Source organism: Humulus lupulus, chromosome 3 (assembly GCF_963169125.1).
Source record: "Humulus lupulus chromosome 3, drHumLupu1.1, whole genome shotgun sequence".
Lineage (NCBI taxonomy): Eukaryota > Viridiplantae > Streptophyta > Magnoliopsida > Rosales > Cannabaceae > Humulus > Humulus lupulus.
In genome coordinates, this window is record NC_084795.1 from 75383688 (window position 1) to 75455776 (window position 72089).

The 72089-nt window shown below is 39.6% G+C and overlaps 1 protein-coding gene across 1 annotated transcript; it reads left to right on the plus strand.

Annotated features, from left to right (window-relative positions):
• Window positions 1-10277: 10277 nt before the first annotated feature.
• Window positions 10278-14005, plus strand: LOC133824401 (uncharacterized). Its single transcript, XM_062257277.1, has 7 exons — window positions 10278-10883; window positions 11034-11237; window positions 11871-12144; window positions 12430-13061; window positions 13110-13478; window positions 13536-13636; window positions 13876-14005. The coding sequence occupies exons 1-7, from the start codon at window positions 10278-10280 to the stop codon at window positions 14003-14005; spliced, it is 2316 nt and encodes a 771-aa protein (XP_062113261.1).
• The last annotated feature ends 58084 nt before the right edge of the window (window positions 14006-72089 follow it).

The following is a 72089-nucleotide window of genomic DNA, read 5'->3' on the forward strand; positions in this document are numbered from 1 at the left end:
ACCATCAATATCATCCATATTAATCAAACCTTAGGTTAAAATTAATATTCTTAAACTATAGGTTAAACTTAGAAAATCTACAAGTGTTACTATGAGTGTCCAATTAAATCCCGGTCTGAACCAAAGTCCGCAGTCATAAAAATACTACTACTATTACTATTATACTACTATCTAACTAGCTAAGTAAATTTCTTGGACTCTAGTTAATAATACATTACCAAATCCTAATAAGCATGTCTAGCAGTAATAACCTACTCATGCATGCATACCATTCAAATAAATTACTACAACATCATATGGGGCCAATCACCCTAAATAAATAATAAACTGAATCATATTGGGGCCCGTTGCCCAAGTGCATGATTAATAAATCACACTGGGGCTGAGTGCCCTAGGATCTAGGACTAATAAATCACCCCAAGGCCCATTGCCCTATCCTATGTATAATAAGCCTTAGAGTTGGCCCAGCGTACCTGACACTTTAGTTTTCTATGACCATTGGGTCGGACAAGCGTATAATGCGCTCTTGATTAGATTTATTCATATCGACCATCGCTCAATGCACTATTGCCGCCCTTGACACATAAGTCAATGCTTTACGACCAGCACTCAGCGTTATTGCTATCCTTGATTGATAAGTCAATGCTTTTCGACCAGCGCTATTGCCGTCCTTGACTCATAAGTCTAGCCTTTCTCAATTATATAATGTTAACAGGCATTCATCATATAACAAATATCCATATACAGAGCACTCAACATGCTTAATCAATAATCACAGGCATAATAATAATCATGTGCATTTACAAGGGTCCAAGCCCTAATCAAATCTATATTCAACATTTGGGCAAAGCCCTAATCATGTACATCACATATTGGGTGCAGTTTTCTTACCTTTGGTCTGAGCACAAGTTATATATAAACAACCCTTGAGAATGATCTTTTCCCGAGCCCTAGCGATAACCTAGTAACAACCATAAATGGTGTTTCAATGAGTTTAAGTTCTAAAACCCGATCCTGGGATCAATCCTGCACTCTCGAGAACTCTAATCTCACCAAACATGGTGGTGAAATCGTCCCCCTAGCCCTCAGGCCAAAACCCCAAAAAGTACAAAAGTTTATGCCTTGGAAAACATTACAGCGCTACGACGGTGCCTACCAGGCGCTACGGTGCCACAGTCAGAAATGCGAGCCAACCACCCGAGCAGTGCTGTAGCGCCACCCATCTGGCGCTATAGCACCAAAGTCAGAGAACCCAAAATTCTGGGTTTTCCCCAAAATTTCTCCAAACCTCAAACATCAAAATGGGTTCCCAATCCCAGAAACAGACTACAAGGCAGCAATAGTACCTCCAACATAACTCAAAAACACCATAATCCAACAAAAATCACTACTAATACTCAAAATCAATACTTGAGTTTTTGAAACTCAAGAACACTAAGAATACCACTAGAAATATCAGAAACCCAGGGAGATCAAGGTCGAAATCATTACCTTGATAGCTTAAATGGCTTCCTAGCTTTATCCTAACTAGTTCCTAGCTCAAATCCTTCAAAAACCAAAGCTTTTCAATCAAAATTTTCAAGAGATAGAGAGAGAGAGAGAGAGAGAGGGGGGGGGGGGGGGGGAGTGATTGCTACTGTTTGGGTTTCCTTTGGATGAAGAAACCTATTATCTAAGTCATTATATTGGGATAATGACCAAAATGCCCCTTGGTTCAATATAATCCCTTTAATGCCACCAAGGGAAAATTAGTCTTTTATTACTTTTCCCTCTAATTCCTCAAATATCACAAATACCTCCAAATAAAATTCCCATTACCCAAAAATTCTCAATAATGTGCTAAATTACCAAAATAACCCTAGGCTCACCTCGAGCCGGGTATCTGCCCCATTATGACTAAACCGCTACTTTGCTCGCTAGGACCGTCTCGTGCTGAATAAGCCAAATATATCCACATAATAATGTGGTCTCAATCCATATACACACAAATATACAAGTATGCTCTCAATGGGCCAAAATTACGAAAATGCCCTTCTAATAAGAAATAGGCCCACATGCATGCAAATATAGCCATATATTAATACAACTCACATAATCATGCATATTATCACATAATAATACCGTAAAACCAATTATTGCCCTCCTGGCCCCTAATCAAGGCACTAAGCCATATTAGAGAGTTTGGGACGTTATAGCTGGTTTGGATAATGGAATCAGAATATGAGTGATGAGAATATTAAGAATAGAATGAAATTTAGAGAGTTATCCAAGCCGTGATTATAGAGTCAGATAATAATAAAATAGAAGACAAAAAGATAGTAATGAGAGAATTATTCTTGTCATGGTTCTTAATAAATCACATAAAGGAATCATGGCACATAATATGAATGCTGACAAGAGAAAGACATATATTGGGGCAAGCAATGGTTGAACCCTGATAGGATAGATTTATGTTACTTTTACTTTTAGTTTTTTAAAGTTTTATTATTATTTTTTTATATTTTTAGTTCTTTTTATGTGTGGTTGTTGTATTTTTCAGGTTGCTATATGATAAATGGATATTTTTGAAATATTTCAAAATTTATTTATAATATTATCTTCAATCAAGAGAAAAACAATAAAAGATACTTATTTGAATTGATTGGAGAAAATTAAGGAGAATTTAAACTAAATTTGTTGGAAAAATCTGAGATATTTTGAATCTGAGACAGTTTCAGTATTCTGACCACATCTCCCTACTCGTATATCCGATTTATGTTTTTGTTGGTGGTGTTGGAAAGATTATGCTAATCCCTACAAAAGTTTGTTTCACAAGAAAAGTCAAATTCGAACGTTTACTTGGTGATATTTGACCTACAAGATTATGCATCCTAGAGATATGAGATTTGAAATTCAAATGAAGATATTTTGGAGCATCATCAAGTGACAAATGGAAACATTTAATAAATTATTTTTCACAACCTTAGCACTATAAAATAAAAATGATTTAGATTATTTTAGGGACTTCTTGACTTCTTTTCTATTATCTTTCTCTTTCTACGATTTTTAATATGTTGTTTATAGTTTTTTTTATGATTATGAACTAAACATATTTTCTAGAGTATTGATGGAACTAATTTAGATTATTGAATTAAATTTTTGATGCTACTCCTGTTTCTCTAATTTGTTCATGCATTATTTAGTTTAATGCTTATCTTTTTAATGCTTCATCACCATTGGATTGAATTGAGATTTAGGATTTTACGCTTGAGAGAGGTAAAGTTAAATTGAACCTAGAATTGATGATATAGGAAAAATGTGAGATTGAGAGATTCCATGATTTCTATGAATCATTAAGAGAACCATATTGCTTAATGAATTCTTGTTTAATTAATATTGAATAGTGATATCTTGTTGATTAATTAAGAATAAAATCACTTACACTTGAGAAAGGTAGATGATTAAAATTAGGGGAATAGATTGGGATAATTGATTAACTGAGATTCATAATTTGAAATAGAAAAAACAATATTCTAGGTTTCCATTCTTTAATTTTCAATTTGTTTATAGTTTTTATTTTATTATTTTATTTATTTTGTTAAACATTCTTATTTTCGATTTCTCTAATTAAAATTAAAGGCTTAAAAGTTTAGTAATTAGCATAATTAATAAATCAATCCATGTGGGTTCGACATCATTTTCAATTAAAACTATACTATAATAACACCGTAAGCTTGCGGTAATAAAATCTGTATCAAGTTTTTGGCACAGTTGCCAGGGATTAAATTTTTTTAATTTTTGCTAATATTATTTCTATAAGTCTTTGTTTTACATTAGATTTAATTTATATTAGTTCTTAACTTCATTGTTGCTCTTGAAGTGTGCACAGATTATGTGAAGAGTTAGAAGCTCTACTCCAATTGAACCTTTAGATCCTCAAATTGAAGGTACACTGAGAAAGATAAGGACATAACGAAGGTTATTTTGTATGGAGAATAACAATCAAGGAGACACCAATGTTGGTGCTAATGTTGGTGGAGCTAACGTCCAAGCAAAACCACCACCACAACCATAAAAGGGCAGTTTGTGATTTCTGTATGCCCGTTGTTAATGGGAACCTCACTAGAATTGCTAATCCCAACATTGCTACTAATAATTTTGATTTGAAGCCGACATAGGTAAATATGGTGTAACAAAATCAATGTGGGGGTATGGCTACTGAAGATCCTAATATTCACCTAGCAATTTTCTTAGAGGTTTGTGCTATTGTGAAGATGAATGGTGTTTCTGATGATGCCATTACACTGCATCTCTTTCCTTTTTCTCCAAGGAATAGAGCAAGGAGTTAGTTACAATCTCTACCACCAGGCTCCATTACTACATGGGATGAAATGGCAAGAAATTTGTTAGTAAAGTTTTTTCCTTTATCAAAATCTGCTCAATTAAGAAGTGAAATATGTCAGTTTAGACAACTTGACTCTGAACCATTCTATGAGTCTTGGGAGAAGTTCAAGGATTTACTATGTCGTTGTCCCCAACATGGTTATGAAAATTGGATGCAAGTGCAAACATTCTACAATGGGTTAAATGCTCCAACTAGAAATATAATAGATTATGCAGCTGGAGGTGCACTATTGGGAAAGACTGCTAACAAATCATTCAATTTGATGGAAGAAATGTCTATTAATAGTTGTCAATGGCCCAATGAGTGTTCAATGGCTCAAAAGGTAGCTGGGTTGTATGAATTAGATCCAATGAAATCTATAGAAGCTCAGATTGCGACCTTATCTAATCAAGTGGCTGCCTTAACAACCAAAAGTGGCCAATCTATGAATGAGAGTGTTGTTGCTGCTACATCACAATCTAGGGGTTGGTTTGAATCAATATCTAGCACAATATGTGTCTAATGGAAATTACAACTACCATGGTAACATTATGCCAAATTATGATCATTCGAGGTTGACAAACCACGAAAATCTATCTATGGAAATAACTAGAATGTTATGCAACCACCTCCTGGTTTTAACGCTAAGCCATATGCAGAGAAGAAGCAATCTTTGTAGGACATATTAGGTAATTTTATGGTGGAGACCAATAAGAGATTTAATAAGAATGAAGCGAGGTTGGATAATATTGAAACTCGCATGTCTAACATGGGGGCTACTGTAGAGTCCAAGAACTTTACTTAGCTAGTTAGATAGTAGTAGCAATAGTAATAGTTGTAGTATTTTTATGACTGTGGATTTTGGTTCAGACTGGGATTTAATTGGACACTCGTAGTAACACTTGTAGATTTTCTAAGTTTAACCTATAGTTTAAGAATATTAATTTTAACCTAAGGTTTGATTAATATGTCTGATATTGATGGTGATATTTATTATATTATAAGGTTTAGATAGACCCAATAAGATAGTAACACTTGTCTTGTGTATGTTTTAATGCTAATTAAGTATTTTTGAGGAATACGTTTATTAAGATCAATATTTGAATATCCTAGAGTCTGCCAGCAGCTTTGAAATCGTTAGAGGACTTAGTCAAGGCTGTTTACTCAATTCAAATTAGGCTGAAAATGTGCAATTTCGTGTTTAATATTTCAGCGTATGTCGATATATCGCAGCTATAGGGGGCGATATATCGCCATACGGGGATACGAAAAACACGAAACTTCGCACGACCACCTCGACGAGCCTCAGGCATATTAGCCCAGGCGATATATCGCCTACTAGGGGCGATATATCAGCTCATGTACCATATTTTTAAATGTTTTTGAAACCGAGTTGATTTTAATCTTTAAACTCTTGATAAGTCCAGCATCTTTCTGACCGAGTCTTCAGCCTCTGCTGAACGATAATTCAAATATTTTTCAATTAAAAATCCATTATTTTATTCAAGTTAAATGAAGATCTTTTCATTCTTGAACTCTATAAATAGGACCTAGTACCCAGCCATTTATTCATTCATCAAGCTAAGTTCAGAGGTTGCAAGCTGCTAGGTTATGTTTTAGTACTTAAACACTTGGGTTGGGAATATAAGCGTTAACTTTATAAGCTTAATAAACACTCGGGAAGTAAGGTTCATAGTATTTTTCGGTTCGAGGTGTAGTTCAGTCATAGAAGCATTAAAGGTATTCCAAATTCTAGTTCATTTCTGTATTGTTTCCTTAAGTTCTTATAGTTTTCTACTCAAAATCCTAACTCTATTCTTTATTCTTGGTTAGGAAATCTAAGATCTTGAACATAAGGTTCTTGGTAAGTATCTTTCGATGGTATAGTTCTTTCATTATTTTCATCCCTTTTTCTTTAGTATGCTCACCTTCCTTTGATGGTTTTTAGGAGTGTCCCAAAGTCCCAAACCTGTTCTCATATCCCGGTATATTTGGTAAGGAAAATAGGATAGGATTTTATATGTTATGTTATATGTTATCTTATGATTTATGTGTTATGTTATATGTTATATTATGTATGATTGTAGACTTGGGCATATGACTTGTATAACTAACAAGCCCCAATAAATTTATGGGCATATGACTTGCTTAGCTAGCAAGCCCCACAAATCTAATGGGGATATGACTTGTTTAGTTTACAAGCCCCAAGTAATAATGGCCATTATAGTATATGTGACATATGTTTATGATATGTTTTAGTATATGTTGCGATGTGAATTTTATGTATATGATTTATGTGTTAGATTTTCCTTGCTGGGCATTAGGCTCATTTCTTTATGTTTATATGTGCAGGAAAATAGCTATGGTGGTGGAAAGGTTCTTGGCAGCTTGGGTGTATTGAGGAAGAATGGAAATGGATGGATTAAGCGTTCGGTTCGAGGATGAAGTCGCTTCTTAGTCTTTTAAAAATTATGCTTTATATGTATTTTCCGCACTTTATTTTGTAATCCATTTATTTAAAGTTAAGTTATGTTATGTTATGTTTTCATTTTAAAAACAATGGGATCCCATATCCTACTTAAAATTTTATGTAGTTTAACATTTGTCTTACAAGTTTTACTGAAGTTATGATTATTTCACTTGTAAGTTTTATTAAAAATTAGTGTCTATGTATAGTAGTCATTAATGGTCCAAAGTCTAGAGTAGTTGGGTCATTACAGCTACAATGAAGTCCATAGTGGTCCGAGTGGGACAATTGGCAACTACTATTGGTTCTTAACAGAAAGAGAATTTTCCAAGTGACACAGAATTAACCCTAAGGAGCAATGTAAAGCCATTTATCTAAGAAGCGGTAAGGATATTGAAGGGGGTGTGAATGAGGAGAAAAATATTCTTCCAATGGTGGATAATAAGATAAAAAGTGAGCTAGTGGTACAAGAAATTGAAAAAGGGAGACAATAGTGAAGAAGAGTGTAATGCCCCACGTCACATTGGCTGCTTCCTGGAATGATGACTAGCCCTGCAAACCAACATGAGTCTTTCCAGTGTGCTTTGTCCTCACTCACACGCATCCTGGGAAAACTTCCCAAGAGGTCACCCATCGTGAGACTACTCCAAGTCAAGCACGCTTAAATTTGGAGTTCTCAAGTGACGAGCTACCGAAAAGAAGATGCATCTTATTGGCATAGGTAGCACCCATCAATCCATTTAAGTCATCTTCAACTGTGTAGTCCCATACCTACACAGTCTTAGAATCATCACACTTGACCTTCCCCAGGCGATGTGGGATTGCACAGCTTTACCCGGTCTTTCCCCTTATGGATCACGGGATACTGACTGTCACAATAATTGTAGCGTCTTGGAATTATACTTAGCTAGATAGTAGTAGCTTGTGCTGTAGTATTTTTGTTTTCGTGGTTATTGGTTCAAGCCGGGATTTAGTTGGACTCATAGAGATAGTTATGGATTTTATAAGTTTAGCCTATAGTTTAGAAATATTAGTTTTAACATAAGGCTTGATTTATATAGTTGGTCCTAGAAATGATATTTATCATAACCTAAGGTTTAGATATAATAATTAAGAACGTGACACTTTTCACATGTATGTTTATTGAGGATTTAAGGATTTTAGATGAATAAATTAATCAAGGATAAACCTAGGTAGTCTAGAACCTTCCCTCAGTTGTTGGGATCACGTTTTACTCAGTCAAAGTGGTTTAAACAAATTCAAGTGTGCTGAAAGTGTGCAAAAACATGTTTGATATATCAGTGTATGCCGATATATTGCAGCTATAGGGGACGATATATCGCCTATGATTGATACAGAAAACACATCGACTTCACGTGAACGAAACCACAGAGGCTTGGGATTATGGAGTATGCAATATATCACCTATAGGGGGAAATATACCGGCACCCTTATGCATTTTGAAAATTCATGGAATTCGATCTAGAAACAACCCTCAATAACATGGACTTGCTCTTGAATGTTTTTGACCGAGTTCTGGGCATCTGTTGAGCAAAAAATTCAATTTTTATTCATTTTAAAAGGAGTTAGTTTCACTCCTTGAACTCAATAAATAGGACCGTTCACTTAGCCATTTGCTTCATCATTCAAACACTTCTCAAAGCTTCCAAGCTGCTAAGTTTGTCCTAGAGAGGATCACTAGGGTTTTGGGGTTAAAAGCTTTCAAATCCAAGCTTTTCTAAACACTTGGGGAAGTAAGATAGAATGTTATTTCGGTATTGAGGTGTAGATCGAAGTTCTAATATATCCAAGGTATTTTTTATCCTCAGGTTTAGTTCATTATAGTTCCTCTTATTCTTTTCATTTTCTTCCAAATCCTAACTTGTTGTAATGACTTTTGGTTAGGTGTATGAGTTTCTTGAAACTTAAGGTTTTTGGTAAGTTCTTATCTTGATGGTTTAGATCTCCTTTTCATCTTCATTTTTTTAGAATACTTATGGATCTTACTGTAGCACCCAAATTATTTTGATATAATATAGCTAATAATCACATGATTGCATTGCATTACATATCATACAATATGTATAATTTGAGCATATGCATATTCTTATAAGTGTTTTCATGTATAAGTATAAAAGTTGTGTATGTGATGTCTATATGTATGTTCAATATTATTAACCTTGTGGTATTTGAGTTGTCTTTTATGGGTGTTTTATGTGCTCAAGATATAAGAAAGGATGAAAAATATGGACAAGGCATGAAATCAAGTGAGAAAAGTGAGATATAGAAGGCAAAAGATGTTAAGTGGTGAAAAATAGTACAATGTCGATTACTAGTATTTCAGGGTAAAATTGAGTATTAGTGGATTTACCAAATATAATTGAGGTATGATTAGGGTCTCATTGATGAAGTAAAAATGGTTTTAGAACCATTAGATCAATTCTTGATGGGAGGTATACATAATCAGTGGTATTGATGCAAAATCAAAACGAGCTTAGCATAAGTGCGCTACGCTCGATCGGGTAAGCATAACTATTGGGTATGAACTCATATGGATCTAAGGTTTGGTGTGAGTGTTTTACACATAAGGATAATAGGCCTATAATATGATTAACTCGAAATTATTGAAGTGATAAGGTTTTCATAAGTCAAAAGGTGAGATGATGAGGTGAAAGGTGTCAAATTTTGATACAATAAGGCCAAATCATTGAAAATAAGGAATTGTCATCAACCTTATCACTTTGCACGACCAAGACTCTGAGCTTATATATGGTGTTTTTATCTTTTTTAAGATATTTCTTGGTGGTTTCCAAGTGGTTTGAGGTTTAGAAAAGCTTGAAGAGATTGTTTTCGCCGAAAAGTTGCTCGGTAAGTAAAATTTTGTGTTTTATGAGGTTTTTGGGGTTCTTGGAGTACAAGCTGATTTTTGGTTATTTTATTGAGTTTATAAGAGGGTAGATATGTTTATAAATGTTTTAATAGACATGGAGACTCATTTAATATGGGTGATGATCTTGGAAATTAGAATTTTATCAAAATCGGTATATGATAACTTTGTGATGAATTATGTTGGTAATTGGGATATATGGATATAGCAAGTTTTATGCAACATAAAAGAAAGTTGTAATAAGAAGTTTAAGTTCAGTGCCACTATTTTGAAAAGGAAAATGAAAGTGTTAATAAGTATAAACAGAGTGAATCAGTGTGTTAATAAGGCAATGTCAGGCAAATGCCAGGACATTTGACTGGTTAGCTAAGTTTGCACTAGACTTGGTTAACACTGAAACTAGTAGAGTGAATCACTTCCTGGAGGGTATGCAACCAGAATTGGCTAGAGATGTGGATATGGGACGTACATAGCCTCTTTCTTATGCTCAGGTTGTGGAGAAAGCTTTGAGAGCTGAACACAGAGAAGAAAAGATAACAAAAGCTAAAGCTGCTACTAGCATGCCTCGTAGAGACACTCCATTCAACAAAGAACAAAGCTTCTTTCACAATGACAACAAAACAGGGGCCCAGAATTTCCAATTTAGACAAGGACATAATAAGAAATTTAAAGGAGGTCAACAAAATAGGCAATCTGGATTCCAACAACAGCCACGATGTCAAACTTGTAGAAAGAATCATTTCGGGGAGTGCAGGCTTCTAACTAAGAGCTGCTTCAAATGTGGCAAGGGGGATCATTTTATCAAAGATTGTCCATTGATGAAGAACCAACAAAAGAAGGACGAACCTCAAAAGACAAATGCTAGGGTGTTCACGATTACTCAGACTGATGCTGATACTAACAACTCTGTGGTGTCAGGTGATATTTTTGTATCTGGTATTCTCACTCGTGCATTAATAGATTCAGGTCCCACATATTCATTTGCATCTCTGACATATGTAAAAAGGTTGGGTAGATCATGTGAAAAAATCTCAGAAGTTTTTAGTACAATGTTACCATCTGGAGAGATTTTGTATTCTACTCATTGGTTGAGGGGGGTTCCTATTTGCATTGATGGTAGGGAATTATATGCTGAAATAATAATGTTAGAGATGCACGATTATGAGGTGATTTAGAGTATGGATTGGCTTTCAAAGTATAATGCCACTATTGATTGTAGAAAGAAAACAGTGATATTTAAGCCTTCGAAGGAAGATGAGTTTATGTTTATTGGAAGGACATCAAAAATTTGCATTCCTTTAATTTCTGTTATGAAGGCCAGGCGACTGTTGGAAAGTGGATGTATGGGTTATCTCGCCAGTGTGGTTGACACTTATAAGGAGCAAAAGTTAAAACCGAAAGATGTACCGGTAGTTAGAGATTTCTTAGAAGTGTTTCCAGAAGATTTACCGGGATTGCCTCCTGACAGAGAAATTGAATTTGTGATCGAGCTACTTCCTGGTACAGCCCCTGTGTCCAAGGCACCTTATAGAATGGCACCAGCAGAACTAAATGAATTAAAGATACAGTTGCAAGAACTCCTGGATAAAAAGTTTGTCAGACCTAGTTTTTCACCATGGGGAGCTCCGGTGCTATTTGTGAAGAAAAAGGATGGGACAATGCGAATGTGTATTGATTATAGAGAACTGAACGAGTTGACAATCAAGAATAAGTATCCACTTCCTAGAATTGATGATCTTTTTTATCAATTACAAGGAAGAGGCGTATTTTCAAAGATTGATTTGAGATCTGGGTATCACCAATTAAAGATTAGAGAAGAGGATGTACCAAAAACTGCATTTCGAACTCGGTATGGCCATTATGAGTTCCTTGTGATGCCATTTGGATTAACTAATGCTCCAGCTGCATTCATGGACTTAATGAACAGGGTGTTTAAGGACTACCTTGATAAGTTTCTAATAGTGCTTATTGATGATATTTTGGTGTATTCTCGATCCAAAGAAGAACATGAGGAGCATTTGAGGTTGATGTTGGAGAAATTAAAAGAAAAACAACTCTATGCCAAATTTAAGAAATGTGAATTTTGGCTAGAGAAGGTGGCATTTTTGGGCCATATAGTCTCAAAAGATGGTATTTCGGTGGATCCATCAAAGATTAAAGCTATTAGGAAATGGAATAGACCAGCAAATGTTTCAGAAGTAAGGAGTTTTCTGGGATTAGCAGGCTATTACCCAAGATTTTTTGAAGGATTTTCCAAGATAGAAATGCAATTGACACAACTGACGAGGAAGATTCATAAGTTTGAATGGTCTGAAGCTTGTGAGAAAAGTTTTCAAGAGTTAAAGCAAAGATTGGTTTCTGCTCCAATACTTACTATTCCATTTGGATCAGGAGGACTTGTGATTTATAGTGATGCTTCAAAGCAAGGTTTAGGGCGTGTGTTGATGCAAAATGGAAAATTCATAGCTTATGCTTCTAGACAATTGAAGGACTATGAACAGAAGTATCCTACACATGATCTGGAGTTGGCAGCAGTTGTTTTTGCACTAAAGATTTGGAGACATTATCTGTATGGTGAGAAGTGCGAAATATATACCGATCATAAAAGTCTCATGTATTTCTTCACTCAGAAGGAATTAAATATGAGACAAAGGAGATGGTTGGAGCTAGTGAAAGATTATGATTGTCAAATACTTTATCATCCTGGAAAAGCAAATGTAGTTGTAGACGCACTGAGTAGAAAATCTCATGGTAATGTGTCATTTTTGAGGAAATTGACAAGACCACTTCAGGAGGACATGTGTAGAGCGGAGATTGAGGTAATCATAGGAAGATTATCAGTAATGACTATTCAGTCTACCTCGTTAGAAAGAATCAAACAAGGTCAATGTGAGGATCCTTACTTGGTGGAACAAAAAGGTGAATTGGAAAGTGGGAATGTCAATGAGTTTAGTGTGTCATGTAATGGGATGCTAAAGTTCAAGGAAAGAGTTTGTGTCCCTAATGATGAGGAGTTGAAGAGAGAAATCCTTACTGATGCTCACAATACTTTGTATTCAGTACATCCGGGGATGACAAAGATGTTTAATGATTTGAAAAGACACTATTGGTGGCCCAAAATGAGAAAGGATGTGGTCGAGTTTGTAGCCAAGTGTTTAACATGTCAACAAGTGAAAGCTGAACATCAAAAACCTGCTGGTTTTCTACAACCAATACAGATACCAGAGTGGAAATGGGAAGAGATTACTATGGATTTTGTAGTTGGATTGCCAAAGACTTCTAAACAACATGATACCATCTGGGTTATAGTAGACCGATATACCAAATCAGCACACTTTCTTCCGGTACGCATGACTTATACTATGGATCAGTGGGCTGAATTATATGTTTAGGAGATTGTTAGACTTCATGGAGTGCTAGTATCTATAATTTTAGACCGGGATGCTCGATTTACTTCATTGTTTTGGGAAAGTTTGCAAAGAGCATTGGGCACAAAATTGAAGTTTACTACGGCATATCACCCCCAATCTGATGGAAAATCTGAAAGGACCATTCAAACTCTTGAAGATATGCTTCAAGCTTGTATCCTAGATTTTCAAGGATCATGGGAGAAGTATTTGTGTCTGATAGAGTTTTCTTATAACATTAGCTTTCATGCAACGATTGGTGTAGCACCGAATGAAATGTTATATGGTAGAAAATGCAGGTCACCAATTCATTGGGATGAAATGGGAGAAAGAAAGTATCTTGGTCCAGATCTTGTTAGAATGACAACTGAAGCAATAGAGAAAATAAGAAAAAGAATGTTAACTGCTTAGAGTAGACAAAAGAGTTATGCTGATCGAAAGCGAAGAGATGTGGAGTTCAACATTGGGGACAAGGTATTTCTGAAAATTGCCCCTATGAAAGGAGCAATGAGGTTTGGAAAGAAAGGGAAGTTAAGCCCAAGATTTATTGGACCTTTTGAAGTATTAGAAAAGGTGGGAAAGGTAGCCTATAGACTGGCATTACCACCATCATTGTCAAATGTCCATGATATTTTTCATGTATCATTATTGAGAAAATACGTTCCAGATCCTTCACATGTGCTAAACTACGGGCCAATAGAAGTTGAACAAGACTAACATATGAAGAAAAACCAGTGAAAATTCTTGACAGAAAAGAGAAAGAGTTGAGAAATAAGAAGATTTCACTGGTTAAGGTCTTGTGGAGAAGTTCAAATATTGAGGAAATGACATGGGAACGGGAAGATGAAATGAGATCCAAATACCCAGAGTTATTTGGGTAAGAGAATTTCGAGGATGGAATTTTTATAAGATGTGGAGGATTGTAGCACCCACATTTTTTTTATATAATATAGCCAATATCACATGATTTCATTGCATTACATATCATACAATATGTATAATTTGAGCATATGCATATTCTTATAAGTGTTTTCATGTATAAGTATAAAAGTTGTGTATGTGATGTCTATATGTATGTTCAATATTATTAACCTTGTGGCATTTGAGTTGTCTTTTATGGGTGTTTTATGTGCTCAAGATATAAGAAAGGATGAAAAATATGGACAAGGCATGAAATCAAGTGAGAAAAGTGAGATATAGAAGGCAAAAGATGTTAAGTGGTGAAAAATAGTACAATGTCGATTACTAGTATTTCAGGGTAAAATTGAGTATTAGTGGATTTACCAAATATAATTGAGGTATGATTAAGGTCTCATTGATGAAGTAAAAATGGTTTTAGAACCATTAGATCAATTCTTGATGGGAGGTATACATAATCAGTGGTATTGATGCAAAATCAAAACGAGCTTAGCATAAGTGCGCTACGCTCGATCGGGTAAGCATAACTATTGGGTATGAACTCATATGGATCTAAGGTTTGGTGTGAGTGTTTTACACATAAGGATAATAGGCCTATAATATGATTAACTCGAAATTATTGAAGTGATAAGGTTTTCATAAGTCAAAAGGTGAGATGATGAGGTGAAAGGTGTCAAATTTTGATACAATAAGGCCAAATCATTGAAAATAAGGAATTGTCATCAACCTTATCACTTTGCACGACCAAGACTCTGAAAAACAGAGAGAAAAGAAAAACAAAAACCATTTCTTGGCTGGTTTGAAGAGATTCTAAGGAGATCCAAGTGAAATCAAAGCCAAAGAAGTGGATTAAGCTTAGTTTTGGTCTTTTTATGGTAAGTTCTTGTACTTGGAAGTTAAACCATATTTTTGAATTTTTCTGAGAGCTTATCTATGGTGTTTTATCTTTTTTAATATATTTCTTGGTGGTTTCCAAGTGGTTTGAGGTTTAGAAAAGCTTGAAGAGATTGTTTTCGCCGAAAAGTTGCTCGGTAAGTGAAATTTTGTGTTTTATGAGGTTTTTGGGGTTCTTGGAGTACAAGCTGATTTTTGGTTATTTTATTGAGTTTATAAGAGGGTAGATACATTTATAAATGTTTAAATAGACGTGGAGACTCATTTAATTTGGGTGATGATCTTGGAAATTAGAATTTTATCAAAATCGGTATATGATAAATTTGTGATGAATTGTGTTGGTAATTGGGATATATGGTAATGGCAGGTTATTTGATGTTGATTATTGATTGATTTTGATATTTGGGGATAGATAAAATTAAGGGGAAGCTCTGTCAAAATTTATCTAAGTGTCTAAGATAAATCTAACGCTCGATCTAGGTACTTTAAGGCATTTTAGGCATGATTTGGATATGAAATTTGATTTGATGTTTTATGGGTATTTTTAAATGATAGTTCATTGTCTTACTGCCATCATTATGATGAGAAATCCATGCCATTGTCAAGATAAGCACATCAACACCTAAGACACCACTTGTTACACGGTGAAATATATTTTGGACTGAAGGTAAGTAAAGTACTCAACTGCAACACAAGAATTATATGTTATGTGAAAGTATGCATTATATGAATATTTTGTGAGTAAGTGGTATTAACATACATTGACACTTCATCATAAATTTGTATACATGGCATAATAGTGATATGGTGAATTATTGTATGATATAAGACCATGCATGACATTATGATGATTAATTATATGATGCCTTAGCAAGTTTTATGCAACATATAAGCAAGTTGTAATAAGAAGTTTAAGTACAGTGCCACTGTTTTGAAAAGGCAAATAAAAGTGTTAATAAGTGTAAACGGAGGCCTATAGTAGGCTTATGGTGGTAGCCCAATAATTTGGGCTAGGTTTTAGTGAACCAATTATATTGTTTGCCATGTTTCCATTTTTATTTCTCCTCCATATGAGTTATTGTTATATGTATTGACACCACAGTGTGTGGCCGCCTTAACTCTTGAGCCCGACGGGGCAATGATGGAATAAGGTTTTTAATGCGCCCTACTGTGGTGATGGCTAGCCGGAGGAGAACCCATGGGATTTTATATTATATGTGTAACAAGCCCTACAGGCATTGACCAATTCAAACAGTGTGCACAATATTAAGGGGCCCAAAATTTAAAAAGAACTTGTGTATGTCCTTTGACATTGAGTAATCATTAGCATTGCATGCATTACTTTGCTTACTGAGCTTTAGGCTCACAGTTGTCTTGTGTTGCAGGTAGAGAAAGAAATGAGTGAATGACATAAGGAGAACTGAAGCATGGTCCTGACCCTGATTTGTACATATGAACAGATCGACCTCTTGTGGGTTATTTCAGTTTATCAGTGTGTATGTTAGTAATAAATTGTTGATTTATGTTTTGAAAACAAATTGGGTTATTTAATACTTATGTATAATATGTTTGAGACACACTTTATGTTTATTGTAAATAATTTGAAATAAGTTTTTTTTTTTAAAATCCAGACTTTTGTTGAAAGTAATTATGATATAGTTTTAAAACGTAACACCTCAAATATGGTTTTAACTAAAATAAGTGAGGGTGTTACACTTACTGTTTGGTTTTAGGAGTTTCCAATCCTGCTCTTAACTCCAAATATCCCAGTTTTTGGTAAGGAAAATAGATTAGATTTTATGTGTTAAGATTATCTTTATATGCTTTGTGTATGTCTGTATGCATGTATGTATTTATTTATGTATGTATGTATGTATGTTGTAGTCGCTTGGGAAATATGGTTGCTTAGAAAGCAAATAAGCAAATCCCAAGATTTTTATCATTATCGTAGACTATAGTTATGTTTAAACCTACCTCTAAATAGAAGCAAGAGGACCAAGATGGTTTATCATATACTATATTTGTGTCTAAACCTACCTCTAAATAGTAGCAAGAGGACCTAGATGATTTATATCACATACTACGATAATGAGTTAACGGCCATTAATTTGTAGTCTTATGTTTTATGATTTATGTTCTTACGTCGTACGTTTTATGATTTATGATATGTTTTAGTAATTTTCCCTTATTGGGCATTAGGCCCATTCCTTTTTATTTTAGATGGTGCAAGAAAATGAGCATGGAAGGCGGGATGGATTCATGGCAGCTTTGGCATGTGTATTGGGCGAGAACTGAATGAATGGACTGATGGGAAAGAACGAGGATGACTTTTTTTGTTTCAAGTCTTTTAATTATGTATTATGATTTTCCGCATTTAGTATATGAACGATTAACAATAAAGGTTTAAGTTTTCTTTATGATTTTATGTAATAACAATGGGATCCCATATTTTGGATTTTTATAATAAAGTTCTATTATTTTATGCATGTATTCGAATATAGTAGTTATGTCTTAGTAGTTTTTAATGGTCCGAGGTCTTTAAGTTAGTCAGGTCATTAAAGTTGGTATCAGAGACATGGTTCATATGCATGTAGTTCTCCTTGATACACACGTAAAAGCTCCGGATCTAACCGCCAATGTAAGTGTTTATGTTATGAATATTATGTTTATGTTAATAGCTAACATTTTGGTCATTATGTTTTCAGTCAAAATGAATGGTGCTTTGACATATCATGATATCCGAGCCATTAAGGCATTGAAAAGGGTTAGAGAGCCAATGGATACAATAGGAGTGCTAGAAAGAATCACTCAAAGATTGTTCATATTTCACAAGGAGATAGTTCGCCTTAAAATCGCTAAACAAATTATGACGAGAGCCATGGAGCAATATGTCCTAGTAATTAGACTTTTTAAGGATTTTCCATCTATAGTTTCGAAATTGGAAGAATTATGGGAGACTATGGATGATGAAGATGATTTACCGGTAGCTATGAGATATTATTTTCTTATACTTAGGTTTACCCTTTAGGTTTGAGTTTCAATTCACTAATGAACAAAAGCATAATATCCTAATGAATATTCCCTGAGGTAGTTTCGAGGCTCATGATAATGATGATTATGAGGAAATAACTGATGATATGTTAGATGAAGGGTCAGATGTAGAAGATCCCGATTTTTATAAATTTTACCCTAGTTATTATTAGTATAGTTTCTTCATTTATTTTGAATTATGAATTGTAATAAGTGAAAATCTTTTTCCAAATTAATAAAGTTGTTATTTTTGAATGGCATGTATGAGTTTGATTTTTTTTACAATCAAAATAAATTTAGAATAAATTCAATAAATAATGACTAAGTTCAGTGAGGGTGGATACAAATCAATGGACCAGGTTCTGTATTGAGAGTTTGGGCCATAGTAACGGGAACGATTTTACTGATCCTAGCCCTCCCTCAATATGGTTAACTTTGGAACAGCGACGAGTTTTGAGCTTGAGAATTAAGTCATATAGGGTGGTTAGAAATAGACTTAGAAAATAATAAAGATGCCTTAATAATCTAAGTATAGAAACACACCCTAATATATAAAGATGACTTACATAATTTTTCATAAGAAATCATAATTGATAGGTCCGAGTTATGTTTTCTTAGACTAAGTTTTTGCTTAGAAGCTAGTAGGGTAAGTTCTAATGTGTTTTCTCGACTGTTAGAACTTTGCTGAAGATGTCGCCCCGAAGGTTTGCACGCATGAACGACAATGCCCCTAGCACCACCAACAAGACTCACTAAGCCCCTCCAGTCCGAGGAAGGGGAATGCGTGTTACCACCGCTACTGCTAATAGGAATGCACCACCACCATTTGACAACACCGCTGAGATTATCCGGTTACAACAACAAGTAGAAGAACTACTGCAACAACAACGATAACAGACGCAGCCTCAACCCCAACCTCAGCCGCAACCTCAACCCCAGCCCCAGCCCCAGCCAGTGGCTCAAGCACCCCAGCAAGTAGGATATCCATATGGGGGATGGTCGATGGAAAACTACATGCCTTATCTAGCTCAGTACATAGAGCCAGTCTACGAGCGTTTCTGTAAGAAACACGCTCCAAATTTTGAACGGGTAACCGACCCCTTTAAGGTTGAAGAATGGCTCAGCAATGTAAAGCCTATTCTTGCACACATGAACCTCGGCAACGCGGATCACATATCTTGCATTTCCTTGCTATTGAAAAAGGATGCTAGAATCTGGTGGAATTTGGAACAATAGACTCATGATATCACCACCATGACTTGGGCCAAATTTGTGGAGTTGTTTCATAAAAAGTACTACAACTCGGTAGTCATTGCTACGAGGGTGGCAGAGTTTTCCAGTCTGAAGTAGGACAATTTGACGGTAGTCGAGTACGCTCGAAAATTTGATTGTCTAGCGAAGTTTGCACCAAAGTTAGTCTCAACTGACTACTTGAGGGTTGCCAAGTTCACCACGGGACTCAGACCCAAGATTGAGATAGGAGTCAAGCTTGTAAACCCTGGAACCACTTCTTATGCCGATGTTCTGGAAACAACTATAAAGGTGGAAAGGCTCTAAGAAAATGTTAGTAAGGAGGAGGCTAGGAAGTCTGAACCCAAGCAGTAGAATCAGACTCAGAATGTTCGAAACCACAACAACAACAAGCATAATAATAATGGGCAGAAAAGAAAGCATCCTGATAATAAGCAAGCCGATGCTGACAAAAAAGCACGGACCAATAACGGTAATAATAGGTCGGGTTATGTAGAATACCCTCAATGCTCCAAGTGCCAAAAAAGACATCCTGTGGAGTGTCGTGAAAACACCAAGGGTTGTTACAATTATGGCCAGGAAGGACATCGAAAAAAAGATTGTCCGCAGCTCAAAACAGAAGAAAAGAAGGACAACAAGATGGTTCCAGCCAGAGTCTTCGCCTTGACCCTGGGAGAAGCCGAAGCTAGTAACAAGGTGGTTGTAGCGTCCCAAAATTGAATTGAATATGTTAGTATGTGAATTTGATGACTATGTGATTAGAAATGCATGTGTTAGGTGAATTAAATATGCATGCGGGCCCCATTTGACTATTAGGGGCATAATTGTAATTTTTAGCTCTTTGAGGGCATAAATGCAATATTTTTGTATATTGTGATCGATACCACGAGGGAGTGGTGATATATTTGTGATGCACGATCCGAGACGATCATAGGGAGCAGTTTAGCTAGAAAGTCACAACGGGGTCAAATACCCGGCTCGGGAGGAGCCTAGGGGTATTTTGGGAATGTAATACGTGTTCGGAATTTATCGAGTAACGGGTAGTAGTTTAGTAATTATTTGGACATATCAAGATTAAATTAAGATTTATGGGAACACTCGAGGAATTAGCGAGATATGGCTAATGACGAAATTGCCCTTGGTGACACTTGAGGGTTAAGGATAGGCTTAGGGGTATTTTAGACTTTTTGGCTAAGGGATAGGCTTATGTCTAGGCAGCTGGGATTCTAGGGGGGTTAGAACAAACAGAAGGTAGACTCTCTCTCTCTCTCTCTCATTCAGTTATCTCTCTCTCTCTCTCTCTCTCTCTCTCTCTCATGGTGTTTAAGAATTTTGGAGGAAATCTTGTGGATTTGAAGCTAAAGCTTTAGGAAATATGAAGTTAGTGGCAGTTGAAGTTTCCTCAGGTTGAAGCTAACACTAAGGTAAGGATTTAAGCATGTTTTCAAGCTAAATTTCTCTGTTTTTTAGAGTTTTGGGAGTTTGAACTTAGATGATTGAATTTAGGTGTTTATAAGACTTTCTGTTGGATTTCTGGATTGTTAAAACTAGTTGTGTTGTTTGGATATGATTCCTAGGGAGAATTCTAGGATTAGGGCTCGGATTTGGTGAGTTTCAGGGAAGTTAGCTCGTAAAATTGCATGGGATTTCTGGGTTTTCGGGCTCGCGCTGTGGCCCTGTTCATCAGGCGCTGCGGCTTGCTTGATTTTATAGGTCAGGGGACTTCGGAAAAAATTGCCCAGGCGCTGTAGCGCAAGGTGAGGGCACTGCGGCCCGTGTCTCTCAGCAGTGAGGCATTTTGCCTCTGACTTGGGTTGCACTGCGACCCTTAAGGGGGGCTGCGCCGCGCCCCAAATGCAGAATTTTGGCTGTTTGAAGGTTTTTAGCTCGGGAACTCAAACGTTAAGGCTCGAGAAGGTTTCTACTACCCAATTTGGTAGAATCCAAGGTCCCAGAGGCTAGATTTATGTCTTGAAGATATTTATTGGATTAGAACTTGATGGATGGCTATTATAAATATGTTGTGATTAGGTTTTCAACGAGGCTCGTGTTAGAGGACTGTGCTCGAGATTGCGGTGGTCAGATATCTTGGGATACAGGTAAGAAAACTATTGTACCCGTAGAGCAGGGCGTGGTCCTATTGCTTGTATTTTAGGGCATGGCCATATTGATTGAATTGTAGGGCGTAGCCCTATTTTTTATGTTTAGTATATGTTTAAATATTTGTTGATATTATGCTATGTGGTTCATATTTGTGAATGAACGGCGAAGGTCAGGAAACGGCGAAGGCCAAAAATGGCGAAGGCCGAAAATGGCAGGAAGCTGAGTATGGCAAGGGGCTGGGAATGGCATTGAGCACGCGGAGTGCAAAGTCGAGTACGGCAAGGGTCAGAATGGTGTTGAGCACGTGGAGTGCAGGTCATTAGGGCGAGACCCTCCTAGGATGCTGGAGTCATCCTCTCGGTGAAGACCGCGAACCCAGGGCCTGGTAAAGCGCCTGGGACGGCATGTCTGCTATGTGTTTAGCCTGTTGGCTGCTTTGTTATATGTTGTTAGTAGATATGGATATGTTAATTGCTTTGTGTTGAGTTTTCTTGCTGGGTTTCGGCTCACGGATGCTCTATGGTGCAGGTAAGGGCAAAGGAAAGGTCGACCAACCATGAATATGGAGAGCATGGAGCCATAGGTACATGTTCGGCCTACCTGGCTGCCACGGCCAGGGTTATCCTAGGAAAATGTAATGTATTGGTATAGATTTGTCACCTAAGTCGACCGTAAATGTATTTTGAGATGTAAAGCATTTTCTAAACAGTATTTTGGGATCCCAAATGTATAACTCTTTATGTTTTTAATGAATAACCAATATTTTATATTCAATGTCTTTAAACAAATTTTTACTCTATTTTAGCTACATTTTTAACCTAAAACCTCGATTAGCAAGTTAATGGCATGTTTTTAACTCACTTAGTAACAACTCTAAGGTAATAGGGTATTACAGTGGTTACAGATCAGCTTCCTATCCTCGATAATATATGTTCATTATTGTTTGATTCAGGAGCAACACACTCGTATATCTCGTTAGGAATGATAGAGAAATTAGACAAACCTTGTGAAAGATTTAGTCTAGGTTTGTTAAGAAAGTGCCTTTGGGCGAAATAGTTATGTCATCACGAATAGTACGAGGAGTACCGATCAAAGTCAAGGGCGCGAAGCTAGAACGAGACCTGATAGAGCTAGAGATCAAAGACTTCGACGTAATACAGGGCATGGACTGTCTAGCGAGACATGGCGCAACCATTGACTGCAGATGCAAGCAAGTGACGTTCGAAACTCATGAGGGATAGAAACTATGTTTTATGGGAAATGTTTCAGGACTACAGGCACCGCTTATCTCATCTCACAAAGCTTAGAGGATAATAAAGAAAGGATGTCATGCATTCTTAGCAAGCATCACGAATGTGGCATTGGAAACACCATTAAAGGTTGGACACGTCCACATTATAAAGGAATTTTCAGAGATATTTCCTGACGACTTACCAGGGCTATCCCCTACTCAGGAAATTGACTTCACAATCGAACTAGTACCGGGAACTGTGCCTATCTCAAAGGCACCATATCGGATGGCACCTACCGAACTCAAGGAGTTGAAAACACAGTTACAAGAGCTCTTAGATTTGGGTTTCATCAGACCGATCCATTCGCCATTGGGAGCACCCATTCTATTTGTGAAGAAGAAGGATGGAAGCATGCAAATGTGTATCGATTACCGCGAACTGAACAAGGTGACAATTAAGAACAAGTACCCACTACCCCAGATCAATGACTTATTTGATCAACTTCGAGGAGCGACTGTATTTTCAAAGATTGATTTACGATCGGGTTATCACCAGCTCAAGGTAAGGGAAGAGGATATACCAAAGACAACTTTTATGACTCGATACGAACATCACAAGTTCCTTGTTATGTCTTTTGGTCTTACCAACGCTGCAGCCGCATTTATGGACTTAATGAATCGGGTCTTCAAAGATTACTTGGATAAATTCGTCGTAGTGTTCATTGACGATATTTTGGTGTAATCCAAGGGCGAAGTCGAGCAGAGGAACATTTGAGATTGACTATGCTACGACTAAAGGAGCATCAACTTTATGCCAAGTTCAGGAAGTGCAAATTTTGGCTATCACAAGTAACGTTCCTCGGCCACATAATATCCAAAGACGGAGTTGTTGTAGACCCAACTAAAGTAGAAATTGTGAAGGATTGGCCAAGACCTAAGAATGCGTCAGAGGTTAGAATTTTTCTCGGGCTAGCAGGCTATTATCAGAGATTTGTAGAAGGCTTTTCTAAGATAGCCACTCTGCTTACCAAATTGACCCGGAAATAGCAAAAGTTCAATTGGATGGATAAATGTCAAGAGAGATTCCAGTTGCTTAGAGATAAATTATGCTCAACACCAGTACTTTGTGTACCGACACCCAATGACAAGTTTGTAGTATATTGTGATGCGTCCAAGCAAGGTTTGGGATGTGTGCTGATGTAAAATGACAAAGTAATAGCCTACGCCTCAAGGCAGCTGAAGGAATACGAGCAACACTATCCAACACACGATATGGAGCTGGTAGTGGTGGTCTTCACACTGAAAATCTTGCGCCACTATCTTTATGGAGAACGTTGTTAGATTTATACAGACCACAAGAGCTTAAAATATTTCTTCACGCAAAAGGGGCTCAACATGAGGCAACGCAGGTGGTTGGAACTAGTAAAGGATTATGGCTGCAAAATCTTATACTACCCAGGAAAGGAAAATGTAGTTGCAGATGTGTTAAGTCAGAAGAGTTATGGAAATCTGGCAACATTAACCGGAATTGAAAAGCCACTTTAATAAGAGCTGATTAATGACAAGATAGATTTAGTCATGGGTCAATTAGCTAACTTGTCCATCCAGTCGAGTTTACTAGATGATATACGGATCGGGCAAGGGCATGATGACACGTTAGTATCGCATATGGCTGCAATCAAAGAAGGCAAGACTTCATATTTCTCTATATTAGGACAGGGGTTCTTGAAATATAAAGGTCGGGTATGCGTGCCAAATGACCATGAGATTAAGATGAAAATATTAGAAGAGGCACACACTACCCCATACAAAGTTCACCCAGGGTCTACCAAGATTACCTAGAAGAGTATGTGTCCAAATGCCTTATATGCCAGCAAGTAAAGGCAGAACATCAGTGACCCGCAGGCTTATTGCAACCACTTAGTATTCTGGAATGGAAGTGGGAAGACATAGCCATGGACTTCATGACAAGATTACCATGAACAAATAAGAAACATGACTTGGCTTGGGTTTTGGTAGATAGACTCACAAAGTCAGCTCACTTCCTGCATGCCAAGACTACGTACACTGCTGACAAGGACACAAACATGTATGTTCAAGAAATTGTATGATAGCATGGAATCCCTAAGACCATAGTATCTGATAGAGGATTAGTGTTTACATTGAGATTTTGGGGAAGCTTGCAGCAAGCCATTGGTACCAAGCTAAGTCTCAATACGACATTTCATCCTCAGACCGGCAGACAGTCCGAGCATACCATACAAATTTTAGAAGATATGATGCGCGCTTGTGTACTAGACTTCGGAGGATTATGGAGTAAGTAACGGCCACTAATAGAGTTCTCCTACAATAATAGCTACCAGGCAACGATCGGTATGGCACCCTATAAGCTACTTTATTGAGGGAAATGTCGGTTGTCGTTACATTGGGACGAGGTAGGAGAAAGACAATTTCTTGGACCTGAAGTTGTTAGAAAGGCTCAAGAAGTAGTGGAGCTAATTAGAAAGTGTATGCTCGCTACTCAGAGTCGACAAAAGAGTTATGCGGATGCCAAGCAATGAGATGTTGAATTCAAAGTCGGAGATCAAGTCTTCTTAAGAATATTTCCTATGAAAGGAGTGAAGCAGTTTGGGAAGAAAGGCAAAGTTAGTAGGTGGGACCAGTAGCATATAGATTAGCCCTACCACCAGCTCTAGCAGATAGCCACAATGTGTTTCACATCTCGATGCTACATAGATATATGTCAGACTTATCCCACGTTCTCAAGTATGATACGTTAGCTCTTCAGAAAGGCTTGCGTTATGAGGAACGACCAGTTAGCATCCTAGAGAAGGGGATGAAGGAATTATGGTCTAAGAGTATTCTGATAGTCAAGGTCTTATGGAGTAATGGTACAGAATGGGAGGCAACATGGGAGTTAGAGGGGGACATTTGGGAACGATATCCATAATTTTTTGGTAAGTAAATTTTTGTGACAAAATTCTTTTAAGTAGGGGAGAATTGTAGCATCTCATAATTTTACTTAGCTAGATAGTAGTAGCTTGTGTTGTAGTATTTTAGTTTTTGTGGTTATTGGTTCAAGTCGAGATTTAGTTGGAATCTCATAGAGATAGTTATGGAGTTTATAAGTTTAGCCTATAGTTTAGAAATATTAATTTTAACATAAGGTTTGATTAATATAGTTGGTCCTAGAAATAATATTTATTATAACCTAAGGTTTAGATAGAATAATTAAGAACGTGACACTTATCACATGTATGTTTATTGAGAATTTAAGGATTTTAGATGAATAAATTAATCAAGGATAAACCTAGGAAGTCTAGAACATTCCCTCAACTGTTAGGATTACGTTTTACTCAGTCAAAGTGGTTTAAACAAATTCAAGTGTGCTGAAAGTGTGCACAAACGTGTTTGATATATCATTGTATGCTGATATATCGCAGCTATAGGGGTCGATATATCGCCTATGATTGATATGGAAAACACGTCAACTTCGCACGAACGAAACCACGTAGGCTTGGGATTATGGGGCAGGTGATATATCGCCTATATGGGTTGATATATCGGCTCCCTTATGCATTTTTTGAAAATTCGTGGAATCCGAGCTAGAATTAACCTTCAATAACTCTGACTTGCTCTTGAACGTTTTTGACCGAGTTCTGGGCATCTGTTGAGCAAAAAATTCAAGTTTTATTCAATTATTTATTCATTTTAAAAGGATTTAGTTTCACTTCTTGAACTCTACAAATATGACCTTTCACTCAATCATTTTCTTCATCATTCAAGCACTTCTCAGAGCCTCCAAGCTACTAAGTTTGTTCTAGAGAGAAACACTAGGGATTTGGGGTTAAAAGCTTTCAAATCCAAGCTTTTCTAAACACTTGGGAAGTAAGATAGAGTGTTATTTCGGTATTGAGGTGTAGATCAAAGTTCTAATCTATCCAAGGTATTCTTTGTCCTCAGGTTTAGTTCATTATAGTTCCTCTTATTCTTTTCATTTTCTTCCAAATCCTATCTTGTTGTAATGGATTTTCGTTAGGTTTTTGAGTTTCATGAAACTTAAGGTTTTCGGTAAGTTCTTATCTTGATGGTTTAGATCTCTTTTTCATCTTCATTTCTTTAGAATACTTATGGATCTTACTGTTTGGTTTTAGGAGTTTCCAATTCCGCTCTTGTCTCCAATATCCCTGTTTTTGGTAAGGAAAATGTGTTATGATTATTTTTATATGCTATGCGTATGTATGAATGTATGTATGTATGTATGTATGCATGCATGTATGTATGTATATGTTTTATGTTGTAGTCGCTTGGGAAATATGGTTGATTAGAAAGCAAATAAGCAAATCCCAAGATTTTTATCATTATTGTAGACTATAGTTATGTTTAAACCTACCTCTAAATAGAAGCAAGAGGACAAAGATGGTTTATCATATACTATATTTGTGTCTAAACCTACCTCTAAATAGTAGCAAGAGGACCTAAATTGTTTTTATCACATACTACGGTAATGAGTTAATGGCCATTAATTTGTAGTCTTATGTTTTATGATTTACGTTTTTACGTCATACGTTTTATGATTTATGTTTATTACATTTTATGATTTATGATATGTTTTAGTAATTTTTCCTTATTGGGCATTAGGCTCATTCCTTTTTATTTTAGATGGTGCAGGAAAATGAGCATGGAAGGCGGGACGGATTCATGGCAGGTTTGACATGTGTATTGGGCCAGAACTGAATGAATGGACTGATGGGAAAGATCGAGGATGACATTTTTTGTTTCAAGTCTTTTAATTATGTATTATGATTTTCCGCATTTAGTATCTGAACGATTAATAATAAAGGTTTAGGTTTTCTTTATGATTTTATGTAATAACAATGAGATCCCGTATTTTAGATTTTTATAATAAAGTTCTATTATTTTATTAATGTATTCGAAAATAGTAGTTATGTCTTATTAGTTTTTAATGGTCCAAGGTCTTTAAGTTAGTCGGGTCATTACAAAGAGTATTAATGAGAAGCCAACATTGAAGAAAGATAATCTTCCTATGTATCTACCTTCATTACCATATGTTGTACCCCAAAAATACGAGTTAATTTATTTAGCTCGGGTTACTGCTGGCAATCAAGCAGACAAAGGGAATCCATAAGACATCTCATGTCTTCTTCAGTGATCATCTCAGGTATCCTCAGTAGGATACCGAAGTCAAAAAGTATCCAGATTGCCTTACAAGCCAGGGACCTAGTTCCTATTACGTGTTGACTAAGTCGCCTAGACGCCTACTCGAAATATCAGAGATGATCTTGAATAGTTCCTATTCTCCATAGGACATCTAGCTCGGGGACGATGTCTAGCTTGGGTGCGCGTGGTTGTAAAGCACACCGAAGGATCCCACGACACTCAGAAATTCCTTATACGCTCATTAATGCTTAGATATTATTTTGTATTTATTACCCGATATCGTGCGAATATAATCAATAGGCATTAATTTGTTTATGTAAATGAGATGTTACCCAAAAATGTATGTTACCATATTTGTGTACGGTTACCAAAAGCTATCCAAAGGTAGTTCCCAATAAATACAAGGGAGAATGGATAGAAAAGGGGATCGACATTTTGTATAATGAGACTCTGGTGATATTGTCACAAACAATTTCACGATGAGAACAAAATAGATTAATAAGAGTGGCTCGTGGCTAGGTGGATTTTAACCACTGAACCACATAAAAAGTGTGTGAGTGTCCTTGATATTTTTTATTTGTTCAATTATTGTTTAGCAAAAGCCTGATCTCTATACTTTCGGATTCCTTAATCCATTGTTGGCGAAAAACTGGGACAACACCATATCCTCAAACATTCCTAAAGATGAAACTTGATGAACAATTTGCTAAGTTTTTAGAGATATTCAAGAAGATAAACATCAACATTCCCCCAATTATGTCAAGTTTATGAAGGAGGTTTTGTCAAAGAAAAGAAAGTTTGAGGATGAGACTGTGAAGCTTACAGAGGAATGTAGTGTCATACTTCAAAAACAAGTTTCCACAAAAGCTAAAGGATCCAGGAAACTTTACTATTCCTTATAAGATTGGGGGACTATCATTTGATAAGGATTTGCGTGACGTTGGTGCTAGTATTAACTTGATGGTGTTATCAATTTTTAAGAAGTTGGGTCTTGGGAAAATAAAACCTATAACCATTACTTTGCAACTTGATGATTGTTCTTTTACATATCCACATACTCGGGAAGTCGTCACACCATCACGACACGAGTCTGGATCCGTGCCACATGGGATCAATGCCATGAGGCCCCCATTTGCAAGGCATAGATGCCAAGACGCCATCGGCCTCCATCGGACTCGCTCGACCACCCAGACGCGAGACGCCATGGCCTTACTCGGCCACGCTCGGCCACCCAGACGCGAGACGCCAAGGCCTCGCTCGGCCACCCAGACGCGAGACGCCATGGCCTCGCTCGACCACGCTTGGCCACCCAAACGCGAGATGCCAACGGCCTCGCTCGGCCCTGCTCGGCCACCCAGGCGCTGACACCGTCGGCCTCGCTAGGCCTCGCTAGGCCACCCAGGCGCGGACACCATTGGCCTCGCTCGGCCCCGCTCGGCCACTCAGGCGCTAACACCATTGTCCTTGCTCAGCCCCGCTCGGCCACCCAGGCGCTGACACCGTCGGCCTCGCTAGGCCTTGCTCGGCCACCTAGGCGCGGACACCATTGGCCTCGCTCGGCTATGCCCAGCCGCGGCCGCGAAGCTCCAGCCATCTCGCTCAGCCGCGCAATCAGATGGGCACACGAATGGGCCACTCGCAGGAGGCCTGGCGAAGGGGACTCGTGAGCGTCATGAGAGCCATGCCACCAAGGGGCTCGTGAGGGAGGCATCTCGCCTCATACCCTTAGACTTCTGGCGAGGTCACATGCCTGTTACCCATGCTCGTGGGTGGCCTCGGGGTGCTTCAGGCATCTCATGTCAAGGACCCGAGAGCCTCGCCTCACGCCACCCCCGTTACGCGCACCAAGTGTCTCGTTCCCTATACCTTGGGACCCCAATGCTTAGGGGCCCGGGTATGAGTTGAACAGAACGTACCTGTATGATCTTATACTGGGTACGGCCCTTAAGACCTTGTATGTCGAAATACGGACACCCGTACCAGTGGGGGAGTGGGAATGCAGGGATAGGAGTTATGGCCCGTACATCTACGGCCAGGAGTCAGAGTAGACACCACTACCACCTGCACCACTACGTCTGCCACCACTCCTCTGACATGAGTACGGACAAGTAGTGGAGACATCTTCCTGACGCCTGCCCCTGTACTGGATGCACGACCACAACCTCTGGAACCACAATCCTGCCAATGTACTTATGTACAACTTGGTCTCTTGGACCACCATGTACCCAGGGCCATTAGAGCCTACTATAAAATGAACAGTAACTCCACCTGAAAGGGGGTTTGAAAATTGACTGTAGCAAGTGCTTGAGAATGAATGAAATACTGATTTCTCCATTGTTGTTCTGCTGGTGTTCTTGAGTTATTACTTAAATTTCTAAGGCTTTCTTATTGATAATCTTTACTTTACAATTTTTTCCAACTTAACTTAGTTGACGAGTTCTTACCGTGAGCTCGAGTTTGAAATCTCGATTCTATGAAGAAGAAATACGTGAGCTCCACCGTAAGAACCAAAGGTTGGAAACCACCCTGGAGAACATGCAAGAGGTGCTAAATGGCCTATTGCAGGGTAAGTCGAGAGTGACTTTGCCCAAGAGGAAAGAGAAAGGTCAGGAGGGGGTGGAGACAACTATACCGGTAGATGATGGGAGGACTCGACACTCCACCAGTGACACCCCCCGAGCGAAGCAACGCGAACATCCTGAACCACCGAAGCAGGCCCAGAAACTAGAACCAAGGACCAACGCTGCCCCTCGCAACGAGGACGATGTCACCTCTAAAAGAGCACCCTCGGATTTATAGGAGGAGCTCAATAAAAAGAGGGCGGGTAAAGGGACCACGCCCCCTATGGCGCCTCGAGGGGGCAAAGGGGAGGGTAATCCTAACCCGTCCACTTTAAAGGACTCCCTAAGCAAGAGAAGGCAGGACTTGGACACAGAAATGAGGAGCCTGCGAAGCAAGATCGTCATCACCTCAGGAGGTCAGGTTTTTGAAGAGGAGTTCGACCATGAGTCACCCTTCGTCAGGGATATCCAGGCCATTAGGCTCCCTGCCAACTTTAAAGAACCCCACATGACCCCCTACGAAGGAAGCACAGATCCAAAATATCATCTAGATACATTTAATGACCTGATGAAGTTGAGGGGAATTGGCAACGGGGCGAGATGTCATTGCTTCGCTATCACATTAAAAGGACCTGCATACAAATGGTTCAAGAGGCTTAGACCGGGGTCCACCCGATCTTGGCAACAACTTTCTGATGAATTCCTCCAGCAACACCATGTTGTGCGAGACTATGCGATGCCAGGCACCAACCTCGCCAATGTGAAGCAAGGAGAAAACGAGAGTCTGAAGAGCTATATCCACAGGTTCAACATGGAGGTGGCTAAGGTAGGAAGCCTGACCCGCCGAGAGCTGAAAATGGCCATCACGGCAGGAGTACGCCCAGGGAGCAAGCTATGGGATAACATGCTCAAGAGAGAGGTCACAGACTTGGATGATTTCTACGAGAGGGCACAAAAGTACATTCGCGTGGAGGATGGTCACGAGAACCTCAAGGCTAGAAAAGGTCCATCGCCCCCAAAACCTTCAGTCCGGGATAACCAAAGCGGTGCAAAGAAGAAGGGGGTTTATGAGGGAACGAGGGATGATCGACCCCGGAAGCACCAACGCTTTGATGAGCGCACACAGAGCCCCTGCACCTTTTATACTGGCCTCACCCTCGCGAGGGAGGATATTTTCATTACGAACGAAAACTAGGTCCCTTTCAAAAGGCCCCCGCCAATAAAAAGAGATCGGTCTAAAAGAGACCCCAGCAAGTATTGCCAATATCACAAGGATATCGGCCATACCACCGCAGAGTGCAACCATTTGAAGGTGGAAATTGAGGAACTCATCCACAGAGGATATTTGGGCAGGTATGTGCGCAAGGATAGCCAGAGGCCAGAAGAAGGAGTGTCCCCACCGCAGGCACGAGAGGTGGCCTCAGAAGTGCAAGGGGAGGTCAGGACCATCTCTGGAGGACCAGGATTCGGAGGCGATTCAAGGAAAGGGCGAGACAAGTATGCCAAGGAGGCCCAACAAAGTCCACCACCTTGCGTTTTAAGTTTGGAGCAACGCCCCCCGAAGAGCTTCAAGGGTGAGAATGACTCAATAACTTTCACTGAAGAAAATGCGCAGGGGGTGCATTTCCCTCATAATGACCCCCTGGTGCTAGCTACCCAGCTTGCTAACATGAGGGTACATCGAGTCTTGGTGGATAACGGGAGCTCTGTGGACATCTTGTATCGACCGGCGCTGGAAAAGATGGGATTGAGCCTCCATCACATAAAACCTTGTCCTACGACTTTGTATGGGTTTACGGGAGATTCGATGCAACCCCTGGGGGCAATTGAATTAGCCCTCACCATGGGGGAGCATCCCAGGCAAACCACCGTAATAGCTAACTTTGTCGTGGTGGATTTCACCTCAGCCTTCAATGCGGTATTAGGGAGACCCTCTCTGAGAGAATTGAAGGCGATAACTTTTGTGTATCACCTAGCTATGAAATTCCCAACCCCCGGGGGAGTATCATGCGTGCAAGGGGAGCAGAAGGAAGCGAGGGAATGCTATAACATGTCCCTCCGCGCAGCCACCAAACCATCTATACCGATGACAATGGTTGTGTATGAAGGAGCGACCCACACAAGTTAGATCCGCACAAGATTGGACCCTAGGGTTACGGAGCCTCTCGAGAAGAGCTACCAGCAAGGCTTCGGCACTCAGGGCAACAAGAACCTATGTTTAGTTTGTTCATCATTGTTTTAGCTTAAGTAAGTAAGAATCAAAGAGGCTACCTAGATAACCTCCTAATTAGACGTAACCCCTTTTATTTACAAAGTTGGTTGTAAACCACATGCTATGAATGAAATTGTTTGCAACTTCATATAATGTTTTTCTTCGCTGCGCGGGCGTCAGCCAAAGTGCCTGCCGAAATAAATTTCACCAAACACTTGGGGGGCAGGACAGGAGGAAAAAACATACAGTCAACAGGGGGAACCTACAACAAAAAAAAAAAAGGCTCCTAAAAAGGACCCCTTGCCCTTCTAAAAAGGAGGATCCTAAAAAGGACCCCTTGCCCTTCTTAAAAGGAGGCTCCTAAAGAGGACCCTCTATCAGGAGGATGGTAAAAAGGACCCTCTATCAGGAGGATGGTAAAAAGGACCCTTTCACGGGGATCCTAAAAAGGACCCCTTGCCCTTCTAAAAAGGAGGATCCTAAAAAGGACCCCTTGCCCTTCTAAAAAGGAGGCTCCTAAAAAGGACCCTCTATCAGGAGGATGGTAAAAAGGACCCTTTCACGGGGATCCTAAAAAGGACCCCTTGCCCTTCTAAAAAGGAGGCTCCTAAAAAGGACCCTCTAACAGGGATCTTAAAAAGGGCCCTCTATCAGGAGGACCCTAAAAACGATCCTTCGTCAGGAGGACTCAAAAGGGACCATGACCCTAAAAAATGACCCTTTAGTGGGGGATCCCAGAGGGACCCCCTATATCAGGGCCATAAGCGAAGTTCTTACAAGGCATCTCCTGGGATCACAAGGATTAGCTACCCTTGTGAACACCAAGGAGGCCATAGGGACTTACAAAAAAAATATGTGTATGGTAGCGGCAATAATAAGTCTAGAGCGGCCACAAGGCCGTCTAGCCAGTAATAAGTCTAGCCAATATATGGTAACAACAATAATAAGTCTAGAGTGGCCACCAAGCTGCCTAGCCAAAAAGGGTCCCAAAAGAGACCCTTGCAAAAATAGTACTATGAATAATGACGAGAGGGACGCTTCTCGCAAAAAATAATAAGCGTGCGCAAGAATATATAAAAGGATAGCTAGGACCCAAGGGGTCAAAACATCCTTATAAGAATAATCAAGAGGCACCAAAAGAGGTCCCAGTGAACCCTTTCACATGGGCTCCCAAGGACCTCCAGCCTGGTAAATAAAAGAGGGGAACCAACCAAACCCCATCATACAGGCTCAAAAGGGCCTCGAATGCAGTAAAATAAGAGATAAATAGCAACACATGTATATATACATTGAAAAAGAAAGTTTTGAAGACAGCACAAGAGTTACAAAAGAAAAGTAGTAGTGATAATGATACTACAGAGTCAAAAAGAAAAAAGAGGAGCGTACACCCATGGTGGGCTAGCTAACAAAAATTATGAAATGTCTACTTCAGGGCCTCCTACCATGGGCGCTCCACATGGCCGCTTGAGCGACGACATGCTCACCAAAAGAAGAGAAGTCAAAATTGGGATCCTGCCTCCATACGTTGTAAAGGGTACGGTCTATGGACCTGTACTCAGTGGCAGTCTTCTCCGCCTCCAAGGAAGCATTTCTCTCCTGCAACGTAGCGACATTGGTCCTTGCAGTCTGGAGTTCGACCCTGATAGACTCGACTTCGGCTTCTAAATAAGTAACCCTCTCCTGCAACACTGTCACGATATCCTTGGTCGCCTGGAGTTCGCTCTTCAGGCTGGCAACTTGGTCCTTTAGCTCCTTGGCCTTGGCAACCGCCTTCAGCTTCCTTCCCGCGAGGTGGCAAGTTCGGCCCGAACCTTCTTCAGCTCAGACTGGGTTTTCTCAAGCTCTTTCTCAAACTCCTGGACCCGGGCTGTAAGGCAGTCCCTCTCAGCAGTAGACGCGGAGAGGTTGCTAGACGTGTCGGCAAATCGAATAGCCACCGTATAGGCCTGCACAAAAAAAAGTTAACAACAGCAACAATAAGTGATAAAAGCAAAAGACATGTACATATACACCTATACATAATAGGGTCGACGCGAGGTGGAGGAGCTCACCCAAGTCATGGTACACCTTAGGTTCTCCCCAAGGTCCGTCTGAGCAACGTTCCTAAGGCCACTCCAGTCAGATACGGGGAGGCTCGAGGCAAGTTGGATGTATCGCTGCCCACAAGACGTCGCCATCCGAGTCACTCAGGGTTCTCCATCCGCACCAGGAGCATCGGGCTAGATGAGGACGGACGACCCACTCGCCGAAACGGGAGGAGGCGCGATGAAGGTGGAAAATGGAGGATTTGGTAAATCAGAGGGTGGCTCCGGAAGGTTGGCGTAATAAGTCCCTGATGGTCCGGGGTCGAGAGGAGCCTGAGTGAAGGCGTCATAACCCTCAGGGTCAGTGCAAACATAACACCCTAGAACGGCCTGCTGGCCTGGAGAGCGAGGAGCTATGTCCGGATCATAGGAGGCACATGGGAGGCATCCCCCAGGAGATTGAGGCAACTGGTGAGATCCCTCGCAGTCAAGAGGGGCTTCCTCCGGCTCTTCCTCATCCTCATCGTCATATGGGCAAGGCTCGGCCAAGGCCTCCTTTGTCTTCATGGACCCAGAGATGGTCCACAGCAACTTGGGGTCAGAGACGGGAGATAGCTTGTGGCGGTTCAGATTTTTCACGGTGAAAAGGCGCCCCGCCTCTTTCATGGCAGGATCAGCGCTGAGGAACCTTCTCATGTCTTTCGCTTCCGACCCGACGACGACGGGTGCGGCGAATTGCTCTGCATAATACGCGCCATAGTCGATGTGAGCGTAAGGCACGAAACCATAAGTTGCAAAAAAAAAAGAAGAAGAGAGGAAGTGATGCTTAGAGTACTTACTGGGAGTGGCTCGGAAATGCTCACGGACGGAGAGTGGGCCTTCCATGAAGAAAAAGTCATGCTTCCAAGCCCCCGGGTTAGACACCAAACCCTCTATCAAAGAGGCCCCGTTGTTGGATTTTTGTAAGTAGTAAAAGCCTTTTGAATTGTGAAAGGGCATGAGGTTGTAGAGGAAATGCACCTCAGTTGTCGTAGGGGCGCATTTCAACAGTTTCATATATGCAATGAAAAGGCAGCTCAAAGTCAGCCACCCATTGCGTGCCAGCTGAAGCAAAGCAAGGTCGAAGTAGTTGAGGACCACAACAAAGAACGGGTGTAACGGGACTGTACCACCCGCTTTCAGAATGTGCTCACTGAGGGCCACGAGGTCGGGCCTAGGGCGGTCAGCTCGGCATGCCTCCAAAGGGGCGTATAGAGCATAATCTGGAGGGACGCGATAATGATTCACAATGTCCATCAGTTTTTTTTCGGACACATGCGACACCATCTCGGACGCTAGTAAAGGGGCATCGTCATGCTCTTGGGTAGATACCTGTCGTCTTGCCCTCGGCATATCTGCAAAATCGAAAGAAAAATGTGAGGAAGAGACAGAACACTTGACCCTCCATTTTTTCTTCCTAGCAAGAGTCTTCCATCGAGGGAGCGACTGCGGAAGTGCTAAGCTAGGAAAAACTGAGACTAAGGGCTGAGGAGAAGCAGAGGCAGCTCCAAGACAGTCATCAGGCGAAGGTGGGCTGGAAGGCTCAGGCAGAAGGTGTCTCTCCATAAACTCCAACTCCCACTGCAATTAAAAGAGGGTCATCCTAAGGCTCGCTACATGGTCACTAAGGTCTGGGGGGGAAGGTGCTCCGTCTCCTCTCGACACCGAGTCAATTTCGCTCTCCACCACCCAAATTTTACGCCTAAGTTCAGCCATGTACTCAAGATGGCTAATACGGGCCTGCCTTAAGGAGTCATAGTCCTGGTAGGGGTTTTCCTCAGGGCACTCTGAATCGGAGGATAGGTCAATAAATTCAACCCCTGGAGGTATGTCGGACGGGCCGTCACTGGCCATTAGGCCTTGTCCCGAAAGCGAAAAGGGATTCAAGTATGAATGAAGGGATAGCTACAAAACACAAAGGAATAGGCTTAACATATCTAGGTGCAAACGTCCTAAATGGCCCACTACAGGATATAAAAAATAGGGGCATGCATATGGTCAGACTCACTACAAGCTCAGGCCAAGGTACCCCATTCCGAGTAATGCTAATTTGGACTTAATGAACATGAGGGAAAAACAAAATATACCTCAAGCAGACAAGATGGAGCGTTGTCGAGGTCGAAAGGAGGTCGAGGACCAAAAAGCACCAAAGGGTCGAAAGTACGCGCCTGCAAGAATAGACCAAAAAGATGTGTTAGCCTCCAAATAGACATGCCAAAAATTAGCTTATATATAAAAGAAAAAAAAAAGAAAAAGGGTGAATGATGGAACTATGGCAAAAGTGAGGTTGTGGGGGATTGAACCCCTTACCCCTTGAAAGAGAAAGGATTCTCCAAACCACTAAGCCAAGGAAGTAAGGTGAAAATAATAGGCCTTACATGAAGGACTATTTATAAGGATCAAGGAGAATAGTCTACAAGAGCACCTAAAGGTACTCTCCTAGACTGGGGGGCAAGTGTTGATGCTCAAAATCTCACCAAGGGGAAATATGAGATCAATGCGAGGCCCTCGGGTCATCATCGTCTCGTGAAGTCGTCACACCATCACGATACAAGTCTGGATCCGTGCCACATGGGATCAACGCCATGAGGCCCCCATTTGCAAGGCATAGATGCCAAGACGCCATCGGCCTCCATCGGACTCGCTCGGCCACCCAGATGCGAGACGCCATGGCCTCGCTCGGCCACGCTCGGCCACGCTCGGCCACGCTCGGCCACCCAGACGCGAGATGCCATGGCCTTGCTCGGCCACGCTCGGCCACCCAGACGCGAGACGCCAACGGCCTCGCTCGGCCCTGCTCGGCCACCCAGGCGCTGACACTGTCAGCCTCGCTAGACCTTGCTCGGCCACCCAGGCGCGGACACCATTGGCCTCGCTCGGTCCCGCTCGGCCACCCAGGCGCTGACACCATTGGCCTCGCTCTACCCCGCTCGGCCACCCAGGCGCTGACACCGTCGGCCTCGCTAGGCCTCGCTTGGCCACGCCCAGCCGCGGCTACGAAGCTCCGGTCATCTCGCTCAGCTGCGCCGTCAGATGGCCACACGAATGGGCCACGTGCAGAAGGCCTCGCGAAGGGGACTCGTGAAGGAGGCATCTCGCCTCATACCCTTAGACTTCTGGCGAGGTCACATGCCTGTTACCCATGCTCGTGGGTGGCCTCGGGGTGCTTCAGGCATCTCATGTCAAGGAACCGAGAGCCTCGCCTCACACCACCCCCGTTACGCGCACCAAGTGTCTCGTTCCCTATTCCTTGGGACCCCAATGCTTAGGGGCTCGGGTATGAGTTGAACGAAACGTACCTGTACGATCTCATACTGGGTATGGCCCTTAAGACCTTGTATGTCGAAATACGGACACCCGTACCAGTGGGGGAGTGGGAATGCAGGGATAGGAGTTATGGCCCGTACATCTACGGCCAGGAGTCAGAGTAGACACCACTACCACCTGCACCACTACGTCTGCCACCACTCCTCTGACATGAGTACGGACAAGTAGTGGAGACATCTTCCTGACGCCTGCCCCTGTACTGGATGCACGACCACAACCTCTGGAACCACAATCCTGCCAATGTACTTATGTACAACTTGGTCTCTTGGACCACCATGTACCCAGGGCCATTAGTGCCTACTATAAAATGAACTGTAACTCCACCTGAATGGGGGTTGGAAAATTGACTGTAGCAAGTGCTTGAGAATGAATGAAATACTGATTTCTCCATTGTTGTTCTGCTGGTGTTCTTGAGTTATTACTTAAATTTCTAAGGCTTTCTTATGATATTCTTTACTTTACAATTTTTTCCAACTTAACTTAGTTGACGAGTTCTTACCGTCAACACCTACTAAGTTTTTGGTATTGGATATGGAGGAGGACCATGAGATTCCATTGATTCTTGGGCTCCCTTTCTTAGCAACTGGTGGAGCACTAATTGATGTTCAAGCAGGTCATTTAACCTTGCGAGTTAATGAAGAGGAGGTTCGACTTGATATTTACAATGGTGCAAATTGGCCAGTAACTGTGAATACTTGCAAGAAGATTGAATCATTATCTCCTTTAGTGAGTGGAGATCAAAAAGAGAAGAAGTGTTGTAATGACCCGAAAATATTAATACTAATTTTGCGAAATAAAAGTCATTTATAACATATAAAATGTCTCAAAAATCTGGATAATAATTTTTTTTAATGTAATGTGTGCACACACTAAAAATATTTACAATGAACTTTAAAAGAATTAAAAATATGGTGATAACCCAACGTAGTTTAAAAACATGACACCCATAGGTCGGGCTACATGTACACGTTCGCATGTAGGCTCCAACATCTCACTGGTTTAGCTTTTCCTTGCCCTTACCTACAACATGAGCAACTAGGCAAGCAAAAATGCTTAGTAAGTCAATTTAACAACCTATAGAAACAAGTAATAGGAACCATTGACACGGTCATTTCCCTCACAATACATAGCTTACCACACTTTGGGTTCCGAATAAATCCATGCCCTAACAAAACAATTTCAAGAACAACTAAGCATCCTGGAGAAGAATATTCAGACTAGAGTAGAAACAGAACAATAATAATATCCAATAATGAAATTTGACCCCAGAAGCCAATTTGAGAGTTGCCTAAATATCCCCCAGCATCTTAGTTCTCAACTTAGTGGAGACACAAGTGTCTGCATTTATGTTTAGTTCAGAAATCCCTCTCGAGGGTAACCATAAGTTACCTATGGAATTTATACTAATTTAAAACAAAGAATACGGAGTTGGTGGACCCACACTTGCTCATGGAGACCTCTAGGTTTACTTGACTACTTACCTCCTGGCCAAATGTCACGGTAGCTAATCAGACTAGTAAATTAACAGTTCACAATGGAGCATAAACACTCGTAAGATCGCTCAGACTCCTAGGTTACGTGGTCTACTTATCTCCTGGCCAATTCTCACGGTCACAAATTGTATTACAATAACATTTTTAAAATGGAGAGTAAGCACCCCTGGAGTCCTTTGGACTTCTAGGTTATCTGGCTACTTATCTCAAGGTCTCGAGCATAACCTGGACCATCGATATACAACATCTCACATGGAGCATAAGTACCCCTAGAGACTGTCTCCCAGTGAACCTACTCTCTTTAACTAGCCTATGAGCCCTACTTCTAGCAAGGAATACACTAGTTAACTCATGTTGCAAACATTTAAATACAAAATTGACTTACCGAATGTCCTTATCTGCACACAAAAATTCTTCCTTTCAAGAATTCTGCTTTGTTAGCCCACAATGTAACTAACATACAATTAGATTAATTATGGCATTATAGTAGATTTACACTCTACTTTAGACATTAAGGTCATAACAAAATACCTATCAAGGGTATTTTCGTCCTGACACATTTTAAGCCATAATAGTTTTTAAAACTTTCGAGAAAACTTTCCTTAACGAGTTTAGCTATTTGAAAGTTAGTTTTTTACAATATTTACCACTCAATTCTCACTATCTAGCCTAGTCGATGAAACTAGATTTGGAAGCCTCCTAGCTTAACCGATTTTATATTTCTTTGATTTTTATCGAAAATCACACATTTTCTAATAAAATCACTTTAATTATAAACCTTAATAATTTGATTTTAATTAAATAATAAAGAAATAAATATAGTAAATTTTCATCAGTTTTAGATTAATTAAGAGAAATTAGAATAAAAGTTGATTTTATTTTTATAAAAAGAATATTTTAATTTAAGTTTTGGGAAAAAATTGGGTATTGGACCCCTTTTTAAATTTTCTTAAACCAAATAAATAAAACCTTAATACAATATTAATTTCTTAATAGTCATATTTATTAAATGGATTAAACCTACACTAATAATTAATATAAGTAAAACATTTTCATTTATTCAAATACCTAGAATAATTTCCATTATTTTTCTTAAGTATAAACTTTGTACATTTAAGTTGTAGGTAACCTAGTTTAAAAATTTATATTTCAAAAACTATAGTTCCAATGATCTTGAAATTTTTCAGAACTAAACTTGGCTCTTCCAAGAAGCTCCTTGAAAATCTCATTATAATTAATCATTTTTACTTGGTGAAAACTATTTTTAAAAAACCTTACAACAAAACCGCCTATAGGGAAAACCAATTTTTTTAATAAACTTTGGAAGTTCATAAAATAATTTTGGTTTTTTTACTTAGGTCCAAAATTTATTAGGAATATACTAGGATATGTAAACATTAAGTCTACCGAAACTTAGGTTATTTTAACCATTTTTTACTTGATAAAATGGATTTTAAAACTTGGCTGCCTAGAAGGTATTTTGAGCTTCTAGAAATTTTTGTCTAACTTTGAACGCTCATTAGTCTCAGGATTTTCATTATTTTTCTTTAAAATATTATAGGTTGATTTACCAAAAAAAAATAAGGTTCATTACAAAAATTGGCCAAAAACTCAATTATTTTCTCATGAAAAATTTAACTCAAAGTCAGTTGTTTACCTAGTTTTTAAAAGTAATTTTCCAGATTACACACAATTATTTTAAAAATCATAACTTGGTTATTTTGAATCCTTTTTCTATGTTTCTAAATGTTATCAACATCTACACATCTCAAATTATTCGAAAAACTTATACAGGATCTTGTTTATTTTCATGTAAATCTTATATTAAACAAATTAATATAAGAATGCCTAGAACTTGTTCCACAATTGAATTTAAACAGAGATAATGATAAGAACACTTCCATTATATGCAGAGGAATGTATTATTCCTTCCTTCAGTTTCCCTAAAGCTTGAATCCTTTCTGTTGCAGGGTATCACTAAGAAACTGAACCGATCTTCAAATTTCTTCACAGTCTTCCAAAGTATCCTTAGAATCACCTAGACTAGAGTGAGCAATTCTCAACACTTAAGATATATACAAAGATAAGAAGAATAGAAGAGAATATTGAGGGTTAGTAAATAACTTATGCTGTAGAGATAATCTAAATCCTAGATCATCAAGAATAGATCTTCTGATCTTCTCAAAACAAGTCTTTCAAAAATCTGATTTCAACTCTCACTTAGCATTCCTTTTATAGGCTCAATTAGGTCATATATTTTAATTTAAAAATCAATAAAATAATAAATAATGTCAGTCATTATGTCGAAATTATCATTGGCTTTAGGCCCGTGAAATTTCCCATTTAATTATAAGCTCGTTGGACTTAAAATCAATGCATGTATTATTTTCTATTGATTGATTAATTAAATAATTATTTAAATCCTTTTATAAAATTAATTATTTATAATTTGAACCTTGATTTAAAATTATTTATTAATTTAGACACCAGTTTGTCTTAATTAATAAATATTCCCTAAAATCTCTTTTCTTCTCTAAATTGTAAAACTATGGGAAACTATTAGAAATTGACCTAGTCAACTTTGATAATTCTAATTGATAATTAAATCAATTAATTGAGACTATATAGATGATTTTATCCAAGGTACAATGGGGACCATGGGCCTATGAAATAAAGCTCCAATAAGTTATCATAAATTTACTAATTAATTTCTCGTGACTCGACGAAAGACTCAGAATTTCACTCTTGAATTCATAGAATCCTCTATAACAAATATAGATACATTATTAATTATCCATTTGTTACAACCATAATTATCACTCAATCCTCTATAGATGATCTACAATGAGATGAGACTAAAATACAGTTTTACCCCTCATTGTATTTTATCCTTAAAACACTTAGTTCCTTCTAAATGATATTTTAGTAAAATATATTAATTACTGAAATGAGATCTCTATCATTTAGCTCCTTGAACCAAACTAAAAGGAAACCATCGTTTCACTTCTTCAATGGAAGTTATAGATTTTCATATCTATGATTAACATTCCCACTCAATTATACTACCGAGTTCCAAAGATGTAAGTATGGGCTAGTCTGTAGAATAAGCTGGTAACGAACAAGTCAAAGAACTCAAATTATACAATCAGTTAGAATACTAACCACTCATAATTGAGATTGAATTGACCTACGATCAACTATATCATATGACTAGAATAGATAATAATGGTATGTCTACTTATCCTATCTATTGTCAATATTGGTCAAGTCCGATGTAACAAATACATCCAATCTTATCTTCTTTGCTAATGTTCTGGAAAGGACATAACACTACAATGTGTAAGCATAACATATTGCAGATTGGCAAGTCAATGTAAATCTTGTGCACTTACTAATCTGTAGAGTCCAAGAACTTTACTTAGCTAGTTAGATAGTAGTATTATAGTAATAATAGTATTATCTTTATAATTGTGGATTTTTGGTTCAGACCGGGATTTATTTGGACACTCATAGTAGTACTTGTAGATTTTCTAAGTTTAACCTACAGTTTAGGAATATTAATTTTAACCTAAGGTTTGATTAATATGACTGATATTGAGGATAATATTTATTATACTATAAGGTTTAGATAAGAACCAATAAGATAATAGCACATGTTATGTATAGGTTTATTAATGATTAAGTATTTTGAGGATTAAATTTATTAAGGGTAAAAATTTGAATACTCTAAGGTCAGTCAGCAGCTTTGAAAATGTTAAAGGGCTTAGTCAAGGTTGTTTACTCAATTCAAATTAAGCTAAAAATGTGTAATTTCGTGTTTAAATATTCAGCGTATGCCAATATATCGCAGCTATAGGGGGCGATATATCGCAGTACGAAGATACGGAAAACACGAAACGTTGCACGATTGCCTCGGGCATAATGGCCCAGGCGATATATCGCCTCCCTCAGCATATTTTGAAAGTTTTCAAAAACGTTTTCCATTCAAACCTTCAACCTCTTGATAAGTCCAACACCTTTCGGAACGAGTCTTCATCCTCTGCTGAACGATAATTCAAATTATTTTCACTTAAAAAGCCATTATTTTTATTCAAGTTAAATGAGATATTTTCATTCCTAAACTCTATAAATAGGACCTAGTACCTAGCCATTTATTCATCTATTACTCTAAGTTCAGAGGCTGCAAGTTGCTAGGTGAGTGTGAGAGTGTAAACACTTGGGTTGGGAATTATAAGCTTGATCACTATAAGCTTATCAAACACCTGGGGAAGTAAGGTTTATTCACATTTCGGTTCAAGGTTTAGATTGATCATATAAGTCTTCAAGGTATTTCCAAACTCTAGTCCATTTCTGTATTATGTTCTTTAAGTTCTCATAGTCTTCTGCTCATTATAACCTTTTTCTTATTCTTGATTAGGAAATCCAAGTTCTTAAGCACAAGGTTTTTGGTAAGTATATAACATAGATCCTTCTTCACTTTCATCCCTTTTCTTCAATATACTCACCATATTTTAAATGGTTTTTAGGAGTGTTCCAACGTCCCAAATCAATTCTCATATCCCGGTTGTTTTGGTAAGGAAAATAGGATAGGATATATGTGTTATATGATTTATATGTTATCTTATGAATATGTGTTATGAAAAATGCTATGTTAAGTATGCTTGTAGACTTGGGCATATGACCTATACAACTAACAAGCCCCAAATAGATTATGGGCATATGACTTGCTTAGCTAGCAAGACCCCACTAATCTAATGGGCATATGACTTGTTTAGTTTATGGGACCCCAAGTAATAATGGCCATTATAGTATGTATGTGACATAAGTGTTATGGTATGTTTTTATGTTGCATTATGAATTTTTATGTATATGGCTATATGTTAGATTTTCCTTGCTGGGTATTAGGCTCACTCCTTTTTTTTGTTTATATGTGCAGGAAAATAGTTTTAGCGACGGGTAAGGTTCTTGGTAGCTTGGGGAATGTGTATTGAGGCGGAATGGATTCAAAGAGCCGAGAGTTTCGATTCGAGGATGTAGTTTTTGTTCTTATGGTTTTTATATGTATTTTTCCGCATTTTATTATGTAATCTTTTTAAATTATCATTATGTTATGTTTTGGTTTTTAAAACAATGGGATCCCATATCCTACTTGAGATTTTATGTAAGTCTAACAATTGTTTTTACAAGTTTTAATAAAGTTATGATCTTTTCACTTGTAAGTTTTGTTAAAGATTAGTGTCTATGTATAGTTTTCGTTAATGGTCCAAGGTCTAGAGTAGTTGGGTCATTACATAATCTTACGACTAAGTTATTTTGAACATATAATCATATTTATATTCCAATGCGAATACGTCACTATAAATACGATAAGCTATATGCTCGGGATTTAATAGAAGTTTATATTAAACAAATAATCATGAAAATAAAACATGCGAGCAAAGTGATTGACCAAGTCAAAAAATGATTTCTATTCTTTTATTGATAATAAAATGAGATTACAAAGAAATTTGCTTTTAATTAAGGCATAAAACCCCAACACAAACTTGAGCATGCATTTAAGAAAATCCAGAATCAGATTAATACACAATTCTCTTGACCCTCTGGAACTCAAGTCTTAAGCATTTTTCTTACAAAATCATGGTTTTTCTTATGGAATGCCGGATTCCATCCCTAACAAATATCCAAACACCCATGCATGCATGATCAGCTAATAAATAAGAATTTTTACAGTCCCAAAATATAATTTAAACAGATCAAACAAATTTAACAAGGCAGATTTAACAAATATTTTGAATAAAAACTCATGGGAGGTGACCATATGCGTCTTGATGACCTTGGTTGTGATCTAGGTGACTTCTAGCTCTTCAAACATTTGCTTAGCCCTTTTCTCTACATTTATGTACTCCCCACAAGACCTCAAGTCAGTTTACACAAACTTGCAAACTAATCTAAGAGCATAAACTAACAAAAACTCAACTTCAACAAGAAAGAGTTTAACTTACTACCTTTGATAGTCTAGCCTTTTCTTTAACTCCAACCAAACTCAAGTGACCTAGAACTAGGAGTGTAGAAGAAAGATGATGAGAGACGAAGTATTTAGATGAGAATATTTTGAAGAAAATTTCATATGGTGAGCTATAGAGTGCTTGGCCATCTAGAGATAAGGGAAAGGATTTAGAGAGAATAAATTTTTGAGAGAGAAAATGTTTGTGAAAAGTAAAGACTTTTTGACCTTTTACCTATTTATAGGTGGTAAAAATGGACTCCAAAAAGACCCTTATACCCGTCAATCTGCCGCCCCCTTTAAGCCTAGTTACCCTTTGGTTAATTTAATTTCCTAATTAATCTAACTTAAGCTAATTAATCTTCGTCTAATGGTAATTTTCCCAAAAAGTTTTTTGAATTGAAATATTAACCTATGGTAAATAAATTAAATAGAACTTGCTATTTAATTCAAGTGGTCACACTCCAATATTTGTAACTCAAAATAGTTTAATTAGCCAAAATCCCATTTTTGGCTAAAATGTGCATTTTTCACAAAAATGCGTTTCTAGAGATTTTTCTCACAAAAATCAAACATTTTGACCTTAAAATAAATTAATGCCTGATATTATTTTTCGATCATTATGCTTATCAAATAACAATTATCCGAGAATTTACTCGATTATGGTTTTAATTTCGGTTTTCAACCGAAATGCTTGGTTTGTCACCACACCACACATTACACACATAGGCTAACATTTGCAACATGAAATTTACTTCTCAATCATATATTATTATTCATAATAATATACATATACATCTCACCATCTCGTTCCTAATTTCTAGTAGGTGCCCGAAACGCGAGGCGTTACATGTGCGTAGATCATTTACAACATGGTAGCGAGAAAAATTCCTCTAAAGAACATTTACCAACTGTTATGGCTCATTCCAATGTTTACAAAGAGAAGACTAAAAATGTGTGTGATAAGAAGATGTCATAGAAAGAATATGTACCAGGACAACAAGTTTTGCTTTTCCACTCAAGTTTAAAGTCATTACCCTGAAAGCTCAAATCAAGGTGGATGGAGTCATTTACCATTACAAAAGATTTTCCTTCTGATCGCATTTATTTAAAAGGAGAAAAGTGGTCTATATTTTTAGTTCTTAAGCATAAACTCAAACATTTTCATGAAGACGGTGAAGAAAAACAAGTTAAGAAGAAAAACAATGCCGAGCTAATGACATTAAACAAAGCGCTTCTTGGGAGCCAACCCATGTTTCTCATCTAGTTTTTATTTAGTATCTTTTATTGTTTTTCATTATTAGTTTTATTTGTTTTAAGGTTGAAGTGGATGAACATAAAGCCAATTTGTCACAATACTTGTTAGCTTTTCTTCTGCCACATCCAATCAGGGAAGTCCTCTATACTTTATTTATTTTTCATTTGCGTTACATTGGGGACAATGTTAGATTAAGATCGGGGGAAGATATTTGATTTTTATTGCTTTATTCATTGTAGATATCTTAGTATGTTTATGTTTAGCTTTTGTTTCAGTTTTGTTAGGTATATGTATACTTTTATATTTTATTTAGGTTGTTAATGTGAATCAAGTTGATGATGATTTAGCCAATGAGAATAATTGAAGGTTTTGTTGTATAATTTGATGAAAATAATGTTGTTGCTTTAGCCTGTGTGCTTGGTTTAAATGTTTCTTTGTTTTGCTTAGATTCACTACCCATAATTGAGAACTTAATCATGATTTTTAAGTTTTTGTTGATTGGAGAAAATTTAGGCTTATTGAAAATATTTTGAAAAAAAAATTATCCTAGGACTTGTTTGATTACTACTTGAGATGAAACACTAGACAATGCATGCTTAGGGAGATTATTTAGGCAATTTTTGGAACGATTGAGCATTTCAAGTCTACCTTGATAAGTATATCCCTAGTTACCCCTTTTGAGCCTAATATGATTCTTTTATTTGTTTGACACCCATGTAATTGAGCTTATTTGAGACTTCATTATCTTTTCTCCCCTCAATTTATACCATGAGCATATAAGTAATTGAATGGAGATGAATTATGATGATGTTTATGTTTGAAGTGGTTGTATCACCAATAAAAAAAATAATAAGAGAGAGATGGAAGAAAAAAATGTTTGTTGTATTCAACTACACTCCTTAAGTATTACAGATAAAATAAGTTTGGGGGAGTGTAGTTGTGAAAAGAAAAAAAAACTTTATGAAAAAGAATATATATAATGTGTGAACTCCCTCTTATGAAAGAAAAGGGATAAACAGGGGTTTGTGGAAATTTTAATGTTTTGTATCTAGTTGGTTTGTTGGTTTATATGCTTATGGTATGATTAAGCTTAAAATTTCTTTCTTATCCACCTTTACCTAAGTAATTCAATATAACCTGTACAAAGTCCTTTTGATTCTTCAGCATGTTATTGTTTACATTAGTGGAGGATGGTGAGTAGAACAAGCTTATGGGATGATTGATTATGATCAATTTGTTTAATTCAGTGAGCATAAATTTATTCGAATAATATTTACTAGTTGATCAAGATTATGCACACACGCACTATGTATACTTGAGTAAAGTATTGGAGCATTTGAACTGAAATTCTAGACTCCATAATTGTTGAAGGTAAGAAATCGTCAACCAAGTTAGATCGGAAAAATTATGAGATTAAGAGTAAATGAAGAGTTGTAAAGAAGCTTAGAATAACTTAGGATAGGTATATGAACTTAGAATCAAGTTGCAGAGTTAAAATGGAGAGAATATTTGTATTACTCAAGAATCTCTAGTTACAATGCAAAATTTTCCAACCCCTTTCCCAGGTGAAGGAAGGTCCTATTTATAGGTGAGCACTATTAGCTCCATATACATAGTGGCCCCGAAGGGATAGGAGGATTCATCTGCAGGCTGCAGGCAATTATGGAGCAGGTGGCAGTGGTGTTGGAGGAGTGGAGATCAGATCCAGTACATGTCAAGGGTCTGCAAAAGTACCTTTGACCTGGTACTGTGCTGTACCCCCACTACTTATTGAGTACAAACCTCATAGGTATGCTGGGGAAGTCTTTGCTACGTACCACTCTTGTATTGCCACTACTGATGAGGTACGGGACTTGCACACGTATCTTCCGTACTAGTAAGAGGGTGTTATCCACTATACCACATTTCAGGGTCGCATCCGTGTCTTGAGCTCTTCACTACTTGGCTAAAAGAAGGCATTTAGAAATTCCTTCAGAATCTTGGTGTGGGGTGTATTCTTGCTAATGGCTCCAACCCCAAGATAGGATAAGGCCCCTTCAAGAAGCCACATGCCTCAAGAGATTCACGGATGCTTAACAAAATCCTTGGCGCATATGATGCCCATGAACACGTGTGAGATAGGTGCAACTCACGTGGCACAAAAGCACGTCGCTTCAAGACCATGTGCATGAGGTAGGCACATCTATCAGGAGCCTCTCAGCTCGGAGGTGTGCAGTGCGAGGTAGGTGTGTCTTACGAAGGCCTCTACTCTCAGAGGTGTGCGGTGCGAGGCGGGTGCGTCTTGCGATGGCCCCTTGGCTCGGAGGCGTGCGACACGAGGCGGGTGAGTCTCGTGAGGGCCCCTCAACTCAGAGGCGTGCGGCGTGAGGGGTGCATCTCACGAGGGGATCTCAGCTCGGAGGCGTGCATCACGAGGTGGGTATGTCTCGTGAGACCTCTCGACTCGGAGGCGTGAGGCACGCGGCGGGTGCATCTCACGAGGGCCTCACTATCCTGGAGGCGTGTGGAAGGAGACGGGTGTTCCTCGTATGGGCCTGGCGGCCTGGTGGTGTGGCGCGAAGCAGGTGTGCCACGCGAGGGCCTCAAGGCCTGGAGGTATTGTACAATGGCTACGTGCAAGGCGAAATAACCTCGCGAAGTATTGAGGCTTTGCGGGTGTGTGGCCTTTTAGTGACACATAGCACTTTTCTGCCTCTAACACTAATTTGGTGGCTTAGGCAAAATAAAGTGACCACCTCCTAGGAGTCGAAATTTTTTGGCATCCAAACTGGCCCCCCAGTCTTTGAGAGGGTCTTTAGGTGCTCTGGTAGAATTCACAATGTGGTGCCTACAAAGCTTCTGGGGTGTTATTGGACCTCTTTATGTTGGTGGTATGAAGAAACACACATTGGAGTTGGTGATCCTCATGAGTTCTTGAGAGTGAATGTAAGCCTATCATTTTGTCCTGCGGATCCCAAGGTGAATGTAAGACTTAAGTCATGATCATTGATTGAGTAATGAGTTCAAGGGCTAGGATGTGTTTGAATTTTCTATAAATAGGAATTTTAGTCAAAGGAATTTTCGACACTCTTACTCCTTCTAGCCTAGTGGAGCATTGTTCCTTAGAACTCTAATAGATTGGGAGGTCAATCCTTCATGCATTTATTTTTCCTCTTCTTTCCCCTGTCTATTTATATATATATATATTTATATAACAGCTTACACTTCTCTAGCTAGGTACTAATCATGGCTCATTTCCTTGTCTTCGCAGGTGTGTAGGCGCAAGGTTGTTGCAGCGAGGTAACTGTGGTGCATGCGGGTATTCTTGATGCCAGGTACTTTGGTAGCAGCAGTGGTGAACATCTTCATTGATCCAAAGTATTCCCTCATCACCCTCTTCTTTAGCGCCCTCGTGCTTGGTGGGTCAAAGTTAGCGTCTACAAATTATTGTTTTATCCTAGGGGCTTCATGATAGAAGTTATGCATTGGCCCCTATTATCACGTACATGTCCCGCACCCACCTACTGCACCTTGTAGCTTGTCCTTCATTCATGCGCTCATGTCTAGGGGTTTTAAGCCTATTTTCTTGTGTCCTGTAGCACACCCCACATTTTCTACACACATTTGCACCTGTGTCCCTCATCAAGCGCAACTTCATGGCATTTGACGGCTCGTCTAGCATACCTCAGAGCGTTGAACCCATAGAGCTATCGTCGTCAGATTTAGAGCCATCTATAGATAACCCACACCATGTGTATAAGATCTTAAGAAAGGCCCATATGCGTCACTTGCAGCGGTTAGGTGACCTTAGGCAAAAAAATTGGGTTATTGAAAGTGAGATAGATTCCATCTTGAGGGGTGAAGGGGTTGCTTCTTCTTGGGATCCTGACGACTACATTGCTAGTCTTACAACAAGTCTTCTTGACTTACAAATGGAGCTGACGTTTATGGAAGAGAACCTTTCGCCTGAACCTCTACCTCCTAGCTCTCCTCTTAATGAAGAAGTTTCCTGTAGTAATTTCAAAGCCACCTCTGGATCCCCTCAGCCATTGTATATATTGTATGCATTTCTAACGCTTCTAGCTCCAACACCTAGGTGGAAAACTCTGACGGGGCAGAAAGCACTGGGGATGTAAATTGAAGGTAAAATGTCCTATACTGACGTCGCCCTTTTCTTCTGGTCTTGCAGATATGTGGAAGAGAGGTCATCACAACATGGCGCCTAAGAAGCCAGACTCTGTTCCTCTACTAACGTCTTCCCTTGTCTCCAATATGTTGGAGAATAAGTTGATGGAACAAATGGAAAACTACTATATTAGTGGCAAGTTCCAATGCTACGTGCCCACTTCTAAGTGTCGGGCTCATTCGCCACCTCCTGGTTCTATAGTGCTTAGTGAGCAATTATTAAAGGCGGGAGGCATGATTCCTCCCCATCCATTTTCTGACGAAGTACTCAAGTACTTCATGCTTGCTCCACTTCAGTTGGTGCCAAATAGCTGGCTTGCTCTTAGTTTCATGTACATGGCATATATGAAATGTGTGGGTCATACTCCTACAGCAAAGGAGGTTCATTTCATGTACAATTTCATGCCAAATCCCAAGTAGAAGGGCTTTTATTATCTGCAAAAGGCCAATACTCAAGTTCCGTTGATCGAGGGTGGTGTCTCAGATCCTTGTTCATGGAAACAAGATTTCTTCTTCGTCAAGGGTTGCCTCTCAGTACGTGAACGTTTTTGCATTTCTCTGAGTAAGCATCATACTTTGTTTTGTTATTATTATCGTTGTTGTTGGTCTAATAATTGAGCTAGTGGTTTAGGGGACCTTGCTCCTCCCAAAATATCTGCTCAATAGCTTAAATGCATCGAGACCTTGGCTAAGGCAGATGTTATGACGAAATTAGTGGCTTATATTTTTACTATGGAAAATCTCAATGCCTATGGTCTTTCTGACGCCTTCGATCCTGATTTGTTGTGCCATATTACAGATTTAAAGAAAAAGGTCCTTCCGACGAGCCTAGACTCCTCTGATGGAGATGATGACTGGGTTCAAGATGAGCCCTCTTCTAAGTCAAGGCGATCAGCCTGTGTGTCTCTTTCTATGGGGTGGGGGCCTTCTGATCCCACAGACCCAAATATGGCCTCTCATTCACGAGTTCCACCTTCCAGCCCAGAGTGATTTGTCTTGCCATCTTATGATGAATTTGATGTTGCTCCTAGCGACCTCCCTGGTCATGGCACTTCTGGAGGTCCTCCACCTCGTTCGGCCAGTGGGTCGTCTGTTCTTGTTCATCCAGACGTTCCTGGTTTGAATGAGGTGCAATGGATGAATTAGGTGTTAGCTCCTTATGTGCAGATGTATACCCTTGCAGCTGAGGACATTGTCGAGTCTGATTGGAGAGGCATTGAGAGTTTTAACATGATAGAGCTCAAGGAGACTCTCATGCATTCAACTACCTGGGTAAGTTTGTATCTTGCGATACTTTATTATGTGTGGTTCCTTATACATATTCTTCCTGTATCTTGACCTCTTACATGTACACACCTTTTCTTTAACAGACTTCTCTTGTGGCTCAACGCTTAATAGCTTTGGCGATAGAATTGTCCTCGACTGAGGTGGAAAAATATCGACTTACTGTTAGGATCTAGGTGCATGAGAAGCAACTTTTCGAGGACAACCTTAAGATATAAGCAGTCATGGCAAAGGCTTCCTCTTCGTCTGAGAGTAAGAAGATAGAAAAACCTAAAGGTGTGGCATTGCGGGAGAGGAACAATGCTCTCGAGATGGAATTAGCAGAGGCCGAGTACAATTCAGTGGAGCACGCCTTATATGGTGCATGGAAACAGAATCTTGACATTGACTTCTCCTCATTCGGTTGCTACGCTGTTGCTAAGGCTGCCGAATGGAGTGCTCACGGTAAGAAACCATGAAGTTTTTTTTTTTGCCCCGTCTTTTGCTCCAATGTGTGGGCAACTTCTTTCTTTTTTACATCGATTTGGTTGTAATGATACTTGACTTATTTTTCCAAAGAGGATTCTCCAGGCCTCTTGTTTTCATCATGAGGAACTTTAACAAATCCTACTATGTCTTATGCTTATTTTGTGATGGAACATTATCATGTCATTTTATGCATGTGGTCTTCTTATTAGCACCTCTTTATTTTGAAAGGGTTCCCTTTGGGACCTCTTGATTGCGTATGATAGGTGTCTGTTGGTGCACCTTAACTACTTGTAAAGATATGTCGCCCCTTTGGGTTCTTGCTATCCTTTTATATATTTTTGCGTGCGCTTGTTACTTTGTGCAAGAAGCATCCTTCTTGTCATTATGCATAGTACTATTTTTACAAGTGTCTATTTTTGTAATGTCCTCCTAATCCAGGACCATTACACTGTGTACTTTAAATAGTCAGACTTGCTAATCAAGTCCCTTGGTTATAAACGTGTGACAAAGGTTAGGGTTAAAAATTTTGGTCGAAGGGGAACATTGACTTTTCATTAAAAATATTTGCGTTCATACATGGGATTCCAAAATAACATAAATAGATGTTTAAACAATTTACTATAGTTCAAAAGTTACAACCAGCAGAACTAAGCAGCAAAATAAGGGAGACAACCCTAGTTCTTCCAAGATAACCCCGGTCGGGGTGGTCGAGCAGTCGCAAATGTACACTCTGCCACCGAAGCTCTCCAACTCATGGCTGGTCCAGCTTCCCTTGCCCCTTACCTGCACCACATAGCACCCGTGAGCTGATGCTCAACAAGAAAACTTACACATATGCATAATAGTAAATACAGATTCCAGATGCATATCTAGCATGCCTAGCAGTAATAATCTATTCATGCATGCATACAATTAAAATAAATGACTACCATGTCATAACGAGGGTTCTCTACCCTAAATAAATGGTTAATAAGTCATATCGGGGTCCAGCGCCCTAGGATACGAGACTAATGAGTCACCCCGGGGGCCCGTGCCCTATCATTTGTATAACCAGCATTAGAGCTGGCCCAGTGTACCTAGCGCTTTAATTTTTCATGACCATTGGGTCGGACAAGCGTATAATGTGCTCCTGATTAGGCCTAACCATATTGACCAGCACTTAACGCGATATTGTCACCCTTGACTTATGAGCAAAGGCTTTTCAATCAGATAATGGAAACAAGCTTACACCTTTTAACAGTTGTCCCAAAACAAAGCATTCAAACATGCTTAATCAATTAATCACAGACATAATCATAATCATATTCATTCTTAGGGGCCCGAGCCCTATTCATAATCACATTAAGCAACCAGATAAACATATAACCAGTTATTGATAAGCATACTTCAGATAATACAAGTAAGTATACAAATTAATCATGCATCTCGGCCAATTAGATACAAACACAGTAATGACCATGTTGACGGTGAGAACTCATCAACGGTGTTAGGTCGGAAAACATAGAGTTTAGTAAGATAATAACTAAATGAGAATTTAGAATAGACTTGAGGAAGGATAAATGCAGATCAACAATGGAATAAAAACATGTATATTGTTTAATAACCTCCGTATACAATGAATTTTACAACCCCCTTCAATGATTAAGGGAGGCCCTATTTATAGGTTAGCTCTAATGGCTCTTGGTACATTGTGGTCCCAAAGAGACAAGGAGTTGCAAATTCAGGTTGTAAGTGGTAGTGGTGTTGGAGGAGTGGTGGTCGGCTCTAGTATATGTCAGGGGTCTGCAAAAGTACTCCTGCCTTGGTACCGTGTCGTACCTCCACTACTTTTTGGGTATGGATGTCAGAGTCATGCCTCTGTCCTCCTCAAGGTCGTACATCCCATACTCGTGGGCATGCCTTGTACCTGATGGTTCTTTTTCCTATTTCAAAGATACACCTTTTCACCAGGCTTTCTTACAATTGGTTAAGTGTTGTAGAACTTATGGGTTGTCATGGAAGATATAGCGAGGCAAGGCACCTTTCGCGCATCTTTATCCCGGCAAGATGTGGGGTCTCGCATGGACCTTTGAGCACAAGGCATGGCATCTCGCATGACAACGCTTGCGGTCCTATGGAAACGCATGTCCGCGGGACCTGGCATGGGGCACTATTGTGTGCCCAAGGTGGTAGGTCCGCGCGACCTAGCGCAAGGCGCTGCTGGGCAACCGAGGTGGTGGTTCTGCGGGACCTGGTGTGAGGTGTTGCAACGTGACTAAGGTGGTGGGTCCATGGGACCTCGCGCGAGGCACTACTGCATGGCCGAGGTGATGGGTCTGCGGGACCTGGCGCGAGGCGCTGCTGCGAAGCTGAGGCAGTGGGTATGCGGGACCTGGCGCGAGGCGTTGCTGCGTGGCTGAGGTGGTGAGTTTGCGGGACTTGGCTCTAGGGTTCGTGGTACCTGGGCTTGAGGGGTTCTAGTCTTCAGCGAGGCAGAGAAATCGTGAGCCACATGGGAGCATGACTCCTAAGAGCTTGGCACTAGAGTCTCCAACCACGCAAGGGCCTCGCGAGGCACATGGACGCCCGAAACATGGGCTCAAGGCAGGGGCCTCGCAAGGCCCAGGGGTGCGAGACACACGAGGGTGTTGCGAGCCTTTAAATCTTCAGCATGGTAGAGACCTATGAGGCACTTAGGAGTGTTGGCTAGAACGTGGTCTCGTGACACCTAAAGGCCCGAGTCTGATAGCATGACTAAGTGACCATTAGCCACGTATTTCAACTAGGGATCAGAGATTTTTTCCTTGGTGGGTTTTCGGCATCCACAGACCATGTTCCTTAACATGGTCAAGGCCTAACCATGCAAATAATCACATTTAACATGTATTGGGTGCGATTTTCTAACCTTAGGTTCGAGTGCAATGTATATTAAGAGCGACCCTCGAGAACGATCCCGGTTCCGAGACCCTAGCGATAACCTAGTCACAACCAATAGAGATTCTCATCAAAAACTAGCGAATAAAGGCTTTCGAACAAAGTCCTAGCCTTCGTGCCCTTAGGATTGAGTTCCCGCACTATAAACCTTCCAAGGGCTCAAATGCCCTTCAAACAATGCGGCCCAAGACAAAAGAGCCATGGCCTGCCTCAAGTCTGAGAGCCCAAGACCTCTCCTTTGGACCATACGCACCGCGACGCACCCCTACAAGCATTGCGGCACAAATGTGATTTAAGATCTGCTTCTCTGAGCGTTCATGAGAGTCGCGGCGCCCCAAGAACAAGGCCATGTCTCGACATGAAAACCCAGAATTTTCCCTCGTCTCTTCAAGCCAATTCTCATAAAAAAAAACATATCTAAACATAGCTAAATCCAAAAGCTATGTTCCCTATCCATCCAGCACCTCACTACCCACAAAACCCAAGCTAAAACTTGGCCAAAACCTCACAGAAAATTAAGACTTGGAATCGTTACCTCAGCTGCCCAAAATGATGCTAAGCTTCTCCCCAAGCAATCCCAAGCCTAAGCTAGCTTTAATTCCTCCTATAACGCAATAACTTCCCAACAGGTTTAGAGAGAGAGTGTGCACACGAGAGAGAGAGAAAGAATGAGTGCCTTGTTGAGTGTTATTTTGTTTATGTGAGGTTACTTAGAGTTTACGTAACTCTAAGTAAATCACGAGGCTCAGGGTACCGAAAAATGTCCCCGAGGGTAAAATGGTCAAAATCCCTGAAATTCCTCCTAATCTCACTAACTCTGAATATATCCTCAAATGTTTATTCTTGTGACCCGATAACCCGGTAATGTGCTAGATACCCAAAATACCCCATTGACTCACCCCGAGTCAGGTATTAGGTCCCGTTGTGATGATCTCGCTAACTTGCTCCCTATGATCGCCTCTTGCTGAGTAACCCAAATATATCCACATAATAATGTGGTCTCACACATATATCACATATATGCACATATATTCCAATTATACCTGTAACTAGCCAAATTACAAAAATTGATCTTCTAATAAGAAACGGACCCACATGCATATTTAATACACTAAACATGCATCTCTAGTCATATTATAATATAACTCACAGAATCATACATTGATACACATATATATCACATAAACACACATTTCATAATTAAATCACATAGTTCTCCATAATTTTCCATCCTTACCCTCTAACAAGGCCCTAAGCCTTATTAGGTAATTTGGGACATTACACCTATCCCCTCCTTACAGAAATTTCATCCTCAAAATTTTACCTGAACAGCTCGGGATACTGATCCTGTATATCTAACTCTTGGTCCCAGGTTGCTTCCTTGACCATGTTGTTCCTCCATAATACCTTAACTAAAGGTATCGTCTTGTTCCGCAGGACCTTGTCCTTCCTGTCTAAAATCTAAACTGGTTGTTCCTCAAAGGAAAAATCTGTCACCAGTTCCAGATGCTCGTAACTCAATACATGAGTCCCATCTGATACATACTTCCTCAACATGGAAATTTGAAATATGTTGTGCACAATAGACAGTGTCGAGGGAATGGCCAACATATAGGCCACCTAACCAATCCTCTCCAAAATCTCAAATGGTTCAACAAACCTAGGGCTCAGCTTGCCCTTCTTCCCAAATCTCTTCACCCCTCTCAATGGTGAAACCTCAAGGAAGACATAGTCTCCCCCTTGGAGCTTCACGTTCCACCGCTTTGGGTTTGAATAACTCTTCTGTCTACTCTGAGACGCAAGCATCTGAGCTCTAATCTGTTCAATAGCCTCAGTGGTCCTCTGAACTGCCTCAGAACCCAAATGTTTCCTCTCACCCATCTCATCCCAGTGAATGGGCGATCTACACTTCCTATCATACATCATCTCATAAGGTGCCACTCCAATAAACGACTAGTAGCAGTTATTATAGGAAAACTCTACCAGTGGCAAATATTTACTCTAGGACCCTTCAAAGTCCAATACACATGCTCTTAGAATGTCCTCCAATATCTAGACAGTCCTCTCAGACTGACCGTCAGTCTAAGGATGATAAGATGTACTGAACTTCAGCTGTGTACCCATCACCTTCTGTAAACTTCCCCAAAACATGGTAATAATGATGGGGTTCCTATCCGACACGATAGACCTCGGAGTCCCATGAAGACGTACTATCTCTCTCACATAGAGATCTGCATACTGGTCAACTGTATAGTTCGTCCTCACTGGTAAGAAGTGAGCTGACTTCGTATAGCGGTGTATAATGACTCAGACTAAACCGTGTTGGCCCACTGTCCTAGGCAATCCCACCACAAAATCCATTGTGATGTCCTCCCATTTCCACGTTGGGATATCCAGAGGCTATAATAGCCTTGATGGTCTCTGATGCTCTGCCTTGACCTACTGACAGGTCAGGCACTTCACCACATACTCAGTCATGTCCATCTTCATCCCAGGCTAGCAATAAAATATTTCAAATCCTGGTACATCTTCGGGTGCCTGGATGTAGATAATAAGAGGTAGTATGAGATTCATCCTAAATCTCTCGTTTGATCCTATTGCCTATCAAAACATAAATTTGATCCTTGTATCTCAATAAACTGATGTCTGACACTGTATAGTCCTTAGCCACTCTAGCTAGGACGTCCCCTCTAGTCCTTCCCAACTGTGGGTCACTCAACTGTTTCTCCTTGACCCTTTCTAAATACTTGCTTTGGTTATATCCTCTGCCAACTCCCTGGATATCTGTTTAGCATTATACAACTGTCCCAGACCCTTCTGACTTAAGGCATCTGCTACCACGTTGGATTTCCTTGGGTGGTAAATGATCTCACAATGATAATCCTTCACCAACTCTAACCAACGTCTCTGCCTCATGTTAAGTTCCTTCTGGGTGAAGAAGTATTTCAAACTCTTGTGATCTGTGGGAAGACTCAGAACTGGAGCGGTGATCAGACTCTTCTTTAGCCTCTGGAAGCTATCCTCACACATGTCTGACCATATGAACCTCTGATTCTTGCGTGTCAACTCTGTCAGTGGTGACACAATCTTGGAAAACCCCTCCACAAAGTGTCTGTAATAACCTGCATATCTCAAGAAACTTCTGATCTCTGAAGCATTCTTTGGCCTTTGCCAATCTCTTACCGCCTCAATATTTGCTGGATCTGCCATAATTCCATCCTTACTGACTATGTGACCTAAGAAAGTTACCTGTTGCAACTAGAACTCACACTTCTTGAATTTCGCATACAACTTGTGCTCTCTCAGCCTCTGTAGTACTAATCTAAGATGTTGCTCGTGCTCCATCTGTGACTGAGAGTGTACCAGTATATTTTCAATAAAGATGATCACGAACCGATATAGGTAATGTTTGAACACTCTATTCATCAGATCCATAAATACTGATGGGGCATTAGTCAGTCCAAATGACATTACCAAAAACTCATAATGCCCATACCTGGTGTGAAAGGTTGTCTTCGGTATATCTTCCTCTCTAATCCTCAGCTGGTGATAACCAAATTGAAGATCTATCTTGGAGAATATTGTCCTACCCTGTAACTGATCAAAAAAATCATCAATCCTTGGATGAGGATACCTGTTCTTGATAGTTAACTTATTCAGTTCTCTATAATCAATACACATCCTCAGGGAACCATATTTCTTCTTCACTAAGAGAACTGGTATGCCCCATGGTGGGAAACTGGGCTTAATGTAACCCAAGCCTAGTAATTCCTGTAATCGAACCTTTAGTTCCTTCAGTTTTGCTGGAGCCATTCTATACAGCACCCTAGACACTGGTTTTGTCCCTGGCGCCAACTCAATCACAAACTCTATCTCCCCTAGTGCAGATAATCCTGGCAGATCCTCTGGAAATACATGTAGAAACTCACACACTAATCTGGTCTGTCCTGGTCCCACTGGCACAACCTGAGTGGTATCCACCACACTAGCTAAGAATCTTATGCATCCCCCATGCAATAAGTCTCTAGCTCTAAGTACAGATATCATGGGTATACGAGTGTTTCCCAAAATATTTTCATGATGATGTGGCATGTTTAAGAGCCACAAGAGCGGCATATGGTTATTATTAATGAAAGCATGGACAACCGAAGGCCAGGGTGTTAAGAGGAAATTAAAGCTGCTTGATAGATGCAAGGAATATGCTAAGCAGCACGAAAAGAAGGGGTGCAGAGGCATACGACCAGAGCTACTCGTGGAACCGAGACAAATGCTCAGAAACGGTTATAAGTTAGATATTCCCAAGATATTTAACTATTTTAAATGTAAATATCATTATTTATGTTTCTATTTTGTTATGCTTGTAACGCAAGTTAAGGACGGCCCATATGTACATCCATAAGCCTATAAATAGGACTCATAGGATTCATTTATTTCAGGTGTAATATTTTGTATTCGGAGAGAAATAATGCTTTTATATGTAGTACTTGTATCTAGCTTTAAGACATGTGAAACTCAGTGAACCCTTGTTTGCTTATCGTAGGTTTTGGAATTCTTTTACATGAATAAAACACTGAGTAGACATAGGTTATTACCAATCCTTGGGGTTGAACCACTATAAAATCCTTGTGTCATTTGCATTCTTGAATTAAGTTATTTACTTCATGTCGTTTTTTGTGACTCTATGTCGTTGAACAAATCAAGGGTTAACATTTTTGTGCTTTTGTTGAAAGCTGAACTCAAGAATTCTATGAAAGCAATGGCTAAGAACTCCAGTAGTGCAGGTCAAGCTGGACAGACATCGGAAAATGTGCCAAATCCACCTCCTCCACCAAGTGTAGTGGAGGATGAGCAACGGGTAGAATTGGAAGAGGAGGATATGGATGCTGGAACCTTACAAACAGCTATGGGAGTGTTGCAAGACGAGTTAGCTACCCTAAAGGCTACCCAAGAGAAAGTGTCTGAAACAATGGTGATGCAAAGGATGGAGCTTGACCGATAGCATCGAGAATTGAACGAAAGACAAGCGAACATGGATCGTTGACAAAGAGACACAACAACGGCTTTAGAGGCGACCATTCTGTTGGTTCGAGGACAGCCATCTACTCCACCTGCATAAAACTCTCAGTCTGACACGCCCTTGAATCTGCATCCTCATCAAAACCCCATCCAAATGTCCTCCAAATCCACAAGACCCAAGGAGTCCACAACGGTCGAAACAACATCCAGCTACTCAGCAAGAAAGGCAGCCTCAAAAACCCTGCTATTCATAGCGAGCAATGTCATCCGTCTCGTGTTGGTTAAGGTAATACCCAACAGCACACAAAAAAAATAATAAGGACGAGCAATGTCCCAGAAGGCCTAGACGTCAAGCAACAGACGAGCAAAACCTTCATGGCAGGGGACAGCGTCCCTTAGGGAGCAAGAGGCAGACAGACTTGGACTCTGCGGTCTGGGATTCCCCATGACAGAGCAATGTCCAAGTACCCAATGACCAGCACAAGCCTTCTCCTATTTACCGAGATGGACAAGGGAGAAGAGAGGGGGACAGTGCATATAGCAGGTCCAATCCTCAAAGGTTGCAATACAAAGATGACCATAATTACAACAAGAGGGACTCTGGTTGTAATATGAGGAACAGTGGTCAAAAACATGAGGAAAGGAATAGGAAGCAAAACCTTCATCCAATGGAAAACCAACCAACAAGCCAGAACGCTGGTGGATGAGGACCTAAGGGACATACTTAATGGCCAAAGGGAAAGGCACGATGAGCGCATCCAACTTGGAGCAGCTGCTCCTGTCTTAGCTATACCAGACGTTGTTCAGGCTCAAATAGATGCCCTAAATTAGGTTGTACAACAGCTGGTCGGGAATAAAATGTCCCATTTTGAGTATGACTGGAAGAAGGGCACCCCGTTCATCAATAGAATTATTGTGGAAGAAATCCCAAGCAAATTCAAAATGTCAGTACTACCTAATTTCACTGGAAGAGAAGACCCAATATCTCACATGAATAAATTTAAGATATAAATGGACATCCAAAAGGTGTCCGAAGATGCTCGATGCATGATATTTCTTGCTACTGTATCCGGTGCTGCCCAGGAATGGTACTTCAAATTTCCACCAGCCAAAATAATTTCATGGGATATGTTCGTAAAAGAATTATACAGACAATTTTATGCTGGACGGATACATCCAACAGAGGCCAATCAGCTGGTCCATATCAGACAAAAGGAAGGAGAGCCTCTCAAGGAATACATACAGAGGTTTATGCGAGCAGCTGCTCAGGCCAAGACTGTTGAGGATGAAGGAAAGATGATGGTCATCACAGCTGGAGTACGACGCCAATCTCCCCTTTGGAGCAGCCTACGGAAAAATGGGGTCAAAATTACTCAAGAATTTTTGGATCGAGCAGACAAATATTGTAGTGTCTCAAAATTTTACTTAGCTAAACAGTAGTGGTAGTAGCTAGTAGTAGCTTGTAGTGTGTTAGTTTCTGTGGATTTTGGTTCAAGCTGGGACTTAGTTGGAAACTCATAGCAACAGTTATGGATTTTATAAGTTTAACCTATAGTTTAGAAATATTAATTATAACATAAGGTTTGATTAATATTGCTAGTCCTAGAATTATTTTTTATTATAACCTAAGGTTTAGATAGAATTGATAAGAATGTGAAACTTGTCACAAGTATGTTTATTTAAGGATTTAAGTATTTTTTATGAATAGTTTAATTAAAAGAAATATCTAGAAGCTCTAGATCCTTCCAGCAGCTGTTAGGATCACATTTTTTTACTCAGTCAAAGCTATTTAATCAATTAAAAATATGTTGAAAGAGTGCAAATACATGTTTGATATATCAACGTATGCCGATATATCGCAGCTATAGGGGACGATATATCGCGTACGGAAGATATGAAAAAAACGTCTACTTCGCACGAACGAAAGCACGAAGGCCCGAGATAAAGGTCCAAGCGATATATCGCCCATGGTAGGCGATATAGAGCCTCTAGGAAACATTTTTTTGAAATTTGAGGATTTAAATTTAAAAACAACCCTTAACCACTTGGACTTGCTCTTGAACGATTTTGACCGAGTTCTGGCATCTATTGAATGAAAATTCAAATCCTTTTCATTTTATATTCATTTTAAAAGGAGTTAGTTTCACTCCTTGAACTCTATAAATAGGACCTAGTACTCAGCCATTTCACTAGTCATTCAAGCATTGTTCAGAGCCTCCAAGCTGCTAAGTTTACTATAGAGAAAAACACTTGGGTTTTGGGTTAAAAAAATTTCCAATCTAAGTTTTTCTAAACACTTGGGAAGTAAGATAGAGTTTTATTTCGATATCAAGATGTAGATCAAAGTCATAATTCATCAAAGGTATTCTTATCCTTAAGTTCAGTTCTTCATGGTTCTATAGTTTTCTTTTGATTTCATTCAGATCCTAACTCTTTGTTATGATTCTTGGTTAGGTATTTAAGTTCTTTGAAACTTAAGGTTTTTGGTAAGTTTCCACTTTGATGGTTTAGTTCTCTTTTTCATCTCTCTTTTTTTTTCTTTAGAAACTCATGGTTTACTGTTGATTTTAGGAGTATTCCAAATCCCGTTCTTGTCTCCATATCCCGATTTTCAGTAAGGAAAATAGGTTAGATTATATGTGTTTATATGTTTATGTTATGATATGTTTTATGCTATGATATGTGATATGATATATCTTTTGTAGTCACTTGGGCATATGACTTGCTTAGATAGCAAGCCCCAAGAATTTTTATCATTTTAGATGGGTTATCATATACTATAGTAGTGATCTAATCTATCTCGATTAGTAGACTAAGGACCTAGATGGTTTTATCACATACCATGTTAATGAGTTAATGGCCATTAATATTGTAGTCCTATATGATATATGTTTTTACGTCATATGTTTTATAGTATATGCTTTATGATATAGTCTTATGTTTTATGATTTATAACATATATGTTTTCAGTAGATTTTCCTTGCTGGGCATTAGGCTCATTCCTTTCTTTTTTAGATGGTGTAGGAAAATGAACATGGAAGGCGAGAAGGATTCGTGACAGCTTGTCACTTGTGTTAAGGATGAGTGGATTGAATGGACTGCTGGAAGATCGAGGATGGCGTTTTTTTTTTTAAGTCTTTTGATTTATGTTTTTATGTATTTCCGCACTTAGTTTTTTAACAATTTATTAAAGTTATGTTTTTATGTTTTATGTACTAAACTATGGGTACCCATACTGCATTTTGTATTTCGTACAATATTTTGGGTTTTAAATAAAGTTATATTATTTCTTATATATGTATTCCAAAATAGTAGCTATGTTTAGTAGTTTTTAATGGTCCGAGGTCTAGAATTAGTCGGGGCATTACAAATATATCAAGCTGGAGGAGGTTATCACCAATGAAAGAAATCTCCAAAGGCTGACCTGGGCAAGAAGGAAGAGTCGACCAAAGCTACTAGTGGGTTTGGCAAACCTAGGGGTAATAATAAGAATGGAGGAAAAGGGGAAAATATTGTGCATAGCGACGTCTGATAACAAACGCCCTAAGCAGAATAGATACGAGTCGAGGTTCACTAACTACACGGCCCTGGTCGACAGCCGAGCAGAAGTGTATCAGGCCAGCCACACCACAGTCCCGTTTAGGCAATCGTCCTCGATCAAAAAGACATATCCAAGCGAGACCCAACCAAGTTTTGTCGTTTCCACAACGACTATGGCCATGATACCAACGAGTGTAACCAGCTAAAAGATGAGATCGAGTTCCTTATACGACAAGGGAATCTGAGAAGATATGTGTGAGTAGGGGATAACTCCCAGCATGGGGCTAATAGAGGCAATGAGCAGGCACCTGTACGCCAACGCTCGCCTCCACAACAGCCAACCCCAGTTGCTGGTACTTTGCTGACTATCTGTGGGGGACTACATATATTTGGTGACAGTGGAAAGGCAAGGGAAAAATATGCCAGAACCCTATGTCATGAGAAGGACATAGAAATGCTAAACATCAAGGAGCGAACTCCCTAAAAAGCTCAAACAGAGGAAGATAGAATAACTTTCTCTGAGCTGGACGCACATCATGTCTGATTCCCCTACTCAAATCCTTTGGTCGTGGACGTTCAAATTGCCAACATGATTGTGAAACGAGTGTTGGTAGATACCGGAAGCTCGGTAAACATTCCATATAAATCTTCACTAGAGAGAATGAAATTATCAGTGCGTGATTAAAACCATGCAACCAGACCATCTATGGTTTCTCTGGTGAGGTATTAGCACTAACAGGGTTGATCAGACTTCCAGTCATGGCAAGAACACAACCCATGAACAAGACATTACTCACTACTTTTATAGTAGTCAATTGTCCATCTGCGTATAACGCCGTAATTGGAAGACCTATCCTGGTAGATCTACGAGTAGTGACTTCAGTCTGACATCTTGCCATGAAGTTTCCAACCGATGCATGAGTTGGGTGTGTGTTGGGAAACCATCGAGAGGCCAGAGAATGTTACAATTCCTCGATCACAAAAGAAAGAAAGTGTGGATCGGGGAGCAGAGCAAAAAAAAAAGTTGCTATTGGTAAACGAGTCACATACCCAATCAGGTGAACAAGTCATCAAATAGGGTGTTTCCCAAAGTGATGATAAGGACTTAGATCCTCGTTTTGGGGATTTTGAGGAAAGTATTGGACCCGTGGAGGACCTCAAGGAGGTCCAACTAAAAGAAAAATATTCGACCATAGTTGTGAAATTTGGTAAAAACTTAGAGACAACAATCAAAGAAAAGTTGGTGGAGTTTTTGAGGAAGAACTAGGAGGTCTTTGCCTAGTCGCATAAAGACATGGTTGGAATCGACCCAGAAATTACCAGCCATGTCCTGAACATAGAAAAAAACCACCCACCAGTCTAACTAAAAAGAAGGCTACTAAACAAAGACCGGTCTAAAGCCTTAAAATAAGAAGTCAAGAAGCTGAAGGAAAAGGGATTCATCAGGGTAGCATTTTATCCATCTTGGGTATCTGATCTCGTATTAGTCCCTAAACTGAATGGTAAATGGAGGACGTGTGTGGATTTCACTGACCTTAATAAAGCCTGCCTGAAAGATTATTTCCCACTTCCAAGGATCGACCAACTGGTCAATGCCACATCAGGGCATGAAATTTTATCATTCATGGATGCATACTCCGGCTACAATCAAATTAGTATGCATCCACCTGATGAAGAACACACGAGATTTCTAACAGATGCAGGGCTTTACTGTTACAAAGCAATGCTCTTCGGTTTGAAAAACACTAGTGCAACTTACCAATGACTGGTAAACCACATGTTTAAAGACCAGATCAGCAATAACATGGAGGTTTACGTTGATGATATGTTGGTTAAGTCAAAAAAAGTTAGTCATCACGTCAAGGACCTATAGGAATGCTTCAACATCTTGAATAAATATCAAATGAAGCTTAATCCCCTTAAGTGTTCCTTTGGAGTCAATTCAGGAAAAAATTTGGGATTCATAGTAAACTCGCGAGGAATCGAAGCCAATCCTGAAAAGATTCGAGCACTGATCGAGATGCAATCACCAACCAAAATTAAATATGTACAAAGCCTAACAAGAAGGATAGCAGCTCTAAGTTGATTTATATCTAAGTCTACGGACAAATGTGTCCCATTTTTTAATCTACTTAGAGGATACAAAAATTTTGAATGGACAGAAGAATGAGAACGGGCTTTTCAGACACTCAAGGACCATATGTCGCAACCGCCCATTCTGTCTAAGCCAATCAAAGGAGAAATTTTGTACATCTACCTTGCAATAACAGAGTATGCTTCCAGTGCTGTTTTAATCAAGGAGGAAGACAACATTCAAAAGGCAGTACACTACATAAGTAAAAGGCTAATGGGAGCAAAGTTACGTTATCCAGCTATAGAGAAATTGGCTTACTGCTTGATACTGACATCAAGAAAACTACGACCCTACTTTCAAGCTGACCCCATAGTAGATTTTACCGACCAGCCATTACGGCAAGTCTTGCAAAAACCACAAGTCGCTGGTCGACTACTAAAATGGGCATTTGAACTAGAGAAGTTAAAATTTCTTATGCACCATAAGCAGCCATAAAGGGACAAGCCTTAGCAGACTTAGTAGCTGAATTCACTGGACTCCCAACCGACGAGCCGGCTATAGAGCCTGAAGCCCAAGACAAAGCTCCTGCCAGGAGACTGTTCATGGATGGATCATCAAATGAGCAAAACTCAGGGGCGGGACTGATTCTAATAACTCCCAAAGGGCATCAGTTTCACTGTGCAATAAGATTCAACTTCAATGCCTCCAACAACGAAGCCGAATACGAAGCATTACTCGCAGGTTTGAGACTAGCTAAAGATGTGAATGTGAATCCACTAAAGATATACAACGACTCTTAGCTAGTTGTTAATCAAATCATCAGAGAATATCATGCCAAGGGTTTTAAGATGGTTGCGTATCTAAACAAGGAAAAAGACTTTCTAGCACAATTTGAAAAGTATACCCTACAGCAAGTACCTCATGACCAGAACTCCAACGTTGATGCCTTAGCCAAACTAGCAAGCGCCAAAGACGCTGACACTTTGAGTATAGTATTGGTCGAACATTTTTCAGCTCCCAGCATTCAAGTAGAAGAATCCTCTCTAGTAATACAAGTATCCAACATGTGGATGACTCCCATCATTCAATATCTCAAACAAGGATGGTTACCTACGACAGGAATAAGGCGAGAACACTGTAAAGGCAATCAGCTCTCTTTATCTTGGTTGATGGAATTCTGTATCTATGAGGACATTCAATGCCTTTGTTAAGATGTATTTCCAAGGAAAAGCCTAAGCAAATGATGCGAGAAGTACATGAAGGGTTCTGTGGAGATCATGCCGGGGAGCAAAGTTTGTCAAAGAAGATTCTTCAACAAGGGTATTTCTAGCCTACTATGATCGAGGATTCTATGGAACTTGTTAAGAAGTGTTATAAATGCCAAAGATTCTCCAAGATTCCTTGAGTAGCCCCAAATGAGCTTAAACAGATGCAAATCCCATGGCCATTTGCAGTATGGGGAATAGATCTGATCGAATCTTTTCCTACAGGAAAAGGGAATGTCAAGTATGTAGTAGTTGTTATAGATACTTTACGAAGTGGGTAGAAACTGAACCGCTCGTGACAATCACAACCAAGAAAGTACTAGATTTCGTTGTCAAAAACATTGTATGCCGATATGGATTGCCGAAAAAGATCGTATCAGAATGGCACACAATTTGACAGCGACCTATTTACCGATTTCTGCGAACGACATGGCATAACGAAGAGTTTTCATCAATTGCCCATCCACAGGCGAACGGAAAAGTAGAAGCTATAAACAAAACTCTGAAGGAAAAACTGAAGAAAAGGCTCGAAGAGGCAAAGGGAGAATGGCGAGAACTATTACTCGAAGTACTCTGGTCATATAGAACAACACACAGAATAGCAACGGGCCATGCGCCATTTTCTTTAGCATATGGGTATGAGGCCATGTTACCAGTTGAGTTATATCTACCCTCACATAGAAGGAAAACATACGACCAGACTATGAATAAGCAATTATTAATGGAGTCTTTAGAGTTGGTTAATGAAAGGCGCGAGCAAGCCCAACTGCTAGTTGCAGCCTACCAGCAAAAGTTCTCTCGATATTTTAACTCTAAAGTATGCAAAAGAAAGATTAACATAGGAGACTTGGTACTTAGAAGGGTTTTTCTCAACGTTCGCGATCAGGCTGCTGGAGTGCTTGGACCAAATTGGGAGGGTCCGCATCAAATTGAAGAAATTCTTCAACCAGGCACATACAAACTTGATCGCTTAGATGGAGATCTCGTTCCTTGCTCTTCTTCAACTTTGACTTTGGCCTCTGCTGCTGTGACTTTGGCCTCCAAAGCTTTGAAGTTGGCCTCCCATGCTTTGATATCCTCAACATGTTTCCATCCAATCTCCTCGACACGGCGCCAACTGTTATTCACGGTCAGAGAACCTACAAACAGTGTAGAAATTAAGTTGTCAGAGTCAATAAAAGTAAATGTTGTTCGATTAAAGTAAAATAAAATAAAAAGAAACTTACATTGATCACTTCGTTGAACCCATGAGCAAGGATCTGCTCGGGTCTCAACGAAGGGAGGGAAGCAAAGGCCTCTTGGCTACGGCGATGCTTGGCTACCTTCTGGACTTTATCAATTGTTGAGCAAGAAGTGTTGCTTAATAATTCTACTGCCGAGGATCCCCCCACCTGTTCGGTGGAAGACTCAGTGAAAGGAGGAGGAGTGGTTGTCCTAGAAGGAGTAGGAGCTAGAGGGTCTTCTGGTCGAGCCATCTTTCTTTGAGATTCCCCACTGGTCTCTCCAGCATCTTTCCTGCTCGATTTCCTTGAGCCAGCAGATTTTCCCCCAGAGTCATAAATGTCCAGAATGAGCATATATGTCAAGAAATAGTTCTACATAATGAAAAAACAAATCAAAATAAATTCTAAGCATTGTACCCGAACTACAATTACTGGTTGCTACGTTATCTAAGAAACTACAGCTACAACCACTATCTACCTCGAAGAAGACCAAGCTAAAACTACTGGTCAGAAAATTAAAGTTGTCGTCCTTATCAAATAGAAGATAAGGAATGGGCAATGTATCTAAGAGTGAAAAATCCATACCAGTCTCATCAGGGGATTCAAGTGCACGAATAGCGTATTCAGGAAATTTTTGTTTTCCCCTCCCATGTTGAGGAGGGATATTTGTTGGTCGGGCATGGAGGATGGGCTCTTGAATGGTCACTCTGGTTGGACGACGCCTTAAGGTTGTGACAAATCTTGTTGCTGTTCGGGGTTTTCTTGTTCCTCAGTACCATCTTCGGTGGCACTCCCCACGGTCGATTCCCTCACCTCTTTGTGAGGCTCTAAAAGGCTAACCAACCTCAAATTGCTTTTTGTGACCAACTTCTTGACACTTTTTTCTATGTGTGTGTGTCACGTTGGCCAGGGCTGCAGCCCTTATCTCCATTTCTAGAGTGGGTTCTGGTCGGTACCATGGACCTACACACAATACAAACCAACTAAGGACAGAGAAAAAAAATGACTAAGAGAATACCGAACAAAGACTAAAGAGTTTACCTCCTCAAGTGAAGGCCAAGTTATTTGTGACCAGTTCGGTTGTGAGGAAATACTCTTGGAAGTACTTCCCAACATTGTATGTGTAGGTTATATCACTCAGGAATGTGCGACCAGATTCCTGGTGATGAAAATGGAAGAACCCCATGTTACTTTGGTTGGGGTTGGATTTGAGATTGAACAAGTAGTTAATCTCGTGAGGGATGGGCACATGCCACTTTTTATGGTAATACAAAATATAGAGTGTTGAAAGTACTCTATATTTGCTTAGGGTTATTTGAAATGGGGCGACCTCGAAATAGTTGGCTACCCCTCAGAAAAATTCATGCAAGGGCATAATTGCCCCCGCTTCAATGTGATACCTCGACCAGGTGCTAAAGGCACCTCCGGGCACATTTTCCCTCTAGTCGGGTGTGGGCTTATATAGAGTAATCCTAGAAAGGACATACTTCTTGGGATACTTTGCCACCATCCTGGTCGATATGACGCTTGGAAAGGCGATGTACCAGGGTATATTTGCTCGTAAGCCCTCATGTGGACGAGCCTTAGGTTGGATCTCTGGTGGTGAAACCCTTAGGAGTTGGGGGTCATTCGAAGGACACTCGGTGTTTGATGTTGGTTGGCTAGTAGGTGAGTCTGTGGTATTTCTTTTTCTCTGGGCAGTATGTTTTACACACCCCATGTTTGGTTTTTTCTTTGGAGATTTTCGAAAAAGGTTGGTAGTAGGAATTGGGGATGGTGCATAAGGCTCTGGAATGGGCAGAGAAGGTTGTTCCTAATCCTCGAACAGTAGAGCAAGGAAATTGTTGTCTATTGGTCTCTCACCTCCCCAGGGACCATGCATGAATATATGAGAAGAACAAAGGGGAAGTGAGAATCTACGACCAATAGAGAAAGAAGAACAAAAAGGAAAGAAAAAAAAAAAGAATAATGCTGCTCGTGGATAAAAGTTAAACTTTTATCCGACTGTAATGACCCAACTACTCTAGACTTTTGGACCATTAACGAAAACTATACATAAACACTATTCCTTAATAAATCTTTACAAGTGAAAAGACCATAACTTTATTAAGAAACTTGTAAAAATAAAAGTTAAACGTACATAAAATATCAAGTAGGATATGGGATCCCATTGTTTTAAAATCAAAACATGACACAATTAAAAAGAGATTTACATACTAAAATGCGGAAAAATACATGTAAAAACCATAAGAAACAAACTACATCCTCGAATCGAAACGCTCGGCTCTTGAATCCATTCCGCCTCAATACACATTCTCTAAGCTTCCAAGATCCTTTCCCGCCACTAAGACTATTTTCCTGCACATATAAACAAAAAGGAGTGAGCCTAATGCCTAGCAAGGAAAATCTAACACATAGTCCATATACATAAATTTCATAAAAACATAACATAACACTTATATCACATACATACTATAATGGCCATTATTACTTGGGGTCCCATAGACTAAACAAGTCATATGCCCATTAGATTAGTGGGGTCTTGCTATCTAAGCAAGTCATGCCCATAATCTATTTGGGGCTTGTTAGTCATATAGGTCATATGCCCAAGCCTACAAGCATACTTAACATAACATATTTCATAACATAAAAATAAAAAGATAACATATAAAACATATAACATATAAATTCTATCCTATTTTCCTTACCAAAATTACCGAGATATGAGGACAGAGTTGGGACTTTGGAACACTCCTAAAAACCATTAGTAACAGAGTGAGTACTTTGAAGAAAAGAAATGAAAGGAATGGGAGGACTATACCATTGAGAATATACTTACCAAAAACTTATTTGCAAGTTCTTAGATTTCCTAACCAAAATAAAGAATAAGGTTAGAAGGCTGAGTAGAAGACTATGAGAACTTAAATAAAATAATACCAATGAACTAGAGTGTGGGAATACCTTGAAGACTTGTAAGACCAATCTAAACCTTGAACCGAAATGCTATAAAACCTTACTTCCCAAGTGTTTGATAAGCTTATGATGATCAAGCTTATGATTCCCAACCCAAGTGTTTACACTCTCACACTCACCTAGCAACTTGCAGCCTCTGAACTTAGAGTAATAGATGAATAAATGGCTGGGTACTAGGTCCTATTTATAGAGTTTAGGAATGAAAAGATCTCATTTAACTTGAATAAAAATAATGGCTTTTTAAGTGAAAATAATTTGAATTATCGTTCAGCAGAGGGTAAAGACTCGTTCAGAAAGGTGCTGGACTTATCAAGAGGTTGAAGGTTTGAATGGAAAACGATTTCAAAAACTTTCAAATTATGCTGAGAAGGGCGATATATCGCCCCCTGTAGGCGATATATCGCGTGGGCCAGTATGCCCGAGGCAATCGTGCATCGTTTCGGGTTTTTCGTATCTTCGTGTTGCGATATATCACCCCTTATAGCTGCGATATATCGGCATACGCTGATTATTTAAACA

Coding starts and splice junctions, on each gene's coding strand:
- LOC133824401 (XM_062257277.1), top strand. CDS start 10,278: ATGCCTCGTAGAGACACTCCATTCAACAAAGAACAAAGCTTCTTTCAC. Junction 10,884..11,033: donor TAGAGATGCACGATTATGAG/GTGATTTAGAGT, acceptor TCTGTTATGAAG/GCCAGGCGACTGTTGGAAAG. Junction 13,637..13,875: donor CCTATGAAAGGAGCAATGAG/GTTTGGAAAGAA, acceptor AATTCTTGACAG/AAAAGAGAAAGAGTTGAGAA.